A 71,401-nucleotide genomic window follows, 5' to 3' on the forward strand; every position below is an offset into this window, starting at 1 on the left:
TTTTCAGTTTTACATTGTTTGGTTGGCAAAAGAGTGTAAAACCATTTTCCCTTGGTGTAAAATTACACTCCCAATGATGGAAAATCATTTTCCCTTCAAAATGAAAGGAAAACTATTTTCCTTATATCTCTTACACACTATTCTCGTTACCTCCTTACTTTTCCTTTCATATTTCTTTCATTTTCATTATTCTTCTTACATGGAACCAAACAACGGAAAACTAATTTTGGAATTGTGCTTTCCGTTGTAAATTATTTTCCATGAAAATTATTTTACACTGAAAACGTTTTACGCCCTACCAAACGGAGCCTAAATGAAGGTTATCATGTAAAAGGAGGAAAGAAAACCCACCAACAAAACTATACAAGCAATGTGATACAGAAAGAGGTAGTTATCCTCTTGGATTGGATGTGGGTTGGGCTAGGTTTGTTTTGAGGTCAATGCCGACTTAAGAGTTCGAGTTTATACAACAATGAATTCGAACACAACACACCCTTAGCTTGGATTGGTCAATCGATCCAATTAAGCCTAGTTGTGACATATGCCTGGTGAGCACGGATTAGCCTTACTTCATCTTTCATAAAGTGTGGTCATCTAATGATTGACACTTACACCCAAAATGTAACAAAGAATATGATTAGATATAGAAATATGATTAAACTTTTTGCAAGTATTAAAAAAGGAAATATATATACGTGTCCTATAACAAGTTATTATCTTGACACATCTACTTATATAGAAAAGCTAACAAGACAATAGAACATTGACCTTTACATTAATGTTGAGTATTCAAAACTCAAACTTTAACCTAGCAAATACACAAAAGTGAAACCTTTTAAAAGAATTAAAATATTAAAAAGGAGAAAACACGAACAAATCCAGTTTGAAACATGTAATTTTTTTTCTAATCTACAAAAACAAAGTGTTCCATTGAACTGAGACTAAGTAGGAGTTAATCTAACCTAACTATGAAGGCAATTGAGAATTTGAGCTAACATCTCTTTAGAATAGGAGGGAATGATATGTAATATCCATTATATTCCTATCTCTAGAATGTCTTAAGTAGAAGTGAATTTGATTTCAAATTACAACGCTAATGAGGTACAAACATTTACTAGTACACTATTAGACTAATTAATAGCTTGGTATAGCTGTTAAGTAGTTTATTACACGTACTACTAGCCAGTAGCCACTTGTACAAAACTGGGAAGAACTGAAGAAGCTTGGTCCAACTCTTTGGTGTCCTTTGATCATTACATACTAGCTTTTTGTGCACGCGATGCGTGCGATGATATTTTTAAGCCTAATACTAAGTAATAAACAAACTAAAAATGCAAGTTAGTATTTAAGTTCACCTCCATTTTGTGAATAAGATTCTTTCATGTTCTTTTTATGTTGTTACTCATTTTTGTGATTTCTAATAGTTTTTTTATTTCTCAAGTCTTATATGCGCATGTTATTTTATAATCAGTATGATGTTCTTTACTAAATATCTTCATGTTCTTTTTTTTGGTTTTATTCATTTTTGTAATTTATAATAGTTTTTGATATGGATTTCAGTAATTTCTCTATGATCCCAAAATTGTAACCAAAAAGTATAAGACAATTTCAGTTTTTTTTCCTTGTCTAACTTCTAAATTATGATTTCACAAATTGATATTTAAAAATTTTCATCATTTTAATTTTTCTCCTTTTCTAAATGTTCACACATTGAGTTTCAATTATATTTGAAATGAAATTTTAAGTTTTTCATACACAATCTGATTTGAAACGGTCATTTTTTATTTTTCTCCTTTTTAAATTTTAACACTTTGAGTTTCAATTATAGGTGAAATGAAATTTAAAATTTTCATACACAATCTGATTTCGCAAATTAATATAAATTTTTTTTTCTGAAAATGGATTTTTGCAAAAGTTGTTCGCAAAAAGGTTTGATATTGTTTTGTTTTTCAAAATTTATTTCTAAACATGGATATTTTGCAAAAGTTTGGGCAAAAATTTATATTGGAATTTTAAAAAAAGAACTAAATTTGTAACTTTTTCATCAGTGTCATAAATGAGTCAAATTTCACGCACATCTTGTTTTCAGATTTTATATGAAAATGAATCAAATTTAAGTCTAATTGTATAAAAGCCCTTTTCAACTAATTCCTATATATTATCTCCATTTTTTCAATAACAGTTGACTAATGTCAAATAACTTTGAAGATTAAAAGAATTATGTACATGTTTGAAAGTTTGCAAATCGTCGATGGACGAATGTGTGATGTCACTGTCAAAATCTTATGTTTTTCTCAGATTTGTGTTTATAGGTAATTTTTGTGAGTATGTAATTGTGAATGGTTATTGAGAACAATGATATGTAAGTGAATTTTGTGAATGTTTTTGTATGTACTTACGTCCTAGTATATTAATTTTAGTTTGTAAGTTAATTTTTAGTTTTTGTAAGGTTTCCTGATCATTTGAGTGATTTGCTTGATTTTTACAACGTGATTTTCTCAACTCTATGAGTCATTTGTAAAGTTTCCTCATATAAATAATTTCTGAGTGATTGTTGAAATTACTTTCCGGTGGCTTTGTTTAACTCCCATTTTGGAAATTGAGATTCCTTTTGTAATTTAGAAAGGGAAGGGGGGCAAAATAGTCCGTTCAAAAGAGGACACTGTTGCTCCCCCCTTCCCTTATGTAATAGAGATAATACATACGTTAAAATTTTCTCTACATAAACAATGTGCTATAATTATTCCAATTATGTCTGTGTTGGAGGCACATTGGACAGTTGAAATTTTCTCTTTTCTTTATAAAATCAAATTAATTGTCTGTGTTCTATATACTCGCTTCCAAGTAGTAAGTTTTTTTTTTTTTTTTTTTTTTGAGGGAAGACGTATACAGGTTTTAGTTGTCAAACACAATTAAACTTATAATTGTGCAAAAACGAATGGATTGAAGTTCTCCACAATATTGCAGTGACCGTGAAATGATCTCTTTCTAGGCTATGACAATCAGCCATTTTAAAGATCAAAATTTTGTCAAGAATAATCTTTTATGAGCAATTTTTGGCCAGATTCAACCTTTAAATTTTTTTATATAAGAAAAACGTCAGAAGGAACCTGATGACGTTATTTAGACATTAACTCAGTTAATGACCAAGAAATTTTGTGAGAAGCAACATTTACATAGGTTATGTGAAAGACATGTGCGGGTGAACACCGGAAATGTAAAATAAATTATACCAATATAATAATAATATTTAACAAAATAGTTATAAAAGAATGGAGCTGAACTGAATTGATTGGAGCTGAATTGATTGAAGCTGAACTAAACTAAACTGAAAATAAATTGGGGAGAACATGTCCTTAAACTCAATTCGCATCATTGACATTTCTATCACCGGGTAACAGTTGTACATGAAAACTGCCGAGTCAATCAAGACCAACACTAAAATAAAGAGAATCTAACAGAGCACTGTACCATGCAGATTTTGACTTTTTTATTCACTTTTCGGAAAGGTTCGAAAGGGGAGTTGACTAGGTATTATAATAACTTTTACGCAAGAAATCTAACCCCATCCGTTATGATAACGAATAATTTGTTAAATGACGCCTAGGAGGTTAGGAATGGCTTATTTTTCCATTTGGCTACCATATAAGTTTTAATTAGCTAGTTTTAATAAATTACAAAAAGACTATTTTAAATGACTAAAATTAAGTTTTAAAAGGTTCAGACGAAATAAGTTTTAATAAATTCAACAATGAGTTTTTTTAAGGTGAAAATAACGATGGTCTTTTCAAGGGCAGGATTTAAGGACGAACATGGGTGACGGATGATCCATCACCCGTTTAACCCGGTATTTTAAATGGATGAGAACCCGAATTTAAATAGATGAAAAGTGGGTGGTGGGTAGAGATGGCAATGGGTAGGATCTGGACAGGGTCCTCTAGGATCCAGATCCAGATCCGTTTTTTAGGCAAGGATCCATATCCTACCCGGATCCACTGGGTAATAAAAATGAGGATCCAGATCCAAATCCGTATGGATCCTATGGATCCGGGTCTTAAACGGATCCAAAACGGATCCTTGCCTATTGTCTTCAAACAAACCTAATTTTCACACGATTTTAAATGACAAAGTTATTTAATATCAACCAAAAAATACATTTAATTTTTGAAAAATAACCATTGCAACAACTTACAAGTATTCAATTATCAAACTGTAGATTAGTTATCAACCTAATTTTCGAACTTAATTATCCTTTAAATTCGCACAAAAATCACACATTAATTAAAATAATAATCTGAAATTCAAGCGAAAATCCGTTTTACATGTACTAACTAATATTATAATATGATCAAAATATAATATTAAATTATAATAATATTATAAAAATGGGTAAACGGATCTGGATCTGGGTAATAATTTAGGACCCGGTCCAGATCCGTTTTTTTCAAGGAGGATCCATATCCTACCCGGATCCATAGGGTCCAAAATTTGAGGATCCAGATCCGTTAAAAATGGATCTGGATCCACGGATCCGGGTAGGGTCCATTACCCACTGCCATCTCTAGTGGTGGGTGAGAATTTTTTCATCCACCACCCGATCCATCACTCGTTTAACATCCAACTCATACCTAATTATTAAATTTTACGTGTAAATTACTTATATTATATGTGTTTGATATAGTTATTTTATATTATGTCACTAATTTCTTTTAAAAATATACTAAATATCATCACCCGTTTAGCATCCGACCCACCCGTTTCACCCGATGGATGTATGCTGGTGGAGTAAATAATTGCGGGTGGGTGATGTTCCACCCTCCCCGAATCTGATCCATTTCCATCCCTAGTAGGAAAGGACCTGACCCCTTAAAGATTTGGGAGGAAATATGATAGGTTTGTTAACTTATCTAGCCCATTAAAGTAAAGCCCAAAATAACATAGGACACATTACATAGCAGCTAATCTCAAAAGGAAAATGTGAAAGAGGCTAATGGAGACCACACACACCTTGGTGGACGACGTCATGATGCGTACCTTTTCCTTTAGTCCTATCCATAATCACGTTAATGTTACTATGCGAACATACGTACAAAATTATTTTTTTAGGAGATGAAAAATATTAAATTAATTATTAATTTTTTCTAATAAATTAGGAATATTTGAATTCTTGATGGTTTTCTTTTTGTAATATTCTTTTATTTTTTAAATTAATTAAGTAGTTTTCTTTTTTATTTTTTCATTAAAGGAAGTAGTTATAATAGAGATGTTATGAGGGTAAAATGGAGTTTCTAATATTTTGGTATCCTATTCCCTCTTCCCATATAGAATAGAGATTCTGCTAACCTTTTTCTTTTTTTTTAGTGAGTTTCTTTCTTTTTTCTTTCTTTTCTTGAGAGGAAGTTACTATTCTTTCATTTCATTATTTGCTATTAATTTTTTCTATCAGTATCTAAATTTATTGACAAATGTTTTATTTTATGCTATTTAAAGTTATACTTTTGGCTTTTCTATTCCGTATTATTGCAAAAGTGAACATTATTTTAAAAATTAAATAAATATTATATATTTATAAAGAAAAAGTCGTATCCTTGTACCCATGTCCAATCTTGGGACGACGTCTTCATATCTGTAATTTTTAGATTTATCGTATCGGATACTCGAATTCGTACCCATATAAGAGACTTGTACTCGTGTCCCTGTAACATAGATATTAACTAAAGGTCCAAAATAATTAATCGGCCCCCCAATAGCAAAACTTTCAAGATCCGTCATTGAACGAAGTTAAATGCTAACAAGATCCCAAGTGGAATGACAACAATTCAAGTAAAAAGAAAAGGTGCTTCGACTAATATATTGGCCATGTTTGGCACATAGAGTTTAGAGTTTAGTTGTTAGAGTTTAGAGTTTGCTATTAGAGTTTTAACTTTTTGTTCAGCAGATTTGACTGTTGATTTGACAACTTTTTTTCATAAATGTGTTTGGTAAAAATTAACTGATTACTAAAAGTTTATTGTCATTTGTTTGTCTAGTACATATGTGTAGTATTATTATTAGAGGCAAAAAAGTCATTAAACATAATACTCTGAAAATAAAGAAAAAGCTCATAATACTCTCTTTTACCAAACACCCCTTTTAGAGTTTTTGACTAGTCAAAACTCTAAAAGTGATCCAAACCTCTCTTTTTACTCCAAAACTCTAATTGACAAACACCCCATTATTTTTTCGCGCCAGGTTCACCAATAATTCACTCTGTGTATAATATCATCCCAAGGAAAAAAGAATAGAGGCATCATAACTCATAAGACACATTTAATATTAGATGAGGATCTTCTAAATATGCATGTATTGCATACATCATGAATAGAAAACTTTGCACTACCTATGCTATTTATTACAATCCGTTTCAAAATTTAGTTTTCATTTCTATTTTTTCACTGAAATTAAGGTAAGTAGAATATGAGAGGTGTTGTAAAGATTTTTTGTTTATTTAAATAAATGTTGTATGGAAAAATATGATTTTAGGAGAGAGAATGGAGAATAATTGGTGAAAGAGCATTAATTGTAATACTTGGGTTGAATAAACAAAGCAAGAAAACAAAATTCAAGAAGCAAATAAATGATGGGGACACGATTTTTCTAGACAAATTAGGAAAAAATGTGAAAGTAAATACAAAAACGAGAATTATATTTCGGAACACCTAAAATAGAAAGGGAACTATATTTTGAGGCGGATGGAGTAGTTGTAATGCTTTGCCTTTAGACTATTTTAACTTTAACAAAAAATTTCCAAACTAAAACTAGAACAATTTCTATTAGATATTGCCTCAAAGTAAATTTACAAAATAATAGCTTCTTACTATGTTAACTCATAGATACTTTTATTAAATATATGAATTGTCAAGATTATGTGTTAACAGATTAAAAAGTCTAAGCATTGCAACTATCAAAAAACGGAGGAACAATAGCTACTACAGAAAGAGGTATATATAAAACTTTTGGAGCATTAGCTGAAATATTATTCACAATATCTTTTGCTTTGGTCGATTTTACACATCAGTGATTCATCTTGTAATGTTTCTTTACTTTTGATGCACAAGACGACAAACAAATCATACGCAAATGGCATCCAATAATGGGGTTTTAGCAACTTTGGCAAACTTGTTCTTTGTAATAGCTTGTGTTCGTAAGGAACATCTTGTCATTTTAACTGGTCTTAATTGAGAACAAGATTGCAATACTAGGATCTGTCAATTTGCGAAAACTCGTGGTAAGATGAATTTCCTTTGGGCTGCCCTCGTACAAGGCCCCACTCATCTAGATGCCCAACAAGTCCCAACCCCTCCTTCCCCTTCCCCTCCCCCTCCCCAATAATATTGAAATTATTTCTTCCACCAAAATTTAAACTTTGATCTCCCATGTGAAAGATAAAAAGCCATACTATTAGACCCAATAGTCCTTGATGGCAATGACTCAACATGCATGCTGTCTGCTAAACAAATACTAGAATAATAACATGGCTGTAATTGAAGCAATAGTCAGTTTCGTCACCAATGACATATTGGTGTCTATAATTATTTATCCACAACACTGAATTGATATAAAAATTCTAGATACTCAAGCCATAGTTATCTGGAGTAGTTGTTTTCTGCAGGTGCCTGTTAGATTACAGGAAACTAGACGACCAGCCGCCAAAATGCAAATTTTATTAATCTATAGACTATACGTATACATAGATAGCACTAATTTAAGTGATTAGAATAGTAAACTCATACAATATACTATTTTCTCTGTCTCTCTTTCTCTCTCCCCTGAAGAGTGTGCAACACGTTGATTACAGGAAATGTCTTTCATAATTACTCAAAAGCTTACTAAATTAATTGCTAACCTGTTTGCTGAACAATTATAAGAGTATTAGGAACAAGCTCGGTCAACTCAGGCGTTCAAGGAGAGGTGAGCACAATAAACAACTGAAATACAGCATTTTGCCCCTTTACATGCTTGATTGATCTGCTCCTTGCTTTCTGCTGGGGATCACAGAATACACCTGCAAAAGGAATACACAACTCCAGTAAGCTGAAAAGAAACACATCTTGATCATTTTAACGCACTAAGGATGGATCATCTGTTAATGATCGAATCAATATATTCCGCGTAATGCATTCATAATAAGGAATCATATTCTACCCCAACCAATTACGGGGAACAAAGATGCATACTTTTCTAGCAGAAAGAAATGGCATGTATCTGAATTCATGCTCATCGTGTTTCTAAAAAAATTTTCATCATTGTTTTTCGAGATCTAACTTTCACTTGAAACTTTATAATGTGAGATTTATATTGAAAAGTAGTTTCATAATATTACTCTTTTCTACTTCTAGATTTTCTCAATATACTTCATTTCAAGAGATATCAGAGTCCAAGTTCACCATTAAAGGCAAAAAACACATTCAAAAAAGAATAATATAGCTAATAAACTTAATAACTAAAACAACAATATACCTACCATATATATAGCAACTCTTATATACATTTTGAGTTATTCTGTTTTCAGGAGACAGTAAGGACATTGCATTATACACCGTCCCCCACGATATCATTACAATAACACAAAGTCTCAAAGATAAGATAGTTTCGTACGTAAATTGCTCTCGGTTGTGTAATCATGTCATAACCAGAGTTGTTCTTTGATAAATTATCACTATACTAGTCAGACTCAATAGACGTGTCATATACTTCCTCCATTTCAAAATATACACGCTTTACGAAAATTTACTTTAACCACAAATATCTCTCATAATATGATTAATAAAAATTATAAAAACTATATCATTGGATTCGTCTTTAAAGATACTTACAGTATTTGTTAAAAATTTCTATCAACATATATTAAAAGCAATTAACGGTCAAAGCTCGACCTCGAACATCTTGCGTGCCTAATATTTTGAAACGGAAGGAATATAAGCTTAGATTAAATTTGCATCTCAGCTATCTAACACGTTTCAATTCACAAAATAGTGAACTACTCCCTCTGTTTTTTTTATCGTTCTCACTTAGAATCTTGACACTATTCATACTTAGATTAAATTTGATTCCTCTCAATTAGTACATTATTAATATTCAATCGTTATAATTTTTATTATTATATGATGAAAGATATTGAAGTTCAAAGATGTGCATTGGAAGATGTGTAAATAGAAAGTGAGAAAGATAAAAAAAACAGAGGGAGTACCATGCAGCCACAACTGTTTTGACAGCTTTTGAATCAAAAACAAAAAGACATAGAGTTAGTGCATTTCAAGTTCACACATTAAATGCAGCGCAAGGTCCAATTTTTCTTTGGTTGCTTCATCAAAAGTAACATCCAACTCCCTTCAGAAAAAAAAAAAGTAACATCCAACTCTGCATACTAGCCCCATAGCCCTCATATGACTTTCTTGAAGCCTAAAAGAAAGCCACTGATTACAAATATTCATCTTTCAGAAATGTTAGCATTTTAATATTTCGGAAACTGATCGTTTGCAAAAACCCTAATTGAAATACACTTGAAGGGGGGGGGGACCACTCCTCAATGTCTGCTTGCTCACATTTTCGGTCCGTTTGATAGTTGTTAATAAATTGTAGTAATGGGAATGAATTTAAAATGTAATGTTATTAGGGAAGCACCCTTAAAATCTCCATGGGGATGCATATTTTCTTTATGGGCAAGCAATCTCGCTCCTTTACTTGTGTTTTTGTTTTCAAGGAGAAACAATTTTCATTAACACTCATTACCACCTACAAGGTCATATTGGATGGGAATGAAAATTCTAGAAAAAAAGTACACTTTAGGATAAATTAGCATTATAATGGGAATGGACGATGATATTCTTCACAAATTTACACACAAATTCATTCTCATTACCACCATTTATAACCAACTACCAAACAAGCTGTTTAGTTACATCATATACCCTGTCAAGAAAGAGAAAGATAGCAAGATTCATTCTACTAAAGAACGTTGCTTGCATGGACAACCATCATGTCCTGATAACTAGATAAGTACATATTAAACCAATTGAAACTTGCCGCCTTAGAAATGACCTTAATGTTAAATTTCTTGTCGGAATCTCAACAAGTATTAACAATCAAAGTAATGGTTCCTATCGTGTGAAGTGTCTAGTTTGATCCTAGCAGCCCGCTCTAATCCAAAAATATAATGCTTAAACACATATAAAAAGCTGCACTACAGTGTAGATCCAATAAATTACTTATTTGTCTGACAGTATTATAAACTACGTCAAATACTTAACACATAAAACTATAGAAGTACTCATTTACTTTGTATATTATATACTTAGTCAGCTATATTTTATACACATACAATGATACACGTAAAAATCAGCGTTTTTTTATTCCTAGGAAGGAATGGATCATAACGGAAGTACAAGAATACTTAGTAGAAAGCAATTTGTCAAAACTTAACAAAGTCAAATGTTCCTATCCCTTATTTTTCATCCTTTGACCGAGTAATTGTGGAGGATTTCTAATATATAATCCACGTTGGCAAAAGAATAGACTAAAAGTAATACTTAAAGGTCTAATAACTCTAATTGTTTGTGTGCCCCACTTAGCTAACAATTTATGCCAACACACATCTAGACATGAATAGCATGCACGTCCACAAAAGCAGGCAGCCGAACAGCAAATGACGCTACTGTATAGCTGTAAGCCTATAAGCTAGGAGCAATTAGGACCAAGTCTTCGAATTATTTATATACTCGCTATTCTTACACTAAAAATGGGCAAAGGCCAAACAATTAAAAGACATGCTTCCTATTTCATCAATATAAAGTGTTTCAGCCTCTTTCAAGTTTTCAGCCTCAAAGAACTTTAAGATAACAGAAACGGTTGTTTGCGTAAACAGCGTAATACTCTCTCCGGTCTTAAATAATTTACATGTTTCTTTTGCACGAAGTTTTAGGAGAAACAATGTTGTAAGACATAAAAGGAAAGAAAAACTATAATTTTATGTTAAAGTTAAATATATGTGTGATAGAAAGTTAGTGATCTCATTCCAAAAATAAAAAAAAAGAAATGAGTAAACTAATAAAAGATACCTCAAAAATGAATACGGGTGCTGAAAAATTGGTGTCAAAGATAACATTCTAGTGGCTTTTGAGTTGTTTCATCATATGAAAAATTCGCAACATGTAGAGGGGCATATAGCTCTGAAACTGGATATGTCTAAAGCATATGATCGTATTAAATGGGATTTTTTGGATGAGGTGCTGAAAAAATATGGTTTTGCGGTTGACTGGTGCAACAGGGTTATGGATTGTGTCCGTTCTGTGACCTTCTCAGTTCTTATTAATGGTCGACCTTCGAGGAATTCTCTCCTAACAGAGGTCTCAGACAAGGGGACCCCCTATCGCCATATTTGTTCATCTTGTGTGCTGAAGTTTCTCCCATTTGCTTAGGAAAGCGGAGGAGAATAATTCTCTGAGAGGTATCAAGGTGGCCCCCACCGCTCCTTCTGTTAATCATTTACTGTTTGCTGATGATTGTGTGATTTTCTCTAGAGCTACCATTCATGATGCAGAGGCTATTCAGGAAGCCCTACGGGTGTATGAGTTATCCTCGGGTCAAAAGGTAAATTTTGATAAAACAACTCTTTCGTTTAGCAAGGGCGTAAGAGATTCAAGGAGGGGTGAAATTGAGCAGAAATTGGGTGTTAGAGTGGTTGAGGTGCATGATAGATACCTTGGCTTACCTACTACAGTTGGCCGTTCGAAAAAAGTCATTACAAAAGGTGTCAAAGAAAAATTATGGAAAAAGCTTCAAGGGTGTAAGGGGATGATTCTTTCAAAAGCTGGTAGGGAGGTTATGATAAAGGCAGTGGCCCAATCTCTTCCTACCTACGCGATGAGTGTGTTTAAGTTTCCCTCTTCTTTTTGTGATGAGATACGATCTTTGATAGCTCAATTCTGGTGGGGCAAAAAACTGGTGAAAGGAAGATCCACTGGGTTGCTTGGAAGAAACTATGTAAATCAAAAGGGAAGGTGGTTTGGGATTCCGAGATATGAAACTGTTCAACTGGGCTCTATTGGGAAAACAGGCATGGCGTCTTGCGACTCGTAAGGGGAGTTTGATTGAACAAGTTCTAAAGGCGAAGTATTATCCCCATTCCTCTTTTGTGGATGCTGAGGTGGGGTCGAATCCGAGTTATACTTGGCGTGGTATTTGGGAAGCGAGGTGGGTGTTGAGAAGAGGAGTTAGGTGGAGGGTTGGTGATGGTGAAAAAATCCGAGTTTGGCATGATGAATGGATTCCAGGTACGCAGTCTCGCAAAATTATTTCTCCGCGAGGGAATTCGAATCCTAATACTATGGTGGGGATTTAATTCATCCTATTTATAAGAATTGGAATAGAAGTTTATTATCACAACTTTTTCTACCTTTTGAGGTGGAACGAGTAATGAGTATCCCTATAAGTTCCCGTCTTCCGGAGGATGTTATGTGTTGGACCTTGAAAAGGATGGAGTGTATTCGGTGAGATCTGCATACAAAGCTATTTGGGGGGACTCGGAACAAGCTATTGGAGCCTCTACTTCGTCTCCTTCGATGGTTTGGAAGAAAATATGGAGTTTGCAATGCTGCCGCCCGGGTTAAAATTTTTGCGTGGAGGGCTCTCTCAAACGCCCTCCCCACAAACTTAGCTCTGAACCGTCGTGTTCCAGCAGGGAAAAGATTTGTAGCGTGTGTGGCAAGGCGATGAATCTGTAGTTCATGCACTATACTACTGCTCTTTCGCACAGGAGGTTTGGAGACTTAGTGATTTCGACATTAGGGAGCGAGACGTGGGCAGGTATGTGGGTGACTGGTGGGAAGGTTCTTTCGAAAAGTCGGAAGGGGAGGCGATGTGCGAGTTGGTGACTCTATCTTGGGCAATTTGGGGGGCTAGATGCAAGATGTTAATGGAAGGTGAGGGGGCTATCCTATGGCCACATGGCAATATGCAAAGAAGATATGTAAAGAAGCCTTGGAAATTAGCCAAACTCGCCACAAGGGAGGAGCTGCTGCTGCCCCCCACGCAACTGAATGGGCCAAGCCCAGCGCTGGCACCGTGAAGCTCAATATTGATGCGGGCCAAATTGAGGTTGGTGGGTGCGGGTTAGGTGCGGTGTTCCGTGACGAGAAGGGTGATGTACTAGCTGCTGGTGCGTTTCAATTCGAGGTCGCTTGGGAGCCGCGTGTAGCGGAAGCAAAGGCGATTTATCATGGTCTCAAACTGGCGAAGGAGTTAGGCTACCGTCACTTGGAGGTGGAGAGTGATAGCCTTCTAGCGATACAAGCTTTAAGAAAGGGTAGAGGGGATCTAGTGAGTTTCATTTAATTATAGATGACATTTTAGATTTGGTTGTTTGTTTTGATTTTGTTGTTTGGTCTTTTGTGAAACGTTCCGGTAATAATGTTGCTCATATGTTGGCTCATCTCCAACCTTGGGAGATTGGCAAACGTGTTTGGGTGGATGATATTCCGGTTGATGTTATGTCTTTGGCTATGAATGATATAATATGATCTCCCTCTTGGGGTTCCCCTCAAAAAAAAAAAAAATGAATACGGGTAAACTAACAAAAACTAGAGGTAGCAATATAGACGCTATATGTCAATAATAATAGTATTTCCCGTACAAGCACAAGAAAAGTCACATGATCATAGATTCATAGCTCAGCAACACTTCCAAGGTATTTACCAAATGGATAGAGCCGCAGAGGTGTCCGTTAGAACACTCGAATTAGTTCTAGCCTTCTAGGTCAGATCTTCTGGAAACAGGTTAATTTGCCTAGTGGCCAGTGGGTAAGGTCGGAATTTCTTGGTTTGGGTTGAAATAGGTTGCTTTGGACTACTGAATCAGGCCAAGCTGAGTCGGGTCACTTCGGTCCGATTAATCGGACCCAATATGGGAAACGAGTTAGTTCGGATTTGAGTTGACTTCAAGTCAGCTCATATTCGCTATCGGGTATCTTGGGTCAGATCATTTTCGTCTTTTCGATTTCAAATGATTATCGGATTGGGACCTATTATATAATATATATATATATATATATGTACATATGCTTTCTCCTTTCTTTTTTAAGTGCAACGTTTCCTTTATTTTGGAATTTCATATTAATCGCAATATATCCTTTTTAATATATATTTTCTCTCTATCTCTCTCCTATTCACATGGCTTTCTTAATAAATGTGTCAATAGGGTATCTAATAATTAGTGGAACGGAAGAAGTATATATATTTAGGTTCATATATGAACCATCCTTATCGTGAGAACCTTGAAAACCATTTCTTTTTTTGACTCACTTTATGTCTTTTGCTCATTTTAAGCGCTTTAATCATTTGGAATATAAGATTCTCAACTAATTTTTTCAAAGAAATAAAAGAAAGATGATCTCCCAATCTCAAACCACAAGTAGCCTCATCTACCTGCTAGGCTTCCCATGAGAAGCAAGCGACCCAAGTGCCCTTCTTCTTCATCAATTTACCAAAAACTTCCAGCAAAACCTATCATAAGCTTTCTCAAAATAGAGCTTAAAAATTGACACCCAAATAATTTGAGTGATTGGATCTAGATGCTTATTCCGACAGGAAATGTTCAAATTAGTTTCATCGAATAACTATTCGTCTATTTTATCTTCATGCAACTTGGGGGAAAGAAATCTCTATGAAAAAATGGTGATTCAATTCGATATTGTCTAAGAAAGAGTTAGAACACAGTGTTGATTAAGTAAATCAATGGACAATCTTGGTCCTATTGAAAATAGCAGTAGAAAGGAAGATCCACCACACTGGGAATTATCCACCAGCTATAGTATAAACCTTTTCCAAAGGAAAGAAAACACCAGAAAAGAGCCCCCATTAAGCTTTACGACCTAAGAATAACCAAATTGTAAATGATAAGCCAAGTATAAAACATATCTGAGGTTTTGCTAATGAATAGAAGGCAACAAAGAGTCTAACAGTGGAGCGGTTGACGATATGAGGGAGATGCAGAAGTGATTAACACATCTTGTTCATTATAGGCACCAGCTGAAGACAATGGCAAAGATGACAAATGCCAAGGACATGAGGCAAACTGCGAAGTTCATTATATAATATGGTTGGAATATGATGCAGAATAGGCAGTGTGTGAAAGGACAAGGGAATCCCGAATCAGAAAATGTGCCGCTAAATTTACATAATTAATGTCCCACCCCTTCCAGCAGGCACTTTTAACAAAGTACAGAAAATCCAAACCCAAAACAAAGCGTAGGAATTACCTGCTTGCACATGGCAGCCAAAACACATGCTCACAAAATGAGGAGTTCATTCTTAACGAGCAATACAAGGAAAATCAAAGGGGAGGTCACCAGATGAAAAGACAGTTTCCCAATATCCAAAATTGAACCCAGTTATATAGAGTACAAATACAAACACCCTAAGAGTTAGAAGAGAACAAAAGCTGAATTTCATTTGAAGATTGTACGATGAATTGGTAACTTTGGCATAAAGTTTAGCAGCCAACCTATCTGAAGTTGTACTTGCTAGTCAACTACGAACACTAGGTTATTTAGCCTACATTTAGGTTGTGTTCTTTCATCTATAATAAGGTGACCTGGACTGAACTTACTAAGGTCGGACTTGGTCTGATTTGAATCTTTTTGGTTTCGTCTGGTGTCAATCTCTCGTATATGGACCAATTCTTTCTGGTCTCTAATTCTCTTGGTCTGACTTAACTTTGACTGTATATAGTCTAGGATTTTGTTACATACGTCTCAACGTGAATTTCAAAATTATACGGTATCAAAGATATTTTATATCAAGTATTATGAAATAACATATGAATGAGTAACAAGTTCTTGAGATGTGATGATGAGAACACAACTTAATGCACATTGCACACACAGAAGTTGTAAAGACTTTGCAGTTTGCACATTGAAGAGAGTAAAAGCACCTGAAATCTCTGCAACATCCTCCAAAGACCAAAAAGATAACCTGAATTATGTCACAAAATCTCAGACACCTGGCAGGAAACAACTAAGTTATTATAGCATCCATGAGATGAAAGAGCGCGCACAAATTTGTATCATATCCAATAACAAAATCAGTCAAACTATAATTGTATCAATACGAGTATACAACCCGTATCAGTCAAACTATAATATAGTAATGAAAAAAATAAAAACTAAAACTGCAGCTTCAAGAAAATAATCGTCATACAAAACATCAACATAATCTTGACTCGCGATTTCTTTCAAGAAAAAGGAGAGGAAAATGAACTAACTTGTATGGGCATCTCGGCAATGATAAGATTACTGCCTTCTTCAATGCTCTTAAGAGTCACTACTTCACCCCCGACAACCATGTTGATGACAATCCCATCTGCAGATGATTACATGATACACCTAAATGTAAGATATGGCGTCTTGTAAGTTGTATGTGACAGTTACATATAGCTACACTAGAAGCACCTGAAGCTAAACAAGCAGCCATCCGCCTCATATATATTTCCTGCAATCAAAAATTGAGCTAAAACAAATTACTTGCCTAGAAAAATGAAAAGAAGCTACATCGCATGCGCCACCCTCACTATATTAGAAGGCAGTTGCTGTTGTCACGTGACTAAAATATAACACTATACAAACTTAAAAAAACGCTAGAAACAGATGGAGATTAACAAAAAAAAGATGACATGATCATGGAACTAACCAAATCCATCACTAAGCTCAAACTACAACGGTGGTTAGGACATAAAGAACATTAGCTATGTGCAAGGACTTAAATGATTTGAAGAGGGTCAAAATAATTAAGTGAGAGTAAAGGATATAGCGCATAAATATACATCTCAACTTAATCCAGGAATCAAAAGGTCATAGATATGGAGTTGCTAGAGCAAAGATTTAAGAGCCTCATGCCAATGACGGGACTCAGGAGGTTCACCGTTTACCCAGCGAAGCAGCTTAGAAACCAGAGTAAAGCATCAATCAAGAATATGGTCTAAAAGAGTTTGCTTCACTGATCACCAAAATGGTCTTCAGTTTAAAAAAAATAGATTCATCATTTTCGAAACTCGCGTCAGCTATTTATATCAACATCATCATCGTGTAAGAGATTTCTCCTTATATTACACATTTATATTACCTGGACCCGGCTAGGAGTGTCGGGTATGGGTATGGATCCGGCTGTCTGGTATGGCACTTCCAAAAAATCAGGACACAGGAGACTTTGTCCAAAATTTGGACACGGGTACGGGTATGCGTAATTAGTATTTTATAAGAAATTTAATAATTAATCCGCGAATTTAGATTTTATAATTGTCTATTGATAATATACTTATAAAATTAAGGTATTTGTTTTGAAAGAACAACAACCTAGCCATAGGCTAAGAAGAACAAAAATGATTTAGAAAAGGAAAGCACAACAGATGAAGGAAAGGAGAGAAGGGAAAATAAAAAGAAAAAGAAAAGAAAAGAAGTCACGTGGACTCATTAAGGACAAAAGAAAAAGAAAAGATGAGAAGGTGAAGAGACAAAGATCGAAGAGAGAGAGGAAGAGAAGTGAAGAAAGATAGAGATAAAACCGGCGAATTCGAAGCTCCAGTCATCTTGTCAAGGTCAGTTATCCTCTTCTTCTTCTCTCCTCCTTTTCACATTCGAACTCTAGGATTTGAGCATCTAGGGTTTAGCGTCGCAATGTCCGAGTGAAAGTTGTCAAATCTGACACGGATTTTGTACCCGTGCCGGTATTTGGCAAAATTTGTCAAGTCCGAGTAACATAGCTACACATATTTGTCATTAATAATAGATCTTGCCGCAATTTTGCCCAAATCAGGCTCCTGACAAATTCAAATTTCAATAATAGTTATATCAAACTAAAAGCTAGTAAGGTTGGCTAAAGTCTTGAGCCCTCTTGCATCATTCATATGCTTTATAGCTGGCACTGCATGCGTGCAACCCCACAAATACGTCAAAAGCTCAAGGCTTGGTTTGATCCGGAATGCAATTTGTACTACCTAGAAAAATTTCTCGCAGTCCATCTAGGACTGTGATAAACTTGCATTGTCAAAAGAAAACTAATGCTATAAAGCATGGGTTTCTTCTCTTACAGAGTTTCTTTTGGCATGACTTCACCATAAGATTGATAGGTTCACTATAATAGGCTACAGGCAAGGTGAGGTTATATGGGTCCAGAAGCCCAGACATCAGGCAGGAAGCAAGAAGTGAAAGTTTTAGTCTAAGCAAAGTGAGGAACACGTTTACATAAGGAAAATTTGTCGAAACAGTACCTATTACCTATTACTTTCCTCTTTTTGAAAACAACTAATATTTTTTTTTTTTAAACATCTATCTCTTACCAAGTTTTCGTTTGACTAGCACTACGTAGTCAGGGAATTTGTAAGCAAATACCATCCATGGACCCCACTTTTCCCATTCCTTCAACTACCTTCTCCTTCCTCATTCCAACCACCATTTTTTCACCATTCGCAAAGCCTTGAACTAAATTTCACCCCTTCTCCTATTCATAGCAGCAAATCAAAGGCCAGCAACGTTCAAATTACACATCTTGCATGTCAAGTACTAGGTAATTACGGCTCACTTTCCACCAGCTTAGCATTAGGGTTTGTAATTTTCTCCAATTCCCAACAATTTAGGGTTTTCAAGTTGAGGGATTGTCCGCAATCATTACACAGATGGGGTGAAGTGGGGATGAATTATTCATCAATTTGGTGAGGGATTTTTGAATTTAAAAGTCTTTTATTAACTTAATTTTATCAATTTGGTGAGAGTTTTTAGAATGGGTGAGGGAGTCCGAACTGAACAAGGAAGGAGAGACAGATTTTTTGTAAAATGAAGAAAGAAAGGATAAAGAGTGAAATCAATATTGAGATCGGATTCAATGAAGGGAACAGGGGAAGTGGGTCCTATAGACAGGAAAAACTAACAGGGGAAGTGGGTCCTATAGAGGGGAAAAGCTAACAGGGGAAGTGGGTCCTATAGAGGGGAAAAGCTAACAGATTTCGTCATCTGGTAGTGCTAGCAAATACTTGGTATAAAACTTGATATAAAGTACTTTTAAAAGAACATATATGAGGTAGTTGTTTTCAGAAAGTGAAAGCTAATTGGTAGTGTTTCACAAATTTTCCTTTACATAATTATAAATGACAGTCATCCAAACAAAAATTACCGAAATCAAATACTTTGATGAAAATTCGCAAAAAGCATCCTATGTTTCCATATTAAATTAATAATGCATTTTTATACTATATATTCCCTCCTTTTCTTTTTATAAGCACACACAAATTCAAACTTTGATCATTAATAACTCTCAAATAACAATACATATTAATAAAAATTAAGATATACTTTCATTATTACAAAAGTATATTTACAGTGAATCCAATGGCATTAATTTATAATTTGTATGTGTTATATTATAAAAAGATATTAGTGGTTAAAGCAAATTTTCGAGAAGAGTGTGTGTCTCCTATTTAGAAACAGAAGTATCAAAAATGTTTTCTCATAAAAGACCCGAAAAACCTACAACCTCGGTAGGCACCTAGAGATGCATCTTCGGGAACATATTGTGCCCCCCAGTAAATAAATATTGCTTCTCCTAGAGTCCTGAAAGGCATGATCCTTTGCTCCTCGGGTCTCAGCACCACTATTTATATACACTAGTCCAAACAGAATTTACAGGAGCTAAGTCAGCTAAAAACACCAATAAATGCAGCACATATCCTAGACTAGCACTTACTCTGACAGTTTAAAAGTTTAAGGAACAGAAAGAGAGCTACTGACAGAGCAATAAATTTCATGATATTAAGGACTAGTGCAAAATCATTACAATCTCAAGACTTTTTAGAAATGAGTGGGTACCTACTTCAAACTGCGAAAGACGACAAGAAAAGTACCGTCAATGGATATATGAACTACAAGAAACTCACACATGATCATGTGGGAGTTAACTCAAATAAAAATCTAAATATAACCCCCAAAAAAAAAACAGATTGGTTCTAATTTGTAATTTCCATAACATAAAACATTAAAAACTCACCTTTTTAACTGGCAGTTCATAATTTATCAGAACACGAGCAGGAAGAGGAGATTCACTGGGAGTAATAGGAAGACAGGCATCTGTTACAACTACCATATGAGACTTGGGCCCCTCTTCCTCATTTTCACCCCCATGGCTTGACTGAACATCACTTTGGTTCCACTTGGTGGTTGCATGGTGGAAACTTTCAAGGATTTGTGCACGATCTGAATCAGCAAGGTCACTATACTGCCAAGAATTTTATAGGATAAACCATAAGTGATTAACTTAATATCTTCCAAGTATGTTACTTGGACAGTGGACTCTTCATGTCATCCATGTACAAAAGGGGGAACAGGGCCGGCGGAGGGGCTGCACGACCGGGGCGACCGCGCAGGGCCTCCGCCAGTTAGGGGCCCCAAAATCTGATATGGTATATTATAACTACGCATCAAACAATGACAAACAAAATTGCTTTGGTTTAGTGGTGAGTGCTTTTAAATAAAACCCTCTAGTCAGGGGTTCAATTCTTCACAATGACAATTTTTTGTAAAAGCACACACTAGACATGGAGACACAACTTCCCAGAATAATTACTATGTTTCCCCATAATAATTACTACTGTTTCCCATAATAATTACTATTCTATTCTTATTTCTTTTCTTTCCACTTTTCTTTTTTTAATATTAATTAATTATATTGTTTCTTGTTTCTTGATCTAGATTATTTTGTTCCTTCAAAAAAAAAAAATACTAGGAGAAAAATTAGTTTTAGCCATCATCTACACTGAGTATTGTATGTACTCCATATATATATAGAGAGTCAAAAGAAAGGGCCCAATTTTAAAAAATTGCATAGGGCCCCGAAAATCGTTGTCACGGCCCTGAGGGGGAACAATCGACTAACGAGAAAAAGGCTCAAACGCTTAAGCTATCGCAAAGCAATTTAATCAAGAAAAGTCAGGTAGCACTCAGAAACCAAAATATCATACCAATCAATCATATAAAAACCTCAAAATTAGAACATTGAACCTTGGTGAACCTTGCCCTACCCTATAGCTAAGAGAACCACATCAGGGGAGTGTCACCCATGATGAAAACCCAACTTAAAGGAAAATAAGGCTCACGCGCTCAAGCTATCGCAAACTAATTTATGAACCAAATTAAGAAAAGTCAGGTGACAATCATAAACCAAAATTTCACATCAATCAATCATGCAAAAGCCTCAAAATTACAACATTGGACCTTAATGAGGCAAAGGCTCGAAGCTAACCCTCAAAAATTTGTTTTTCTTTGTTTCCAAGTGCATTGTGCCCCACCCTATTGCTAATGAAATCATTATCTACACCTCGGCAAGCCAACCTATTTTTGTTCCTCTATCTTGGGTGACAAGAACAAACACATTCCACATAACAAGGTTGGACAACATAAATTAAACAATGTTATAGATAAGTACTCCCTCTATCCCAGGTTAATTGCCACAAATGTCATTTTGTGATGTCCCAACTTAATCGAGACATACCCTAATTAGTATAAAAATAAAATTCAACTTTTTCACTCAAGTTAGGACCCACATCCCTGTGCCAACTCTTACTCCTCTCCTTTTTCACTTCAATAAAATTTGTGCCAACAATATTTGTGGCAACTAAATTAAAACACGAAAAGTAGCGAAAAGGAAGAATCATGGAGACAAGGATAAGTTAATTTGATAGAGTTTTCCTCCTTAAAATAACATCTAATAATAAAAAATTTCTTATTCTTTAAAAAATCATCGATTGGGAATTTGTGATCTTCTCTTTTACCGCCACCAAAGCGAAAAACAACAAGCTTTAACGGGATATGTTGAAACCCATTGAACGCCCACTTGTGAGTGTCCCACATTGGAGAAAGAGGAGAGTATAAACCACTTTATAAGATTAGGAGTTACTCCTCCTATCACCAATTGGTTTTAGGATGGAACCTCCTAACTTGAAAGTGGGCTAAAATCTCCTCCTCTTTATTGGGTTACCCAGACCCATTTTCATATAATCTAAAAATAAACATGATATCAGTGGGTTGCGAGTCTCGTCTGAATTGGGTATTTGATCGCTACTGGATAAGGATTTACCTCGATAGGATGTCCAGCCCCTAAGAGGATTATTGCCCTCTGTATTTCTAAGGACACTCACAAGTGAGGGGGAGTGTTGAAACCCATTAAAAGCCCACGTTTGAATGTCGCACATCCGAGAAAGAGGAGAGAATGAACCACTTTATAAGAGTAGGAGTTACTCCTCCTATCACCAATTGGTTTTAGGATGGAACCTCATAACTTGTAAGTGGGCTAAACTCTCCTCCTCTTTATTGGGTTCCCAGGCCCATTTTCATATAATCCAAAAATTAACAGGATATTTAGTTTACCAGATCTCAAAACAAGGAAAATCCATAGGCTAATTTCATCATGTTCGGAATCCGATACAAGCATCCGGTTCAAGCATGGATCTGAGACTCAAACATGGAATATTCTGATTTCAAGGACATGGCCACATAGGAAAACGTTTGAAAAAAGTCTTCAAATATTCAACTATCTCCAACTCTGAAGCGGATGGTGAGAATAGGCATGAAAAAAATAGGAAACCCCAAAAAAAACCAACTAAAGAAGCCATATTTAGAACATCATCCATTGGGATAACCAAAATCTTCTGAAGGTGGATGCCTATGATATCCAAACTCGGTAGGAAGGATCAAGTACCCATGTTGACAACACCACTCCAGATCCAGGTTATATCCTGCAAGAGTGAAAGGCACATTCGGATTCTTATCTTATTAGATTTACCTCACATAGCCACCTTACACATTTGGCACAAGGTTAATTTGTTGACAAGAACAAAGAACAGGGAGCTAAGAGAAAGAAAGAAAGAGATGAAGTGATTGGAACATAATTCTCCAACTCTTTGATGGTATATCTTCATGTATTAAGTCCTTGGAGAAGGGCCTACACCGTTACTTTCGCCAAAACGTTTGTCGCATAACTCGCATTAGGTCCGCTTATTGCTTAGACTATCAAGAACTGTAGAAGGAAGTGAAGGAGAGGAAGGGAGCAGATCTAGCTGCTCCTTACTCCATGGTTAAAATGGATTCAAGATACGAAATTGTAGAACTTACATCCTCGTCATATTTGAAATTAATGAATGGGTCACTACTATTTATTACGATACATCCGATCTTTTCTCTTTTATTCATGCATAGGTTGTAAAGAGGAAGGGGTGTCAACATAAACAGGATGAGAGCAACTATAGGAACAGAAAAGCAAAGGTCCCAATCCTCAGCTAGAAGATCTACGGTAGGTGATTACACCGCTGAATAAGTACGTAATCGAGTTATACAATCATGGACTAGAATTTCTTGTGAAAAATATGCTAGGTGTTCTCGTTTAGGTGAATATTTTAGATTAGAATGTACTATGAAAATGTTTGTTCAGTCTCTCTCTCTCTTTCTCCGTCTGCAAGGTCGTTCTCGTCTCTTCAGCTCCATCTCTCACATTTCCCTCGACGACCACAAGGTGAAAAAGGTACCATGCATGGCACCCTGGAGAAAACAACCCGGGGCCAGAGTCCAACATGGACATCACCTCTCGCACTTCATGCCTACAAGCACAACTTTTAAAACTGAGATGAGGAGGCATGATGTACAGCCATGGTAGGCTGAACATCCCCCATAACCTTAACATGGAAGTCAAAGTTTCAACTTGGTCTTCCAAATAAGAAATAGTGGACATCCATGTTAGCATAACTTGAGCCGTTGGCCTTAGGATATATTCGTATAACTTCAGCAATCATTTATTCTTTCCTAATAATGCAAACCAATACAAAGTAAATGTCCCAGTTCACGTATTAGTACACTGGAAATTAGACTTCCATAGCATGTAGAAAATGAAGATGGAATCTCTCCCAAAATTCCACAAGGATGCTATCGACACATGTGAGAAGTGATTTGTGGCAACCAGAGCTTGCCACATCTGACAATTGAACAAGTAATAGCTGAGAACATACTTTCATTTCCTAGGAAGATCGGCCAAAAAATTCAACCCAGAAAGGGAGCAGAAGCAGATTTATACAGAGGGGACTATCTCAGCTGAAGAATTGAAAGCTCAATATATCAAGACTAAATAGCCTGATATTGGTATCTCTTAGTCCAGAATATATATGACAACTAAATACTTCTAGTTGTAGCATTATCATTTTAGTGCCTAAGGTAAGCATACCCTCATTCATAAACACAGATGACAGATGACTTGCTGCAATTGATTGCATAAGTTTATATGCAGATACTTCAACATTTATGGAATAATCTCAATCTCCAACTTGTTACAGAGCATAAAATGAAAGCAAATTCACCTAGGTGCATGATTAAATTGGATATTCAGAAAACTTAAAATTCTTTGAGTTCTCTGAATCAACTTTAAGAAGAATATGGTTCTCCTTGCAAATTCATGAACTGGATGATGCAATGTGTTTAAAGCAAATGACACATTGACCTTACCACTTATTCCTATGTTTGACTTTATCACTAGGAAAGAATTGACACGTGGTAGTGCTGGCAAGAATTTCCTAATCTACCGTTTGCAAACTTGGGGACTGAGACTTCCGGTGCGTCTGCTGTAAACCAGCTCAAATGCTCAACACAGAATAATTATTAGGCAAAAGGTAAAGATATGTTGTATTCAAATGGATCAAAGATCAACACTTTTACACAACTAGGCTCACATTCGAGAGGTGAGGCTCTCCCATTACACTATAAACTAAACAAGTAATTTTCTGGATACCCTACTTCTCTCTCCTTCCTACTATTTATACGCCTCCTTCTATCCACTATCCTGCCCTAGCAATCATTGCCCAGACCCAGTACACGTAGTAGTGGGAATAATCCTCTGTCTCTACTGTCCTTGTCCTCTCTCCTCCTGCCAAGTGGCCCTTCTGATTAACTAACTGTCATTTGAGAGATCCTGGTATAATACCATTCTTACCCCTCCTCTTGTAAGTAATTAGTTGTCTGTTATGAGGCTGGTGTGTTGCAGCGTCATAGTGCCGCCAAGAAGTGTGGTCCTTGGCGGCAAGCAGCAACATGCGAGCAAACAACTTTGTTTTGGTTGATGTCATCTCATGTATTACGCCTTTTTTGTTTTTCTTTTTCGTTTCTTCATCCTGGTGTCTGCTTTATCCTCCCTTTCTTATTTTTATTTTTCTTTTTCCTTTTATTTTTTCCTCCTTTGATATATAAGTGATGTAGGTGAATTCCTTTGATGCTTTGAGTTAGCGAATTTTGTTTTGGTTAATTTCATCTACTATAGTCTTGTATTCCATTTTTTGATGTAGTCCTGTATTCCACAAAGCATGCTCATTGAAATACACAGAAATTTTCTCAAGCTTTTTCGAGCCTAATAGTTCACAAACTTTCTCAAGCCGAGACTGTTTTTTTTTTGTTTCTAGCTCGAGCTGAGCTCGTTCCTTCCCCTTCTCAAGCCGAACCGAGCCAGGTTTGGTCTCAGTTTAGCTTGTTAACACCCCTAGTTGCAGATTAGCATATTGTTAGAAGTCCAAAACCATATGGGATTGAATCTTTGTCACACCACAGAAGGTTATAAAACACAAGCAGTCAATACAATACAGCTCCCAAAGCAAAATTTATTTGCTGGGCGGTCCTCTTGGGTAACCCAAGCATTCGAGAAAGAGAGCAGAAGAATTATTTCGTGTTCATAGGCGGTGCATTGAGAGCAGAAGCAACTGTGGATTGCCGAAGCAAGCCACACACTATCTTTCATTCCTTAGTAATAATTCTTAAATCTGCTGAGGCATGCACAAGCAGTGTCTAAATAATGACTGGGATGCTACTGTAATAACGTGTAACTCCTTCGTCTTATCATGTGAATGGCTTGTTGCAAATGGCAGTGTCTAATTAACTAATCACATCAGCATGTTGAGCAAATCTTCCTAGAAGGCATGCCTCTCATGATATATATAAAAATTATAAATAATTCTGAATAGAGATTTTATTCTGCTCGAACAAATTGTTATTAGCTTGAATCCGCTTATAAAAATGATATTAGTGGCACGAAGGAAATACTCCTTTGCCTCTGCATAGCCTGCGATTCAGCAAGCTCTTTCCAAACTTTGTTGATCATGCTTCCATTTACCCAGAAAATACTAATATACGAATAATTTTAGACAAAACAAGAGGCTTAACTCAAAAAGGCAACAAAACATCACATTCGCAACCAGCAAATCAAAATCAATCCTAATTCTACCATACTTGATCCATAAATATAGAAGTATTGACCTCAGATTTCCAAATTCTAACCATGGCATCATTTTAAAAAGAAAAATTGCAAGGAATTGAAGGAGTTACCAAGGATGAGAGAGAAATGTAAGGTAAAGACGATACGGTAGAGCAGACAGCATCTAGTTCGTCACGAGAACTACAGCAAACTACCATAGGAAGCCCCGATCTTCGTCCTACTACTCCCAGCAAATCCACCAATGTCTCCTGCAAATTACTAATGTAGTATTAACCTCAAATTTCGAAATTCAAATGATCGGAAAAATCATGAAAAAACCTGGAATTAGGGTTTTAAAAAGTGTAGAGATGTGGACCACTCTGAATTGGGGACGATCGACGGCAAGGTAGAAGTGGCGAAGCTGACTGCGAGAAGGTCGCCATTAAAATGGAATCAAAAAAATTATAGAATTTGAACAAGGTCGTAACAAATTCGTACCTGACTGGATACGAAGGCGATTGCGAAGGAGATGAGGGGGTTTCGCCGATTTCTGTCGCCATTTGCTACTTTCCACTCCCGGAAAACGAGTTATGCGTCACACTTACCAGACAAAAAATAAAGAAAGAAAGCAAGGGCAGGATTTTGTTTAGTTTCTTTGGCGACAAAAACAGTGCTACTGGTTTCTTCTCGTATGTTTAGTTTTCTGATCTGAACTTATTTTTTCTGATCTGATCTGATCTAAATTTATTTTTTCTGATCTGATCTGATTTGATTTACAATATCTTATCTTTTATAAAATATATTATTACTATTTATATTATTTGTAAATCATTATTATGCAATACATTATAAGATCTTCTTTATAGTATTACTATTATTATCATTTTATTTCTATTACAACTTTTACCAACTTTTATTATTAATAATAATTATTATTATCATTATTATAAGAACAACAATAATAATTATAATCATAATTATTATTATTACTAAAAATAATTATATAACTCAAGTCATTATTTTATAAGAGCACTTATACAATGTTTCACACTTTCCCTTAAAAAAAAGTTTCACACTTGAGAAGTCGGCAAACTCAACTCTTTTTTTCCATATAAAATAAAATAAGATATACAAACAACTATGACTTGAGCAAAAAATAAATAAATATCGTGCAACTTCAAATAGCTAAAGTGATTTGGAATTCGGTAGGAAGAGGTATACCGAATCTAAATTTATAATTTGTATCTCACACTTAGCTTATTTTGAAATATCATATTGGCTTAGTAGGACTTAGTAGTTTCGTTGTCATGAATTTGAGATATCATATTTTATATATTTCTTATTTTTGCGTCAATCTTATGTTCTTAACACGTGGCTTTTAATTTTCTATTATTTAATAACAACAAAATAACTTAATATAATAATAACAATGACATTTATAATGGTAACAACAAGATTAATAATAATTACCAATATTAATAATTAATAAGTACAACAACAATAATAATAATTCTTTTGAACAAATGTACTAGTAAATAATAACACTCCCTTTGTATTTTTTTATCTTTCTCACTTAGAATCTTGACATTATTCACAATTAGAGATAATCTTTCAGATTTTTTTCAATATATAAGAAAAAATATAGTCATGTGGGGTCTTGTTTGATTCGTCTCAATGAGTACTTTATTAATATTCAATTATTATAATTTTTATTAATATGTAGTGAAAGATATTTAATAATAATGAGTTTTTAAATATAAGCATGATATGATCTGAACTGATCTGATCTGATCTGGTCTGATCTGATCTATTATTTTTTCTGACCTGATCTGATCTGAACTTATTTTTTTTGATCTAATCTGATCTGATTAGATCTGAAATAAGCAAAAATAAGGTGAACTGAACATAGCCTAACACTACTTTTTATATGTATGCAATATGGACAAGTGGCAACATGGTTGTTATGGGCTTTGAACTTGTCATATAATTGTCGTGCAAATCTCACCAAATCATGCCTAATTAGTTTCATGATCATTGTCAAGTTTGGTAAATTTTTAATGCTATTTTTAATTGCCGTTTTAATCGGATATTTTTTAAATGCTATTTTTTTTTAATACATCAATTAACATCCCCTAAATTCGGTAAATTTATAATTTAATCTACCCATTAAAATTTGATCTATGCAAATATAATCACCACTAATAGTCTATATCTATCACCTTAATTTTTAAGGAGAGTGTCAAACAGAAAATCCTAATTATTTTATAGTTCAAAAATGAAAGCAAGCAATCAAAGACTCCCTACATCCAAAAGAGTCATTAGCCTTCGCAAAATTAACAACCTTATAGATGTTGAAGACATGCTTATAAGTATGTAACTATTACAATATTAGTGGTATCATTATTCTACGTTAAATGCAATAATATAATTACTTAGCCTAATTTTTTATTAATGCTAGGTATAATTGGTATCATTGTATATGCGAGTTCTATCACTTTGACCAAAGATGGAGTGACATACCTACAAAATATTGTACTGATTAATAGAATGTAACATAATTTTACTTATCACAATATTTTTATTGGATCTATTCTTTTTTTTTTTAAATGTAAAATAATGATTTTCATGTACTATGCATTAGTTGCATGGCAGTTATATATGTTGACTATCTCCAGCCATTTATTTTATATTTGGTCCCAATTATGCATTGGACAACCTTAAAGATTCAATCAGTTGCCTTATCTCTCTACCAAATTAAGCCATCCGAATCAACCTCTTTTTTATGTACTGCCAACCATCACCATCAAAACCTATGGAAAAACTATTAATGAGAAAATTTGAACCTACAACCTTAAGTATGGAAAAAAGGGTTTATCCACCACTCCACTACGCTCTTGATACTTCTTTTATTAGGATTAATGTTGATATTATGAATATTTAACGTAAACCAACAGGTGCGATTTTTTTCATTATCGTTTTTGGAAATCAAAACAAGTGATTTATAGCTTTTCATATTGCCAAATTCCAAAATTACCACGATTACTATAATATGACTAACTATATAAGTTTATTATATAGCCTATATCATACTACATACAATATCCAAAATCATAATCAACTAAATAACAATTCCTCTTTTCGGAAACCTAATTCTCTCTCATCTCCCTCTCTTCTCCCCTATTTCCCTCTTCACACGTTAGAGGCTGACATAACAGGGATGTAATCATTGATGGCAAGCCCATTTTCCTCTATTGTACCAATTTAGAGTTTGTTCTCTTGTTTTATTGAATAAGTTAGTTAATTTCTTTTTATGAGAATTTTTCTTATCCTGTTATATGAAGTTTAGTCTTCTACATTGTGGAACTCTCCTCCTCCCGACCTATAGGAGATGTGAATCTAGTTTGTTTGTTTGTAGGTATATGAAATATCTCATTGAATCAGTTGAAGTTCAATACTATCAACAATAAGGTATTGGAAGCTCAGATGTGGTCGACATGGTTAACAAAGAATATTCTTCTGCAAATTATGTCAGAATAATAGATGTTTTTATTAATAGCTGCTTTATTAAGCAAATACAAGAGGTCTGCACCACATATTCAATCTGGTTGACTGGTTCATTGTAGTTTCATTAAAGGCGAAGTTGATTTAAGCTTGTTTGATTGCATTTAATTTTTTTAATACCTAATGTAGCTGTCGTTTGACCTTTAATTGATGAAGTTTCTCTTTTTAAAAATCCATAAACTTAAAATGGAAAATTGTTAACTAATAAAAATAATACTAAATAGGCCTTGAGTTATGGAGTAATATGTATATTGTGAATTAAATAAAATGACTTAATTTCCTCTCTATACTAATAATTTTCTACACCAAATGACATTATTTGTGTTGAATTGTAGAATTATAAGGGATTTGTCTATTCTATGCCACAATTCATAAAATAAGGAACATTTATTAATTAACGAGGGAGGTTGATAAGAAAAAAATGTTACACTAATTAATTTTAAAAGTATTAAATAAGGAAAAGAAACTTTATCTACCTAGTGGGTCAACAACCCACTACATATAGAATTAAATGAAGGAAAAATTGTTAATAATAAGTTAACCTTTATCCTACCCGCTAAAAATAAGTCATATTTTAATTATTTCCTGAATAAGTCTATCTTTAGTACTTATTAATTTTAAACAAGTCAAATTACAAATAGTCTGACTTTTTTCTTTCTTTTTTGTAATTTTTAATTTCTTTTTGTTTTCAATCTCATTCCTTTAAATAGTCACACATACCATATTTAAGCGATTAAATAAGTTAATAACAGGAAAAAACTTGTTAAAAACATATCGGTATTAAAGGTTGAATTATTTAAGGATAATAAAAGGGTTGACTTGTTTTTAGCAGATGGAGTAAAGGTTGACTTATTCTTAACAAATTTTCCTTCAATAATAAATAGTGAATTAAATCCAACTTATCATTTTTAATAGTTTTATAATTCTCTATTTCTAATGGGTCAACTACCCACCGAGTAGATGTACGTAGCATTACCCAATAAATAAGCGCCACTCACATTTCTCGATTAATAGATGCTTCTTGCATTATACTTTGTGGCATAGGATATATGAAATCAACGGGTTTTTCACCAAATACTCCTGACAAAAAAAATTATTGATCAGATACCCTAACTTTTTTCAAAATTCACCAGATACCTCTTACTTTTTTTAAAAAAATGACACAAAATGCCCTTAATGACTAACGACGGTTAACTCCGTTAGTCATTAGCGCGTCAATTAACCCTAAAAACCCTAATTGACTCAAAAATTCCTAAGTAATCCTAAAAACCCTAGCTACCCCTAACCTAATCATAGCCCCAGCTGCCCCTAACCCAACCCCAACACCACCAGCCCCCTAACCCAACCCCAACACCACCAGCCCCCTACCCCTCCCCCGCAGCAGCCACACAACCTTCCCCCCTCCCCGCTATCCCCTATGCAGCCCCCGGTAGCCCCCACGCAGGCCCCCTCCCCTCGACGTCCATCGCGCTTCCTCCTCCCTCACTCTCGTCGGTGCGTCGTCAACAACAAAATGAAGAAAGAGAAACGAAGGAACCCAAACGTGTGAACCCAAAGTCTGGCCTCCAGTCTGCCGTACCCCGCAAGTTCGAACGTCGTCACTGTCATTCCCCCATTCGTCGCCTTATCGCTAATTCGCCCATTCATCGCTGAGTTCGAAGGGCCGGGCGGGGAAGGAATGGGGATGGGGAGCGATTGAGCTCATGATTCAAAGGGGTGGGTGAAGGAATGAGGATGGGGAGGGATTGAGATCGAGATTCAAAAGGGTGGGAGGGGGATTCAGGCTGTGGTGATGGGGAAGGGGAGGCGCACCTGCAAAGGAGGGGGCTGGTGGGGCTGGGTTGGGTTAGGGTTTGGTGGGCTGGTGGGTGGGTTAGGGGAGAATGTGTGTGTTAGGTTTACTTAGGATTGTTAACTTAGGGATAATTAGGTTAACTTAGGGCTAATTAGGTTGATTTAGGGCAAACTTGTAAATAAACGCTAACGGAGGATTAATGTCCTTCAACAAAAGGGCATTTTGTGTCATTTTTTTTTTAAAGTCAAGGTATCCGGTGAATTTTGAAAAAAAGTTGGGGTATTTGGAGATCAAACCATTTATGGTAAAATGGTAATATATTGAAATAAATTTGTTATATAAAATAGTTTTCTCAAACAAAATTTAAAAAAAAATAGTTTTACAAAAAAATTCTATTATAAAATAAAAAATTATCCTTTTTTTTTTTTGAGGGGAAAGAGAAGTGCATTAATCAAAGGGACAAAGTGTCCATAAGTACATAAGGTGTTACAGTACTAGGGCAGTGATGTTCCCAAAACTGCTCAACACCAAAAGGCACAACTCTAGCAAGGTTATGGGCAACAGTATTCCCATCCCTTTTAACATGAGAAAAAAAAACGGAAGAAAAAACATTACACATAGAAAGAATGTCCCCAAGTATGGCATCCAAATCTGAGAAGAAAATTGCTGCTTTCGATAATCTTTTCGTAGCAACCAGAGAGTCGGATTCAAAAATCACGTCCGCATACCCATGAGCTTTGGCCAAGCGGGTTGCCATGTAAATAGCCTTGCATTCAGCTACCTCGGGAGGCCAGTAGGCAAGCACGCGTCTAGTTGCCGCAAAGCACACCTTACCTTCCGAGTCACGGGCTACTACTCCAAGACCCACCCATCCTTCCTCAGCTAAACTTGCATCTGTATTTAATTTAATAGCGCCAACCGGGGGAGCATACCATCGACTTGGGCTCGGGGCCACAGGGGAACGCACTCCTCCATAAATCCTCACAGCATAGCTATTAAAATCATCAACTTGTCGCATAATTCTCTGGCACACAACAGTGACAGGGTGAGTTGTTTGCTCAAAGACTCTCCTGTTTCTTTCAACCCAAACGTTCCATAGGATATAACAACCCTTTTGAACCACAGTGGCATCCATCTCACTCCATCTAACGAGGGTATCACACATGGCTTCATCTTCCACCCCTGTCAATAATATATGACTACCCAGCTCTTCCCACAACTTCAGCGACATCGGGCAGCGATAGAATAAATGTAATTGCGTCTCATCCTCTCTATCACAACAAGGGCACCCTGCTTCATCAATGAGGTGGCATCTCTGAAGTACTTTCCTTACTGGGAGTGAACTTGTGCGGGCACGCCACATGAAATGACGTACCTTAGGCGACATATTTAAGCTCCATAAAATATTCCACACTCTATGAAAATCATCCAGATTCCTCCCTTTTCCCAACATATAAGCAATTTTCACCGAATAAGTGTCGTCCTTAGAGTACGCCCAAGTTAAATCGTCCTGCAGACATCTAGTGCTTAAAGGAATGGCCAGTATACATTGTTGGTCACGTTCATTGAAATGACTCTCAATAAGTTCCACCTTCCACTCCTTCCTTTCAACATCCATTAAATCACTCACCACTTCTAATCCCTCCACTCGAGCACTCTTGATGAATCTACCTTCTTCATCCCCCACCCATGGTGCGCTCCATATATCAATCTTCATGCCATCTCCAACCCTCCAAATCAAACCTTCCAATACCAAACTCTTTGCCCCCCAGATACTCCGCCAGGAATAGCTATGCGAGTATCCTAACCGCGCTTGACAAACATCACCATGAGGATAATACTTAGCACTCATTACCCTACTCAAAAGGGACTCTTTATTATGTAACAACCGCCAAACTTGTTTACCCAATAGAGCATCATTAAAAACCGCAAGGTCCTTAAATCCCATACCCCCATACACTTGGGTTTGCACATTTTCTCCCAGCTTAGCCAATGCATTTTCCTTTCATCCCCTTTCCCTCCCCACCAGAATCGGGCCATAGCAGAGTGGATTTCTTGTATGACAGCAACAGGAAGTTTATAAACTCTCATCAAGTAGGTAGGCAGTCCTTGGATAACTGCCTTGATCAGAACCTCTTTCCCAGCTCGCGACAATAACTTTTCTTTCCAACCCCTCAACTTCTTCCACATTCTATCTAAAAGTTCCCGAAAAAGCACTTTCTTAGACCTTCCGCAAAGAGCTGGAATACCAAGATACTTCTGGTGTCTATCAACTTGCCTCATATGGAGAATATTAATCAATTCTTCTTGTTTCGCACAGCTTACACCACTATTGAAGGATACTTCCGACTTTTCATAATTAATTTTCTGCCCGGATGCTGCTTCATATTTGTTGAGAATATCAACTATTGTCAAGCACTCCTGTCGGGTAGCCCTGGTAAAGAGAAGACTGTCATCAGCAAAAAGAAGGTGAGAGATTTCTGGACCATTCCGGCTCGCTTTCGCACCATGAATTTCTTTCGTGGCCACCTTTTGTTTAACCATCTGAGAAAAGGCATCAGCAACCAAGATGAGTAAGAAAGGAGATAAAGGATCACCCTGGCGTAATCCCCTGGAGGGAGTCACAGAACCACATACTCGTCCATTAATAATGAAGGAATAAGAAACCGTAGCAACACAACTCATGACCAAATTAACCCATCGTCCATCGAACCCCATTGTCAATAGTAACTTCCTGAGGAAACCCCATTCCACTCAGTCATATGCCTTACTCATGTCAAGTTTCATCGCAACCAATCCTTTCCTGCTATTATTCCTCTTCTTCATAGTATGAAAGATCTCCAGAGCAATGAGAGAGTTATCTGAAATCAGTCTTCCAGGAACAAACGCACTTTGATTCTCCGTTACAATACAAGGCAGAAAATGTTTAAGCCGCAACACAATAGCTTTAGAAGCTATTTTGTACAATACATTGCATAAACTTATAGGCCTAAACTCAGAAACAATAGTAGGGGATTTGACTTTGGGAATAAGAGCAATATTAGTACAATTAACATTTCCTGGACAAGAATAGTTATGTAAAATGCTGCTAACAAAATTAAACAACTCATCACCAATTATATGCCAGAATTTCTGATAAAAGATAGCATGCATACCATCAGGCCCTGGGGATTTACAAGGATGCATATCACTCAAAGCTGCAAAAATCTCCTCTTTTGAGTAAGGCTTCAGAAGGATGTCGTTATACTCCTGTGTCACAAACAACTTCACATGCTGCAATACTTCCTGAAAATCATTAGAAGAAGGCTCGGAAGAAGTAAATATCTCCTGAAAGTAGCGTTCCACCACACACTCAATCTCCTCACCATCCGTTTGCCACTTCCCGTCACCATCAAAAATACCATGAATGAGATTCCGTTTTTTCCTTTGAGAAGCTTTATGATGAAAATAGGAAGTATTTCTATCCCCATCCTTCACTTCCGCCACTCGCGATCTCATGTACCAGTAAGCCTCGTTCTTAGCATGCAATTCATCCAACTCCTGCTCCAGAATCGCACACCTCTCACAACTATCATTCGAAATAGCTTCACCTTGGGCTACATGTAACTTTTTCTCAACTAGATCAATTTTCTTCCTAAGAGACCCGAAAGCCTTTTTACTCCATCCCTGCAACTCCCTTGCAACAGCCCCTAATTTTTCACAAATTCTACCACCCGCTGCTGCATTCCACGCATCCCTAACCACCTCCTCACAAGCATCATCTTGAAGCCAAAAGGTCTCAAAACGGAATCCCCCAGCCCGTCTTCTCGGCATCCCCTCATTTCCCAAACAACGTAATACAATAGCAGCATGATCTGAACAATAACGCACCTTATGATCAACAAAAGCCTCAGGAAATAAATTCATCCAAGAACGCGAAACTATAAACCGATCCAAACGTTCTCTAATTCGAGTTTCCGGACTCCTCCCTCTCTCCCAAGTGTGCCACTGACCCACAAAACGCAACTCTCCCAGACTGCAGTCCTCCATCACGTTACGGAATCCCACCATAGCTCTCCGCTCCCTCGAAGCACCCCCTTCCTTCTCATCATAACTCAAAATTTCATTAAAATCGCCTCCGAAAACTATAGGCCCCTCATACTCATCACACAACCCTTTTATCAAAGCCCAAGTTTTATGTTTATTTTCCTCTTCCGGCCAACCATAAATACCCACAAACCTCCATCGCACATCCCCACTACTCTCCACATCACCACAAATATAATTCTGGGAAAAAGACACCACCCTAAAAGAGATCGTTTCTTCCTTCCAAAACATACATAAACCTCCAGCTCTCCCAACACACGAGACTCCAAAAGCCCCGGAAAATCCAAGACTCTCCTTTTTCTGCTCAACAATATTTTTAGTAACCTTAGTTTCCGACATAAAAAGAATGTCGGGGGTATTAGAGGCATTAAGCCTTCTCAACTGACGAACCGTCCAAGGGTTACCCATTCCCTGACAGTTCCAACATAATATTTTCATAACTCCTGGCGGGGTTGGTAGCTCCCAACCTCCGCCTCGACAATGTCATTACCACTGCCAGTAACAGAATTACCATTCAATTTTTGTTTTTTCACACTTAATTCAGCTTGTTCAGGTACATCATCAATCAACATATTATCCACCAATTTCCGCTTATCACCACTCATAAAACCATTTGAAATATTGCACGGATTTAAAATTAGAGAATTATCAAAAGGTTTCACCACATGTTTTTTTGACTTTAACTTTTTAAACCTAGTAGTAATACTACCATCTCCAGCAACAAAAGAGAAACTTTTTAGTTCACCTGGGATAGGAGGCACCGAAATACCACTCTGGACCGCAATACCCACGTCTGACCCACCTACTGTCGATGGAATTTTATCAACTTTGGCCTGCTGTAGCAAAACCGTAGCAGCCCCCTGATCAACATCAAACTCCTTTTCACTAATTGCATGTGAAGCCTCAAGGTTTGACTTCCCATTATCTGGCCATGCAGTATCATCTTTATTTTCACCTCCTATGGGCATGCTAACTTCCTCCACTAGAAAAGTTTGCGGCTCCTTAGGCAAATCCTTCACACTTTCTACCACAGTCCTAGAGTTCGGGGGTGAAAATTTCAGATTACGAGCACAGCTGCGGAAAATCTTCACCTCCTCCTCCATTTTTATGCGGCCTCGACGGGGAGAAGCTCGAAGCCACGAACCCCATTGCTTCTCTTGTTCTCTCTCCTCGTCCGTTATATCCAAACAGTCCCTTTCTATATGACCCAGAATCCCACAACCATAGCAGAAGTTGGGAAGCCTCTCATACTTCACATCAATGAACACAACGTGCCCTTCCCTTCTTCGAATTTGTTGTATGCGACGTAATGGTTTTGTCACGTCCAACAAAATCTTGAGACGAGCGGATTTGTCCCACGCTATACCATCATGATCAACCTCCACAACTGTTCCCAAACCTCCTCCAATCAGTTTGATGCGTCTTTCAGTTCGGCTATCCATAGGCAGATTGTATAATCTCACCCAAAAAGGACAATGGGTCAAGGATATGTTCGAAGGCTGCGCTTTCCCATCAATTTCATTGAGGATAACCAAGCTCTGGTCAAACGTCCATGGCCTCCCTACCAGCACTTTATTTTTGTCCCTAAGATTCGCAAACTGAACAACAAAAAGATCATTCTCGATTGGTCGAAAAAGAGCTCCTTTCGATATGGACCAAATCTGGTTTAGGGTGCGCTTCATAGCCTCAAAGTTATATGATCGAACGTTCAAAACCTTCCCCACAAGGGATAGGTTTAGGTTATCATCTTCTTGCAAATCTGGTTCGTCGTCAAACGAAACAATACTACTTTCATCATTAGTGATCCGTAAACATGAATAATTAGTGGCCAGTTCATCAGCCATTAGGCTAACAAAGATTCCAAGAGGGATTAAAGACTCAAGAAAGAGACTTTCGATCGGATTCCCAGAACTACGTTCTCAAACCCTAATCGCCTAGGGAAGAGACTTTTTGGGGCCGGATAAATTTTTTTTTTTATCCTTGATGCATCCCCTCGACCACCAAACTACTTTATCTATAAAGCCTTGGAAGCTTTTGATAATTTTTCTTTTATCGGAAAAGTCTTAGAAAGGTTTTTATTAGTTTATTAGTTTACCAATATTGTACACCACAAGGGACAACAAATCGCGGAATGGCCTTCAAAAAAGACAAAGACAAACAACCGCGGATTGCTTTTTGCCCTTTTCTATTAAAATGGAATAATTATAATAATAAAAAACACAATGAGCCCTAGCTGGTGGCAACCTTGAATTCTTTGTATTCTTTAATCCGAGTACTCACAGAACAGATAGAATCTTACCACAAATGTTCATATTCCATACATAGTTAGGGTACTTGTACTAATATTTTATCTTCGAGCGATGAACACTCCAAGAACGTGCTCCAATTTGTTAGTAAACTAATGTTATATGCATAGATTCATATTTTAATAGATCATGGAATTCATGCTTCAAGGCTTCCAAGTTCCAGCTAACATGAATACGCTCCCTAGTTTTTGATTAGCGACATGACGATTATGATTACGTGGAAAAACATTGATCAAAGAAGGTAAAAGACTAAAAGGGCATAAGCAATATATTCTCCATATTTAATCTATTGTATTATATAAATGACCACACTATTTAAATTAAGGGTGCAAATGATGCGAGTCGAGTTCGACTTTGAGCTAACTCGACTCCATTCGTTAGCATTTCGAATCGAATTTCAGTTGAGTCGAGGTCAGTCGAGTCGAGCTTTGATCGAGTTTAGTGAAAGTTTTGACCGAATAGATTTCGAGTAGTTTGTAAGTGTCTCATGTTAAAAGCAACAATAAGGTAGAAAAATGTTAAATTTAGGTATTTTGCTACTAACAATTGGGTATTCGAGCTTCTCACGAATTTTTCAGCCGGGTATCGGGTTGCTCAACTCGTTTCACCAACATCTCGAGTCGAGCTCACTCGGGTCCTCTCTAGTTGTTTCGTCTCATTATCATCCCTAATTTAAATACTTTCTTTTAATTATTAAGTAACTAGAAATATAATTTATATATTAGAAAAAATAACAATATCATGTCTTATTAGATTTAATTTATCTCAATATTTTATATATATTTTGAGTTATTAATCATTAAAGTTGTGCATTCGCAAACATTTAACTGAATATATATATAGTACAAATAGAGGAACTATGTGATGAAGAGAATCACAAGATATAACAAAAACGTTATAACTAATTTAAAATTTTCAAATTGGGTAAGTTGGTAAGTTTTAAAAAAAAAAGAAGATGGAGGAATCATAAATGATCTAATGATACATGCATCTAATCCTTTTTAGAACTTATATTTAAAAGGTGATAATTTTTTTTAGTAAATGTTAACCACAGGCCACCACATGTATCAAAATCTATTTAACTTATGCTTTAACAACTAATTGATTATATTAGGTTCATCATTGTATTGTTTCTAAATAGGATGCATCTACATTTTTTATATTTCAAAATTCTGTTCAAATAATATAATCTTTATAAGATGCTTATGAAATTTGTAATCAAGTCCTTATATATGAAACGTGAACAAATTAAACAACTACCATTAGAGAAAAGCAAAAAAAGCACTAATTACTTTTCCTTGACATTTTGTAGGATTTAGAAAACAAAAGAGAAAACCTTGCATTAGACAACTAGTATTATTTTCTTACAAATATTAAACTCAAGCACTCACTTATGGAGTAGTATAGAGCAGCAATATACAAGAGTGTACAAGCAAGTCTAACTATATTCAACAAGTTCTTGATCAAATTAAAAAAAAAAAAAAAAAAAAACTAGCTATGATCTGGGTACATAAAAAAAACAGATCATCTCCCTAAAAGTGAAAAAAAAGAAGACAATCTTTCATTTGCTCCTTTTAAAACTACCATAAGTCCATAATTATCGACTATTGTACATTCGTACTAACTTACTTCCTCGATTTTTTTGTAATTGCAACATGTTCTTAAGTTACAACTTCCAAAGAACAACAATGTAAAATTCAAAATCGAGATATCCCGTATGGTATGTCCCATGACGGGATATCATCAATTAAGCCATTCACCCAATGTTCAAGTTCCTCACTATCAGTGATTTGCACAAAATCACTTGTCTCTGGTACTTGATTAGTACCAATAACATTATTATTATTATTATTATTATTATTATTATTAGTCTGATTGATGGTTTGCTGCTTATTACGATAATGATTATGAAAATTGTTGTACTCTTCAAGCTGTGGAAGATAATCAGATAAGCAGAAATTAAGCTTAGCGCGTGGGCCCCGAAATCGAACGGCGGCACGATCATACTCTCTGGCGGCATCTTCGGCGGTTTCGAATGTTCCGAGCCAAACGCGAGCTGCCCTATGTGGGTCCCTAATCTCGGAAGCCCATTTTCCCCATGGTCTTTGCCGTACTCCTCTGTACTTATTTCTGCTGTACCTTTTCCTCTGTTTTCCAACGTTGTTACTAGAATTTGAACTTTCAATTTGTGAATTTGTTGGCGGGCTTTCTGACGTGGCAAATGATGGAGGAGACCACGTGGTTGAAACTTGATTATGTTGAAGTGTTTGTGTAACTAAATGGGACCCATCATCAGGTGGTCGTTGGTTGTTGCTACCTCCGGAAATCACGTGCTGTAAAGCTGATACCATGATATTCATCTCTTGTTCTGGATTTAGTAATTGCCAATTTCCTGATGCATCCATTTTAGTTTGTGTGATTTTTGGTGGTGTAGACTTGTAGTGTTGATTCTGATTGTTTTAAGATTATGGAAGTATGCTTACAGCTTATATATATGTGGGCGTGTGAGAGGAGAGAGAAGGAGAAAAAAAAAATGGTCAAAAGACTCCCCACACACTTCATACACGGGGTAATATATACAGTATGAAACGGTTTGACCTTTGTCTTTTAGTTTATGACTTTATCTGATTCTAAAATTACAAATGGGTCCAGGGGTCCAGCTGGTTGATGTCAGTTAAGCCAAGTTGGCTGCCGCCTTTCATTCCTTCTATTGTTCTACTTTAGGCTCTTTTTTAAGTGAATTTTCACAATTTAAAAATGATTTTTAGGCTTTTTTAAAATCGAGAGAAATTGAAATTAACTGAAGTGAAGTGAAACGAAATTAACTAGAAGTGAAGTGAAATGAAGTTAATTAAGATAGTGTTTGGGAATGAGCATTTTATTTGAAATGATTCATTTGAAATTTGTATTCTCAAATCATGAAATCTAAAATCAAATTCATTGTTTGGTAAACTTAAGAATTTCAAATTCATCTCCATTGTTTGGCTTACCATAGAATTTACAGAGAGGAAATCAGATAGTTAGAAACTAAAAATTCGTTAATGGAGGAAAAGAAAGCTAAGAGATTCGTTAATGGAGGAGAAAAAGCTGGGCTTTATAACCGAGGAGAGAGAAAGTTAGGAATATGTTGAATACTTGAAGAGGAAAGTAGAATATAGTTAGGGTTTAGAATTTGCAAATGACACCCTTGCACATGGAATTTCAAAATTCTTGAAATTGGGCTATTATTATAGAGGTTGGAATTGGGCCAATTCCAAATTCCTGGATTTCCAAATATGTCATTGAGCACAATTCCACATTTAGAAATGAAATGCTCATTCCCAAACATAACATAAACTGAATTGAGAAAAATTAAATTACTGAGAAAAACTGAACTGAAATTAAATTAACTAAACTAAACTAAAAATAAGTCAAAAGAAACATAGCTTCATATGAAATATGAATTATGGAGTATTTTCTTTTAATTCGTAAACCATTATGAATTATCAGAATTTTTTTCATGATTAATCTCAAATTTTCAATTTTTTAGCTAAAAACAGTAATATAAGGATCAAGAATTTCCCCCTCGAGTTTGGCATTTGATCTTTATCACCTCAACTTTAGTTGTGTTATTGATATTTTTTTAAGAAAAGTTAGGTTATTGTTGGGGTCTCTATGTGCTAGTAAATTTTTTCCTTTTTAGTCTGCATAACTGCAATTTTTTAATTGATGAAGTATAAAAATTGAACTATATCACTATTTCAGTGTCTAGATATTCATGCTATGGTCCACCGTCTCAAATTTAGGTCAATTTATGGTAATTTTGTATCTTATTTTAAGTACAAATTAATTAATATTTTCAAGTAAAATAATTTGGAAAAAATTAGTTTCGGGAGTTGTATACATATTACTATCACTCCAAAGTATCACGTCGGTTATGCAGGTGCCAATGAATGAATAGTGTACAATCTATGGATAATGTTCTTATTCCCTTAAAAAAGTGTAGGAATCTTCTTTTTTTGAGTGAAAGTATAGGAATATACTTATCATATAATAATTTCGTTTTTGAGCACCAAAAAAACGTGCTCCATTGTCTTATCAAATTGCTGATTGCATATTACTATAATAATAGATTAATAGGCATGCATGATTTTGCACCCTAATCAAGATTACCTACTAAAGTTCAGTTCTCCCCCACCCCCAATACAGAAACTTCAGTATCTGCATACAACGTACTTTATATATGATTATAATATATAGATCCAGCTTTGCATGATTGTTTTGCATCTCATCAAGATAAATGATATTCACGCAAAATTTTCATTAAAATTTTCCCTCACTTTCATTTTAATATTAACTAGTTATTAAGTCCGGGCTATGTTCCGAGTAAGAAAAAATTTCATTTATTAACATAATAGAATACTTTATGATAATAACACTAAATACAACTTAGCCTATTGGTTAGAACTCTAATATATGTATATTGAGGTCTCAGGATCAAATCATATACGCCCTCTGTTTTTTTTATCTTTCCTACCTTCCATTTACACATCTTCCAATGCACATTTTTGAACTTAAACATCTTTCATCATGTATTAGTAAAAATTATCATACGTCTTTTAATATATTTGTATAGATATTCACTTTTTAGTTAGAAGGAAAAAACAAACTTAACTGAGCGCCCAATCATTTATATATATAAAGTATTTTTATGTAAGTAAAACAAATGCAACAAGCCAACAACTTGATGCCCAAACTTTATCCTTCTATATTTGAATTTATTCCATCAGGCATCATCAGCAAATGATGAAAGAAATAACAAGCAATTTCACCTAAAAAAAATTCTATAAGGTCTAAATTACACCTAATTTTCTTACTAACTATTTTGGACCGTGATCTTTGTAAAAAATAAATAAAATGGAGATATAACCCCCTTCCCTCCCAAAAAATCCTACATACAAAAGTAAAAACAATAAAGGAAATTCCGAATTTATACATGAAATTACACCTATTTGTTTCTTCTGAAAGGTGGTTCCTCTTGAAGGAACTGAGGAAGGGTATTGTCGATCAAGGCATTCACCCAATGGTCTAGTTCCTCACCATCAGTGATCTGCACAAAACTCTGTTCCTCTTGATTACTATTAATTACATTCTCATTATTCACTTCATTTATACTCTGTTGCTGCTGTTCTTGTTGCTGTTGGTGGTTATCAACATAATTATGATTATCCTGTTTTTGCTGGTCTTGAATTTGTGGAAGGTAATTAGAGAGTGAGAAATTAAGCTTAGCATGTGGACCTCGAAATCGGACAGCAGCTCGATCATACTCCCTAGCGGCATCCTCGGCGGTGTGGAACGTTCCGAGCCACACTCGGACCGCCCGGTGTGGGTCTCGAATCTCAGCTGCCCATTTTCCCCATGGTCTTTGCCGTACTCCCCTGTATTTGTTCTTCTTATACTTTCTCTTCCTCTTCTTTCCGTTGATACTAGGACTGGTATTTGTATTTTCATAATTTGGCGGGAGTACTGGAGTCGTGGCAGAACATGAAGGAGAACACGTCGATAATCTCTGATTATTTCTTATGGCTTCTTCTACAAATTGGGACCCATCCAAATCTTCACGTGGTTTAATACCTGAAATCACGTGCTTTAAAGCTGTTACCATGATATTCATCTCTTGATCAAAACTCAATGGCCAACAATCTGGTCTTTCAGTTTTTACTGCTTCCATTATTATTACTAGTCTTTATATGCACTCTGTTTCGACCGATGAAAGGAAAATGGGTAACTAATATGCTTTTATTAGATGGGTTTTTGTTTTTTTAAAAAATATTAATAAAAGAGTAGGTACTATAGTTTTCTTTTGTAGTTAAGGGTATATTGGTAAAAAAAAATAGAAACTAAAATACTACTACGAAGTTAATAATAGAATTTTTTTTTTTTTTTTGGATGAATTTGAGATAAGGGGGGTATTGGACACTGAATTTACAAGTGAATGAGCTTATATATGAAGTAGGGAGTAGAGAGAAAACATAAAAGTCCACACCTTTCACACACGGGTTAGATGGTCCACGCTGAAGAGAACATATAAAAAGCTGGTCAAAACTTAAATATAAGTATTTCCTTAATTCCTTTCCTTCTATAGAAGGACTTCTTGTGTGCGCTATCCAAAATTAAATAAAAAACAACTTTTCCACGTGGGTTTTGTTTGTAGGATTGCCAGATAGAAGACAGCTAATTTTGTTACCCTCGTCGAAGCGTGAGACCTACTCATAAGTCATGTCAATTAGTGGTGTCAAAACAGGTTCTCAAACAGGTTCTGGGTATACCCAGGGTGAACCAGGTCATACCCGGACAGGTCAGGATTCTGATTGTCAGTGTCCCAGGTCATGATTGGTCAGGTTTTGTTCAACTAGGTCGAACACATTTGAATCATTGGATTCCCGGGTGCCGAACAGGTCTGAGCGTTCCATTTATGAACCGATACAATCTCGGATATGATCACCCGTTGATATTTTTTTTGCCCGGGTTGCGCTGGTTTATTTAGGTTTCATGTACGGTTGCGTTAAGTCAAATGTAATCGGGTCGAATTAGTAATGACCTTAGTTCGATCATTGTGAAACATCGGGTCGCTATTGAAAGTCCATTCAACTTCGGGTAACTCCTGATCGGGCCATCTTGATTTAATTTTGTTATGTATTTTGTAAACGAATCATATTAATAAAAGTATTAAGATCCATATATATATCTATATATATATATGTGTGTGTGTGTGCGCGCGCGATAAATATATGGATGACAACGAAAAACCAATAAAAACACTATATTGATTACCGTGATGTTTATTGTATTCTCTTAGTCAACTGTTATTTCGAATAATCAACTGCGTAAAACCACTCTAATGAGTAAAGGACTAGAACGACTATTCATATGTTTTAATATTATATACTATAACCAACGATTGTAATAACGAATAGACGATAATAAATTCCAAGATTTATTGAAATGATTTATTATTATAAGCATTATGATTGATATATAAGTCTGTAAATAGCTATGATGATAACGAGAATAATGAAAATAATAAACATGAAGCGATGATGTTAATAATAATAATAATAACAATAATAATAATAATAATAATAATAATAATAATAGTAATAGTAACAATGCTAACAATAACAATAGTAATAGAAATAAGAACATGATTATTAATAATAACGATATAAATACTAATAGTAATATAGTAGCAAAAATGTTAATAATGAACAACATAACACGATAAATGTGCATTATGTTGTGACTATATATGATAAAGTATAAACAAACGATTTTTTCAATGTGTTTAATTATTTTAGTATAAATTTGGTATTAAAATCATTATAAAACCAATCTAATACTCTGTTGATTATAAATTAGTATAACAACTTTTGATATGTTATGATACTATAACAAATGACAATCATATGTTTATAACTACGATTCATATGAGGCCTAAATTATTATAACGAGGGTTCATATGTTCTACAATAATAATATATAAACATAACAATAATTTATATAAACGAGTAAAGTTATTACATTAAGACTTAGATTATTGGCTATTGACTTATTGCATTTGTGAGTAACTCCAACAGAGTATATAATTGAACAATATATGTAAAGTCACTAATGAGCAATCATCAAACGATTAAGTCAAATCAATTTGTGTAAACATTCAGTTACAAGTTTATTTTACTAAAATCTCAACTTCTTTTAATTTTTGCTAAAACTCTAACTTCTTTAAAATCAAAATAAGAGGTTAATTGTTAACAAGGTTAATCTACCATAAGCCAATAAGTTAAAAAGTACTTACTACATAATAACTTGTTAACAACCATATAGTAACTTAGAACTTAGTCAGTTACTCAATTAGATCGACTAACTTAGTAATTCACTAAATTGTTAATTGTTATATATACCAAGCATAAAAATACTAATTAATTGATAATTGATAAAGTGATAACATATTAGTGATATTAAAAAGTTAACACAATAACAAGTATCAACAATAAGACAAAAGTCAAATTGTAAATGCAATTATTAAGACATTAAGCTATAATCTAAATCATAATATCAAGCCATCGACAAATAATTGACTAACTGTTACTTATGTCTTAGATGTTAGCATTAAATTAATGCCTAATCACCGCATGTAACATGTTCACATATTTTTAAACTAGTATTACATGCACGCAATGCGTGCGATAACGTGTGATAATAAATAAAGTTAAAAATAAAATTAATCGAGTAGAAAAATTATCTTTACATTTTATTTTTTCAAAAAACTAATGTTCAGTTTAAATGTCCTACTTTCCCCCTCCTTTTTCATTCAAATGAAATAGTTAGTTTTCCTCTATTTTTTTTCTTTTTTTTCTTTTTCTATTTTTTGGTGTCCCCCATGTGTTGCCTTATATAATAGAGATTATAAATTTAGAAAAATAATTTCTTAAAAAAGAATAATACTAATTTAGTTTCGAAAGTTTATAATTTCTATTAATTTCTAGTAATACTACTAATTTCTAAAGTTAGTAACTAATAATATTAGAACTAGAAATTAGAATACTCAAATCATAATAATATCAAAATACAATACTTGTTTATTAGTAGTTTAGGCTTTTTTTTTTTAAAGGGAAAGACCATTGATTTTAGAAAGATGAGAATCTAACCATTGATTTTAGAAAGATGAGAATCTAACCATTGATTAAGTTAGCAATCCATGTGATTGACAACTCTCAATTCTCATTGGTCAAAAACTGATGTCAAAGATTATGAATTAAGACCATTGATTCAATAAAGATCAAAATCCAACCATTGAATTAAATCTCTTTCTAACCCTAACCCCCTCTTCCCTCCCATCCTCATTCCTCAGCCCCCCTCACTCTCACTTCTCCCTCAACCGACACCTACTCCTCCTCCTCCCTCTCATGGTAGATCTCCTTCAACAAGTAGAGGATCACTGAACCAAGTAATTCAGTGGATAGACAACGGTTCTAGAGTCGGGTGAACGATGAAATAATCCAGGAAACGCAAAACTTTCCGCCATATTATCACAGAAAATCGACCTTTTGGTGTCGTAATCTATCATTATATAGTATTTAGGCATATATAGTGGTTTGATTAGTGACTAATCCAACCTGAACATTATGACAATGATGGGAAATGTGGTAGTTTCACTTGTAAAAACCACATACAGAGAGGAACAATTCCTTCAACATGTACATAGAATAAGATGATGTAAATTTTTGTCGATTTTAAATGTTGGAGATTGAGAAAGTATCTACTTTTTTTTTTATTTAAAGGCCCAAAATGTAGTTGTATCTTTGTTCTTGATCTTATGCTTCAGATTATAGATACAAAAGTTATTGTTTTCGCAATTCATCTCTTCATATTATGCTTCAGTGTCTTCCATTCTTGAGAAGTTTATAAACAATCCCTTTGGTTTAATACATTCAATTTCCACTTTCAGTTTCAAAGATGGCCGAGTGATTTTTGTTGAAGAAGCAAAACCGAGATCTCCTCTTCTTTTCCTTTTTTTTTTTTTGTCTTAGATCTTCACTGTTCTGTTAATATTCTTTTTTTTTCTTCTTCTTCTTGCTCTTTTCTTTATCTTTCAATATGAGTAAAGTTAACTGTAATTTTTTTTTTTGTTTTTTGTTTTTTGTGTAACTTTTAGATCGTTTTTTTTGATTGATGAACTAATATAAGAGCCTCCTCCAAACATACTTCTGAAATATCCAGTAATTAAAAAAACAGAGATCAACATACATCATACATGTTGACGTTGTGACTTTAATAATATATACGGTTTTTTCACCATATACCCCTGACAAATTTTTTTTTGCACCGTATACCCTTTCAACTTTCCAAATTCATCATATACCCCTCACTTTTCGAAAAATACATCAACTTACCCTTTTGACTAACGGTGTTAGACTTCCGTTAGTCATTAGGCCCTAATCCTCTCCTAATCCTAATTAACTACCCTAAACTCTAAACCCTAACACTAACTCTCAACCCTAAACCTAACCCTAAAAGCCCACTAGCCCCTTACCCACCCCTATTCCCAGCCCACAGCCCACCACCCCCCTAACCTACCCTAACCCTAACCAGCCTCACTACTTGACCCACCACCACCTGACCCCCACCCCTGACCCCCAACCCTGACCGGATTTTCGCAGCCTACCCCATCCCACCGGATTTTCGAACCACCCACCCACCACCCTCCCCTTCTCCACCCCAGCCGCAACCCCCTCCCCTTTCCCCGGCAAACCCTCCCCTTTCCTCGACAACCTCACCCCCTCCCCATCCCCTTCCCCCGCTGACCCCCTCACCACCACCTCGTCACCAACACCACGCCTAACACCATCGGACCGCCACCCTCGAGACTATTCGAACAACTCCTCTTTTCCCTCTCGCTCTTTCTCTCTCCTCCCCTCTGCTCGGCATTTCGCGTGCCGTTTCGAAGTCGTCTGCGCAACTCTCCCCTCTGCTGCGCTTTGCTCTGCCGCTGTCGTCTACACGACTCGCTTTCTGCCGGAGGTTTGGGGGAGGGGGTGCGGATGCGGGGGAGGGGGCTGCGGGGGGGGGGACTGTCGGGGAGGGGGGCTGCCGGGGAGGAGCGCTGCGGGGAGTGGGACCGCCGAGGAGGGGTTGCAGCTGTGGTGGGGTGGGGGTGGGGTGGTTAGGGTTTAGGGTTGATTAGCGTCAAAGGAGGATTAGGATAGGTTTAGGGTTAATTAGGTTAGAGGAGGTTAGGGTTTAAGTTAGTTAATCAGAGTTAAGGGAAAATTAGGGGGTTAATGACTAACGGACGTTAACGCCGTTAGTCATTAAGGGTAAGTGGATGTATTTTTTCAAATGTGAGGGGTATATGGTGAATTTGGAAAGTTGAAAGGGTATATGGTGCAAAAAAAAATTTGTCAGGGGTATATGGTGAAAAAACCGTAATATATATCAATAGATATAAAATTAAAACAAAAGATTAATGTACACCAATAATTCAAAAATTAATGAAAATAAAAATATAAACCATTACATGATATTGAAAGTGTAACCCTCAAATAGTCAAATTAAATGTAATTTAATTTTTTATTTAATTAATTATTAAATGTAAGCAATTTTATAAATTAACATATTTAAATTATTTTGTAGATATAAAAAAAATAATTGAATTTTAATAATATCTTGTTGATTACGGTCGGGTTCGGGTTTGAGAGCAGGTCTGTCTGAACAGGTCAAGATATAATCTTGCTGGGTGCCGGTCAGGTCTGGGTAATCCCAGGTCAGGTTTCGGTCAGGTCTGAGAACTGACCCTCACAGGTCGAACCAGGTTCAAGTCAGGTCAGAATCAGGTTGATCCAACGGTCAGATTTGATTCTGACACCACTAATGTCAATACACAATCCACAAAATTCTTTGATTTATAATTATTGTATTTGCTAATAAGACCAAAACTTTCGTTTTTATACGTGTAATTTTGTCATATTGTCATCTAATATCTAAAAGTTCAGAAACTTTTCGTCCCCCTTCATTAATAATTTGATTGGTCAAAAAATATAATTTGGCCATTTTGGTTTACCAAAAGTATGAAATGAAGTCCCGTCTAATTTCGCTCAAAAATTTAGGGGTTATTAGTTAAATGCTGTCCTAATTTTTCCTACTAACATCCTGTATATATACTTTTTATGTATTTATATATAACATTTTCTCACTTTCCCACTCTTATACATACTCACTCTCTTTCACTCTCCCACTCTCAACCTTTCTGTTTACAATACGTTCAACTTTTTCGAAAATTGAAAATGTTCAAAAAGTGGTTGGGCGCATGTACCTGTGGTCAGTCGCCTATTTTAGGCGCACCTGACCACAGGTACATGCGCCTAGAGCTGATCAAATTAGACTGACTCGGATTTTTTCCGGGTTTCGGTGAAATTTTTTGGCTTAGTTTCGGGAACGACTCGATTTTTTTGGGCCCTCTGGAAACCCATCGTAAGAAGAATTTCCTCTGTAATGCCCTCAAACAAGGTCACTCATTCATAGACCTAACAAGTCCTGGTGCGGCCCATGATCACCTCTAGGACGGAGGGAGTATCTCTAATTATCCAATACTATAACAGTTATTGAGTTTTTGAAGATATACGTATTGAGTTTTTTTAGGCCCGTTTTCGAAAATGCATGATAAGAAGAATTTTCTCTGAACTGACTCGTAAAAGGTCACTCACCTAAAAACCCGACAACCCCAAACCACAACCCCCTATAACAGTTATTAGGAGTAGATATGAATTATTTGTAACAGTTACAATCTTCTAGTAGTTAATAAAATAAAGGTTGTAACGACTACTGATCTACATCCAAATGATTTTCTCCCTTTCTGCAGAAGAGGTCAAGATGGTCAAGATATGGTTGGAAGAAATTTGTCATTATGTAATTTGATTTCCATGATGTCAAAAACTATAAGGTAGTTGTTGAATATGTCCACAAGTCAAAAAATATATTATTGTCTTCAAAAACCCCACAACCTCCATCTCAATCTCATCATGCCAAATTGCCAATTCATTTTTACTAGATCCATATATAGAACATTGTGGCCGTGTTGGTCTTTATGGTTGTAAAGCACCTTGAGATCATCTATTCCACAAAAAAAAAAAAAAAAAAACTATGAGCAGGGGTTGATAATCTACTGTTAGGTACTCTCTCTGCTTTTATTTATTTGCTATATTTTTCAAAAAGGGTTAATTTTTTTTATTTGCTACATTTCCTTATTAGAAGACTTGACCCACCAAAAAGTATTAGTATTATATTTGTTTTCCCTCTTCTTCCACCAAAAAGTACTATTTTTTTTTTCCCTTTTTCCACCCTATTTAATGCTAAAGGGGTCAAAAAGTATACTAAAAAATAATGAAAATAACATCTCCTAAATTCTTGTGTAAACCAAAATGTAGCAAATAAATAAAAGCAGAGGGAGTAACTTATAATGTCCTTACTCCTTGATCTTATTTTTGACAAAAAGAAAGGATCTTTGTATTTATTGTCTTAATGCACTTTAGTGATTGTACACCATTAAGCAGGGGGATTCAGCCAAGAATCAACAAGCCAACTATAGAAACGGAAGAATGGGCCATATGAAGCCAAAACCAACACTCTATACAGCCTACAGGTCATATGCACAGATGGATCATGGAAAGCGAATATAAAGAGAAAAGAATGGCAAGCTGCGACAACATGGACATTACAATCTAGTAACGACACATCAACCCATATTCAGAAGATTTTTGCGATTTCTTCATTACAAGCAGAAGCAAAGGCAGTCTTACAAGCAACAAAGGATTTCCAGTGGAGATGCGCAAACATACACGTCAAAACTGATTGTAAGGAAATAATACAATCACTCAGGAATCAAGATACATGCAACAAGGATATCGTAGCAATCATCAAAGAAATTAAACAGTTAGCCACCACGTTCCAGATGTTCAAATGCACCGAAGTTACAAGAGAAGAAGTTAGATCGGCACATAATCTAGCCAATCCAACAAGAAGGCTTTAAATATTTGTTTTACCCGGCCCGCTGTAAAAAAAAAGCCACTGCCAGTTCTTTGAATATCCTGCATGGTGCTTCGGGTAGAGATATCCTAATGCTTCTTGTTGTTAAGACAGTTGACTAGCTGAGTCGAGTCAGTAATAATGGCCAGGGGCGGGGTAAATATGGGCAAACATAATGAGGGTCCTGTACAATTTCCTTAAAAAGGCCATTCTTTTGTAGTTTAAAAAAGATAGAAGTATAAGATTCGTATTAACTGTTGGCTAATGGCGACTACCTTCAAAAGTTTAAACAACAAAACTTTGATTAATTTCATGTTCTCATTCTTCCTTCCCTTACACTTTTACTACTAATCCAAATGTTTTCTTTTGTCTAATCTTTCAACAATTAAAAATAGATATATTTTGGGGCCCTTATATTTTGGGGCCCTATTACATGTTCGTGATTGCATGGACCAAAAACCACCCCTGATAATGGCTACATACTGATACTAGAGGTTGGAAGCCCACCTAAGTGCATTAAGACATGCTTTGGCCTCCGCTAGTAAGGCCGAAATGGAGGTGAAAACAGTTCCCTCGTCCACACAGAGAGGAGGGATGATTGATGATCCAAGCTGCACTTGCCCTATACGATATTTGGACCAAGAGCCATTTGTTTCTATGACAAATTGTGGTGCCGCCTGAAGTTGTTTTCAGATGTTGACTACAAGGAAGCTTGAAGGATTAATTAGGCTGCTAGTACCGGGATCCTGACTCCTTGGATTTTGTTGAGACGTTCGGAGATTCTCTTAGGCTTCCTCTATGCGTTGTCGAACCTCACTTTAGATCACCTGCTGACTGGGAAAACATGGGTATTCCTGTCCTCCATAAGCCTCATAGAATAGTCACAAACAGGTCGGTGCAGTCTAGGACTATCATGTCCGTCGTTTGTCCGAAAGTAGTAGAACCAATTCTTGAGCCATTCCTTAAACGAAATATGACCATCGTGCCGAGAGTTAATGCTGAGATCACTAGGGCCCAATCCCCGACCAATTGACCACAGAAACGAAACAAATGTTGTAGGTCCTTGTCAGACATACAAATGTAGCATATGTTCGTATGTAAAAGCTTACGACGAGATAGGTTATCCGCAAAGGCAATGTTGTAATATCAAGTAGTACTTGGTCTAGTGGTAAAGAGAGCACCTTCCAACCTCAAGGTTGGGGGTTCAATCCCCCACTAGAGGCACTTTGAGGGTAGGGATTTCCCTTACTCTTCCCTCTTACTCTCAAAGTGTCTGGCCCATTAAGACCCGAGTAGGATTCGGACCACTTTTTCTTACCAAAAAAAAAAATGGCAATGCTATAATGCCATAGTTTTCATAGGAAAAAATTTCATTTAGACATGATGTCGAGATCCAAATTATACGAGAAAACTTTCCCTGTTATTTTGTACAAAAAGTTAATCATAGGAAAAAATTTCATTGAGACATGATGTTCGAGATCCAAATTATACGAGAAAATTTTCCATGTCATTTTGTACAAAAAGTTAACTCAAGTGCCCAATTACATACAGAGGATTTTTTTTTGTGTAAGAAGACAAGATCAACAAGACAACAACATTGAAAAGAAAAAGTTTTTCGGTATATTTTATGGAAAGTAAAATTTCAAAAAATTACCTTTTATAACTAATTTTTAAAAAAAATTTGTCCAAAAAAGTCTTTTAAAAGTTTAATTTTGCTAGAAAAAACCTCTTAAAGCATTCTTTCTGAAAAGAACCACAAACTTATTTTTTTTGCAAGATGAAATATATTCCCGTTTATCGGTGTGGTTTTTGAGATGAATAGGGATGGTGTTGCAGTTAATGGAAATAGGGGGTTGAAGAAAGATAGAAGGGTCATCGTCGGAATTATGAAAAAACACACTGAAAATGTGAATAGGTTTCTTCTTGCAAGAATATTTGAGTTTGTGGTTTCCTTTTGCAAATAATGTTTTATAAGGTTTTTTTTTTCACAAAATTCAACCTTTAAAAGGTTTTTTTGGCAGATTTTCCAAAAATTTTTTAAAAAATATCTTATAAAAAAATTATTTCAAAAAACTACATTATATAACAAATTCTCTTCAATATACTACAAATTTACGTTTAAATTTAATACTAATTGATACTCCTTCCATCTCAAAATATAGTTTTGGGAGGCAAATTTTAAAATCTTTGACCAAATATTCTCATCAATAATGTGTACAAGAAAACATATTCATGTGGGATTTTGTTAGATTCGTCTCAACGTGTACATTCATGATATCAATTTTTTATATTTTTTTACTAATAAGAAGGAGGGAGTATCAATTAGTAATAAAATATAATAGGTCAAAGGTATGTCTTGGAGACTGTGCAAAAAGAAACAAGAAATATATCTGGGACGGAGGGAGTAAATGACAATTGTCGTATGTGTTGTTGTCGATGGGATAGCGACAGGGGGAAAAACAATTTATGGTGACTTAATTATTAGTGATTAAACATCATTTATGGTATAATGATAGTATATTAAAAGAATTTTGTTATATAAGGTAATTTTGTGAAAGAATTTTTTTTTTAAATGTAATTTTTATAAAAAAAGGTTGATCATAAAAGGTAATTTTTTTGAAAATTTTCCTTTATACAAATTGTGGCAAACTTTATCTTGAATTTATTTTATCATCAGCAGATAATGAAAAAATCACAATTAATTTCACCTCAAAAGATTGCTATAAGTTCTAAGTTACACCTATTTTTCTTACTAATTAGTTTTGGACCATGATCTTTTTAAAAAAAAAATTGAGATAACGCCCTCCTTCCCTCCCCAAAAGTATAAATAAATAATAAAAAAAATCCTACGTACGAAAATTATAAACAATAACAAGTTGTTGGGTAGGAACTAAGAAGTATTTGGAAGGAAAATAATAAAAAATATATAAGAAAATTTATTATTTTTTAATGTCTGGTTCAAAAAATAAAAAAATAAAGTGAAATTAATAAAAAGGAATTGAAAGAAAATTCTTTAATAAAATTTCACTTTCCCTCTTTCTCAAAAGTAGGGGGATTTGGGAGGAAAGAAAAAACTTAAACCAAACATGGAAAATAAATGTTTTTTTTTCTTCTTTTTCTTTTTTTACTAAAAATGAACCAAATAGGTTGTAAAGGAAATTCCGAATTTTCCATGATTAATTTTGATTTTCCATGGTTAATATATATATCATAAGTGCTATATACAACAAAGAAAAAATGTTAAATACAACATTTGAAATTATGACTAACTTAACCATGGATAATTTTATTTTTTTTTAATAAAAAAAGAAAGAAATCTTGTACGCAGGGGTGCAACAATGTAGCAAAATACATTACCATAAGTACTTGTGCACACAAGCCAACGTGTCACATTTATTTATAAAGTTAGATGCGTTAGGGTTGGAAAAAAGTCTGAAATGAGCCTATCGCATCCCCTAACATAATAGCCGGCGTCTAGAGTTTTCGTGTCATGTTATATTATATGTTTGACGTGATAGGGGTATGGCGGGAATGGGTCATTTATCTTTTACTCCCTCCGTCCCAAAAAATATAGTTTCCATTTCCCTTTTTTCACGATAATTTATGCAAGTAGAATCTAAAAGAGATATTAAGATTTTTTGTTTATTTAAATAAATTGTATGGAAAAGATGATTTTAGGAGAGAGAATGAAGAATAATTGGTGAAAGAACATCAATTGTAACATTTTGGTTGAATAAACAAAGGAAACAACAAAATTCAAGAAGCAAATAAATGATGGAACACGATTTTTTTAGACAAATTACGAAAATATGTAGATATAAAGATGAAAATGGGAACTATATTTTGGGACACCCAAAATAAAAATGAGAACTATATTTTGGGACGGAGAGAGTAATATGTTTTGTTGTATTTAACCTTTTTTTGTTGTATTTGATCTACCCTCGGACAAGAGCCCAACCTAAAGGTCCAAGCACTTGAAATGAGTGGAAATTGTTTGTAAGGGAAATTCTCCTCCAATTTCCCTCACTTGGGGCTTGTTCTCTTCGGCATAAAACAACTGAACTGAACTGAAATGAATAGTGATATGTGAGAGTAAAAGTATTGTCAAGAGTTGAACTGAACTGAACTGAACAGAACAGATATGATATGATATGATCTGAATTGAACTGAATTGAACTGAACTGAAAATAAGCTGGGGAGAACAGACCCTTGGTGGGATTCGAACCCCTAAGATCATGAGATGAAATGTCTACCAACATAACCAAGCTAAGCTTCATATTTTTACATGTATATATAGAGCTACAAAGAGTTTTGATGTAGGTATTATTAAAACCTAGTTCTTTTGAAATGTGGCTCCTCTTGAAGGAACTCGGGAAGGGTATTGTCGATCAACGTGTTCACCCAATGGTCTAGTTCCTCACCATCAGTGATATGCACAAAACTCTGTGCCTCTTGATTAGCACTAATTACATTCTCATTATTCACTTCATTTATACTATGTTGCTGTTCTTGGTTATCAATATAATGATGATTATTATTGTTATTATCAACCTCTTGATTATCCTGATGTTGATTATTCTGTTTTTGCTGCTCTTGCATTTGTGGGAGGTAATTAGAAATCGGGAAATTAAGCTTAGCATGTGGACCCCGAAATCGGACAGCAGCTCGATCATACTCCCTAGCGGCATCCTCGGCGGTGTGGAACGTTCCGAGCCACACTCGGACCTCCCGGTGTGGGTCCCGAATCTCAGCTGCCCATTTCCCCGATGGCCTTTGCCGTACTCCCTTGTATATGCTCTTCTTATACTTCCTCTTTTTTCCGTTGGTACTAGGAGTAGAATTTGTATTTTCATAATTTGGCGGGAGTATTGGAGTCGTGGCAGGAGCTAAAGGAGAACACGTGGACAAATTCTGATAGTTTTTTATGGCTTCTTCTACAAACTGGGACCCATGGAAAGGATCACCTGAAATCACGTGCTTCAAAGCTGTTACCATGATATTCATCTCTTGATCAGAACTCAATGGCCAACAATCTGGTTTCTCAGTTTTTGCTGCTTTCATTATTATAACATTTTTTTTTTTTTTTGATGATTTTGGACACTGAATTTACAGGTGAATGCGCATATATATATGAAGTGGCAAGTGGCCAAGTGGGGACTTGAAAACAGAGAACTGAGAGAAGACATAAAAGGTCCACACCTTTCACACACGGGTTAAATGGTCCACTCCACTGAATAAATAAAACATACTGCCTAAGAGCACCATTACTCACAATTGAAAAAAAAGATCATCCCACTCTCTTTCTAACTTTCTCTCTCTAAAAAATTACATCCCACAATCTTTTCCCACTCATCTCCTTAATCATGAACCATTTTCAATCATCCCAACTACTTTTTCCTCTCTCTCTTACTTTTTGACCCACCCAACTACTTTTCCCTCTCATCACCCAACTACCATCATACAATATTTTATTATTTACTTTTTAATATTGAAATATTAATTACTAATTATATTTATTATTAATTAATTAAATAAATAAAATTAAAATTAAAATTTTAATTCATTTTAATAATTAGCGTATTAATTAGTGTTTTCATTAAGTAATTAAATACGAAACTAGTTAGCGTTTTTAATGATATGAGACACAATTAGCATTTTTAATATAATTTTAAAAACGAAATACATAAAATGCTACATTGGTGCGACAATTACAAACTTAATTAAGAAAAAAAGTGCATAAAACTTCTCCATATCAAAATTTCAAACTTAATTAGCATTGCCACCAAATTTCTGACATGTATTGGCAAGTCTACTCCAACGACCTTTCAACATAGCAGCATTTCTTGGAGCAATTTTTGTTGGGTGTGCTATTCTTCCTGCCTCGAAAGCTTCCCAAACTTTTCCCCAGAAGACATTTTTCCTTGGTTCGTCCCACTCACCTTATCAAGGTCGTGTTCGTAAATGCGGAGATCAGGAGTTCATCTTCATGTTCATTCCAAACCCTCTTACCACAAGAAACATCAGAATCATCATCTTCACGGTATGATAGGTTGACATTTTCATATTGAGGAGAATAATTTTGAGAATTTCTTATAATTAGGATGATTAGGATCCATAATTTAAGAATTTGAAAATAAAGAGCAATGGAAGAAGAGTTAGAACAAATAGAAGAAATTAGTGAAGAGGGAGAAAATTAATTGTGTCCAAAATATAGCAAAATGGGTCTCTATTTATAGATCTCGAAAAAATAGAGCCGTTGGTTTTTTTTTTTGATTTATATTTTTTAAAATATAACCGTTGTAAAATTTACAACGGTTATATTTTTAAAACCAATAATAAGCTGACAAGTGGCGTGCTGCGTGACAAATGTCACGCTGCAACTGGCGCTGACACGCGTGTCAGCTGCCAGCCGCAGCGTCAGCGAAAGCAAATTTTTTTTGCCTGAACTCAACGCAAAACGCTGCGTTTTGCGTTGAGTTCAGGCAAAAAAAATTTAGGAATTGATGATCTGGCTGTGGGTCCCAACCCCACGGCTGATCATCAATTCAATCGTTCCATCCCTTTTTTTTTCCCCACTCACCTTCAATCACTCCACAATCTTTATTTCAATTGTGGTTAAGGCCCATTTTTTCTCAATCACCTCCATGATCTTATTTTCCAATCATGGTTAATGGTGCTCTAAGTGCCTTCTATAAACGAACTTCTTGTGTTTACTTTGCTATCCAACATTGAAATAAAACCCTTCTCGTTTCATAATATAAGTCTTATTTTTTAAAAAATTATGCCAAAATATAAATTATATTTTTATTTTTAATTAAATAATTATATCCAAAATACACTCATGTAAATAATTTAATTTCCAAAATATCTTTATAATTTCACCTAGGACTGATTACCAGATAATGTCGTGTCGTGTTCGGGTTAATAATAAGCGGGTTCAACATGTTCCAACCCAAATCGAACTCGCTTATTAAACGGGTTGAAAAACTCAACCTTGACGTGACCTTGTTTATTAAACAGGTTGTCTATGTAACCCGTTTAACCAGTTAACATATTTATTACTATTAAAATTTATTAGTTTTCAACAATAAATTCACATAAAAGCATGCATGATTAGATTTTCTTTTTAGTATTTGTGTTTTAAAATTAGTATTTTTAAAAATTTCACCAACTTTTCAAAAAAAAAATATATTTTAATGAGTTAAACGGGTCAAAGCAGCTTAATTTTGGGTTGAAAATGTCAATCTTAGCCTAACCCATATAATTAAATGGGCAAGCCATGTCAACCCATTTACTTAAATGGGTCAAAAATCTCAACCCAAACCCGCTTATTTCAGGTCATGTTCGAGTTCGGTAAACGAGTAGGGTTAGTTTTTCACAGTCCTAATTTCAGCTTCCAATGCAACATTATTAATGACAAAATGGAATCTTTTACCTACCCCGTTGAACTTCTCTACATATTAAACCATGCAACTCGTCAATGTACAACTTTGACAGTTAATATATATCTCTAATTATCCAATACTAAAAGTATGTAAGTAAAAATTAATTTTGAAAAATATATGTATATGAGATTTCAACATATTCTACGCCAACATTGGATTTTATACATATATATATAGAAATACTCCCTCCGTTTCCTAAAGATCTTCCCTCTTTCCGTTTAAGGGTGTTTCCAAAAGATCTTCCCTCTTTTCCTTTATTCCTTATTTGGCAAAACAAATTTCCCTATTTACCCTCTCATGTTACTATCATATGGTCCGCCATTACATTATTTTTTTTTTTTTTTTTTTGAGGGGAAAGAGAAGTGCATTAATTAAAGGGACAAAGTGCCGCCATTACATTATTAATTCAATTTTTACTCCCTTTCTCTCTCCTACTTTAACCCCTTTTTATTTGTTTATTTATCTTAACCCATTTCTCTCTCCTACTTTACTCACACCATGCCCCACACAACTTGATTTTCCTTGGTATCTGTAGGAACAGTAAGTGGGAAGATCTTTAGGAAACGGAGGGAGTATATGGTTAAATTAGAGTTTGTAAATAGTATAAAAATCAAAATGGAGCATCAATTTAAAAATTCAAGGAGTAAATAAAATGGTAAGCTTCCAATTTTTGTAAAAATATTCAATTTGCATTCGTTTATCTTCTGTATTTTATTAAGGAGAGAGTTGGTAAATGTTAATGGCAATAGTGCAGTAAAGTTAAAATTTTCTGCTATTTATAGGATATTCATTGGTAAATTCACTAATATTATTAATTAAAAAAACTCATTTATATTTCGAGAGATTGTGCTGAGAATTATTTTCAAAATAATGCATGCTAACATATTAAGTTGACTAGCATTATTTGAAGAACCTATAAAAATTCAAGTAATAGGAGTAGATATGGAAATCTTCTTGTAGTTAATAAAGGTCGTAAACTCGTAACCACTTCTGATCCACATCCAAATGTTTTTCTCTATTTCTACAGAAGGGGTCAAGAATTCAAGATGGTCAAGATATGATTGGAAGAAATTTCCATAAATTCACTTATTCTTTTGTCTCCTTTGTCATCATTATGTAATTCCATGATGTCAAAAACTATAAGCTAGTAGTTCAATATGTCCAATCAAGTCAAAAAATATATTGATCGTATTTGGCAAATAGAGTTTAAAATTTAGCTATTAGAATTTAGAGTTTTAACTTTTTGTTCAGCAGATTTGACTACTGATTTGACAACTTTTTTTTATAAATGTGTTTAGTAAAAATTAACTGATTACTAAAAGCGTATTGCCATTTGTTTGTGCAAAATGACATTTATAGACATTTTAATACATATGTGTAGTATTATTATTAGAGGCAAAAAAGTCATTAAACATATTTCTACCTAATCCTCTAAAGAAAAAGCTCCTAATACGAGCTTTTTCATTTTGAGAGTTTTTATTCCAAAACTCTCTCGAAAACTCTCTTTTACCAAACACCCCTTTTAGAGTTTTTGACTTGTCAAAACTCTAAAAATGGTCCAACCTCTCTTTTTGCTCCAAAACTCTAATTGCCAAACACCCCCATTAGCTCTGTTCGGTAAATAGAGTTTATAGTTTAGCTGTCTAAGTTTAGAGTTTGTTGTTAGAGTTATAATTTTTATTTACCAAATTTGACTGCTAATTTGACAACTTTTTTTATATATAAATGAGTTTGGTAATAATTAACTGATTGTAAAAACTTATTGTCATATTTTTGTTTGAAATGACATTTATAGACATTTTAATACACATGTGTAGTATTTATTAGAGGCCAAAAAGTCATTTAACATTCTTTTACCTAATTTTCTTGGAACTTCTTCATTTTGAGAGTTTTTATTCCAATACTCCCTTTAAAATTATCTTACCAAACATCTGTTTTAGAGTTTCTGACTAGTCAAAACTCTAAAAGTGGTCCAAAACTCTATTTTTGCTCCAAAAGTCTAATTGTCAAACACCCCATTATTGTCTCAAAGCCAAACCCCAAAACCTCCATCTTGATCTCATCATTCCAATTTATTTTACTAGATCCATATATAGTATATAAATTACTTGAATTGTGTGTATTTATATACTTTCTCCGTTTCAATTTAATTGTGACAATTTTAGAATCATGGACTCGTAGACAATTTTTGGAGAGGAGAGAGATAAAGAAAGAAAACAAAAAGGTCTCATGTGATAGGAGAGAGATAGAGACAAGTTATTAGCTTATTACCCAAAATAAAAGTGTAATATCTAATTTGAAACTTATTAAATAGAAAGTATCACAACTAAATTGAAACGGAGGAAGTTGAACATTGCGGCCTTGTGGGTAATTATCTCTATTATATAAGCCAAGGGATGAGGTGTGGTGTTCTTTTTTGAAGTGACTAGAATACCCTCTAATAATTTAAAATAATGTTTTTCTTTTTATAAAAAATTGAAAAATGAGAATCAATGAAACTTGCCATACATGTCGAAATAGAATATGAAATACCATTAATATTAAGTTGGCAAACTAGATTGACACAATCAATTCACGAAATCAATTATTAATTAGAATCTTCAACCAAAAAAAGTTACCAATATATCGTGATAACATAATATTTCATATTTACAATGTTCAAACAATATGGTTTATTAATATTTATAATTGTTAAAGAACTATATTAAAGTCGTTGAAAAGAAATTATTAAATCATCGACCAAATTTTTCAGTGACGGTATCAAACAGTTAAAATCATTCACCTTTAGTTTAAAAAGATAATAACATCGACAAAAGAACCTCAATAATTTACTACATCACTATCAAAATCATTTTAGATAAAAAAATATGTCCATTTATATATACCTACATAAGATTGTCGACGCACGCATCGGATCCATATGCAACTAGTATATATTGTTGTAAGCACCTTGAGATCATATATATTCGACAAAAGGAAAATCTATAAACATAGGGTTGGTGATCTCATGTTAACCGACTAACTTATAGTATCCTTACTCCTTGATCTTATATTCGAAAAAAAGGGTCATGTTATTTACCATTCGTATTTATTTAAAATTGTCTATGTTTTTAAACATATGTATTTTTAAGTTTATTTACCTAAAATATATAAAAAAGTAAGTGATGCATTTTTAGGTTCCACTATCGAAATATTTGTTTACTTCCATGTGAATAGTGAAAAAAATAATTGGGATGAAAAAGTTGTGAAGACTAAGGGGATGGAAAAAGAAGAGAAAGGAGGGAGAAGAAGATGTGGGGGGGGGAGGGGATGTGGGAAGGGGTGTTGCAGGGGGCTGGCGTAGAGATGGAAATATACAGTGGATGATCCGACCACCTGCTCCACCCGCACGATTAAACGGATGGAAACCCCGATTTAAACGGATGAGAGGCGGGTGACGGGTTAACGGGTGACGGATGCAGGTCGGATTCGGGTGATAATTTTTCATCCATCACCCGTTTACCACCCGGCCCATCACCCATATATATATAATATAATTCTTTGACTTTTCAAACCTAGCTTATTTTCTTATGAGTTCTTTCTATTTTCTGATTTTCTTTCTCTCTCTTCACTACCTAAAATCCCTGTCAAACCCATAGTCCTACACCCACCTAAAGTAATTAGATCCCCTTCTTGCTGTAGTTCTTGTTTTTGCTGCTGTTATGAAGTTGCTACATGAATGTTGATGTTTCAGCAGTTGTTATTTTGTTGCTGCAAGTGCTGATTTTGTTACTGTTTTTAATGATGTACTAGTTTTTATCTGTATTTAAGTTGTTTTTGAGGGAGTGATTTGTAGATTTGTCGTGTGTTTTATGTTGTTGCGCTACTGATTTTTTTTCCTCTTCACCCGATAATCACCCGATCCATCCGTTTCACTCGCGGGTGATGGATGGATGGATTCGGGTGAACATTTATGCGGGTGATGGATGGATCGGGTGAAGCGGATGGATGCGGGTGACAAACCACCCGCCCCGAATCCGATCCATTTCCATCTCTAGGCTGGCGTAATGTGATCCCAACCCCGACCCGAACAATATGTAGGTCCTGTGCTGAAGTTGAATAATAGGCCCGTACATAAAAAAAAATTCAAAAACAAATTAAGGAAATTTCGCCTATTTAACTCGAATAATTCTGTATTTACAAAAATCAATATGAAAATCAAAAAGCAAAATTAAGCCATTGTTATCTCTTGGTCTCTTGGATCAGAGATGAAATGAAACTTTTTTATGTGGATGCTAAATAAAAGACCACGTGGCACTCTGCTCAAATTTCTAATTATGTTTATGTGTACTCCTCAGTTTTTAAAAAATGTGTAAGTTCAATATATCAAATACGTGACCTTTGAAATGAAAAGTAAGAGCTTAACCATCAATACACTATGACTTTGTTGTCTAATGTTTCAAATAAAATATGATGAAGTCTTGTAATTGTTATAATTAAATAAAGAGACTTAAACAAGTATATACATATCTAACACTCTTATTCCGTAATTTACAAGAGAATATTGATGTCATATTCTTTTACCACAATTACTTTTAAGGTATTATTTTCAAACTCAAACCTTTCAATTTTTTTTATTTATCATATCATGACGTGAATTTTTCAATTTCTTAATGGACAAAAAATACAAGAGGTAGCAAAATAAATTATAAAATTTAAAAATATTAACATATTTGGTTGCAATAGGAATCAAATTCCCATAAGAAGTTACAATTCATGGGAAATTAATTCCCTTATGAAATTTCTAGGAATTAGTCTAAATTGTTTGATAGTCATAAGGGGAGTTGTAATTCATAAAAATTATGTAGAAATTGTGAATAACCAAGGGGAAGATAAGTAAATAAATTCCTACATTTTGTGGGAATTCCAAGTTCCCATGAATTTTCATTACACCCATTTTTTCCATTTTCTATCAATCAAACAACTATCCAAGCATAAAAATAATGAGAATTTCTATTGCCTACATAAGTAATTTTCTGTATACCAAACAACCACTTACTTTTCCTCTCTTTTTTTCCACCCTTTAGATATTTTCCTTGGTACATGTGCATTTATAGCCTTACTCAATTTTAAAATAACTCAATATACATTTATGGACATAATTATCTACAATCTGACTTGTGTGGACCCGATTGACGTTAACATTAGTGTGCACCAGGCAAAACAACATATCGTTACTGAACAAACTACTATATTATGCGAAAATCCACTATATTATGCGAAATCTACTATATTATGCAAAAACCTATTATATTATGATATAATAGTTCAATTTAGTATCCAAACATAGAACCGAAACAAACAAAAAAGTATTCAACCATTTACACTTCTCTATATACTTCTTGTAATAAAAGAATCACAAACTGTCATCAGCTTAATTCCAAATGATGAAATGAATATCCACCTGAATTCAAGTCTATATGACGCTTATGACACCTAAATAATCTCATTTGTTTTTCTAGGCCTTGTTTGGTTGACAAAACAAATAATAGGAAGTGCAAATTTCTAAAAAGTAGAAGTGTATGAAGTTATTTGGTTGGCAAAATCATGGACATTTGTACTTTCTAGGAAGTTCTACTTTCTCCAAACTAGAGGAAGTTACTTACCTAGGTCCCCCTAGGTATACTTCCCATTATCAATCAAACACAATTTTACACTTCCTAGAAATTTCAAATACATAGAAAAAATAACTTCCTAAGAAGTATGACTTCCCATATACAACCAAACAAGGCCCTAATATAAAACATAACTTACTAGTTCTGGCCAAGTGGCCATGACGTGTGACCCCAAAAATCAAAATATCAAATCACCTCCTTATTGAAAAAATGTATATATTTTTAAGTAAAATTGATCTCAATACCTTGAACTATAACTTGGGTGCACCCAACACTATCAACTATGTTTAGTAACCTTAGCACCACCAACTACATGATCGGGTATAGTCTGTACCATAAAAACTCGCCCTTTTCAACAACATTTTAGGCTTCTGGCCTCATTTATTGTACAGAATGCACCTCATCCCATAACTGGTGGCGTTTACGCTACTAGTCATAGTTGGTGGTGTTTGGTGCACCCGAGCTATAGTTGAGTGCGTTGAAGCCAATTTTGCTTTTTTTTTTATTATATATATATATACACAATCTTACCGCTCTCTATTACCTCTCCCTTTAGTATAAAAACAACACAAAACTCCTGAAATTGTTTGAATCATTAATGTCCCATTTCTTAATAAAAAAAGCAACGAACAATAATGATGCAAACTACTTACTACTTGATATTAATAGCGAAACGATAGAGGAGCATCATCGATCATGTCGTTCACCCAATCTTCAAGTTCCTGCTCATCAACAAAGCTACTAGTCTCTAATTCTTGATTGATTACAATCATCTGACGATCTTGATTATTATGATTGTTGTTGTACTCTTCAAGTTGTGGGAGATAGTCACCTAAGGTGAAATTAAGCTTGGCGCGTGGACCCCTGAATCGGACGGCAGCTCGATCGTACTCTATGGCGGCATCCTCGGCGGTGTCGAAGGTTCCGAGCCACACTCGGACTGCCCGGTGTGGGTCCCGTATCTCAGCTGCCCATTTCCCCCACGGCCTCTGCCGAACTCCTCTGTACCTGTTTCGATTGTACCTCCTCTGTCTTCCGTTGTTACTATAATCAATTGTATTTTCCATCGTTACTAATTGTGATATTATATTGAATATAACAAACTAGTAAGAATATTATTAGAGAGAATAGAGAGGTGGACACTTAATAGTTAATGCTGAATAATGAATATTATAAACAGGTCGCTGGTGCCGGGTCTTATATGTACAAACTAGGATATCAGAGGAGATAGAGAGGACGGAGAAAAGTCAACCTTGTCAAACTAGTATTAATTTATTATTGTCAACGCTGACTGTAGAAAGTAGGTGAAACTATGAAAGTTGACTGGTTTCAATGTCAAACTAAATGAGTAGATAATCCTATTGGGTTCCAAAAAAAAAAAAAGCTACATATCAAATTAGGTCCTTTTCCTTCTTTTTGGCAACCAAAGCAATACATAGGTATAGGAGAAAGTATTTGCGCATACCCGGTATGGGCCAACAGTGTCCATACCGAGGTATGTTAGTAATTTTGCCAGAAAAAGACAAAAAAAGTTGGCCCTGATCATGTAGGAGAGAAATCAGATCAACTAGTATATGAATCAGATCAACTACAATGTGAATTAGATCAACTACAATGTGAATCAGATCATGGATATATGTAAGTAAAAACCAAAAAAAAAAAAAAAAGGAAAAACAAAAGAGAAAAAGAAAAGTTGTATTTATTTACAACTTTGCCTCGGTATTTACAAATACCGGGTATGCGCTTATCAGCGCTCGGTATAGGAAGGCTTTTTTAAGCAGTCGCACGTGTTTTACGGAATTATATTTTGTACCCGATTTTTTTGAACCCTAAACTTTTTGAACGTTACACAATATATCCTTATACAATATATTAAACATTAGAGTTATTTGAGACTTTAATTTCCTATCCTATGGACATAGAGTAATATTTACTTTTTTCTTCCCATATAGTCATCCTTTAGAATCTATAATTGCTTATTTATAGAGTTGGCAAAACTTGACCTAACCTGAGAACCAGAATAGAACCTGACTCAAAATAAACGTGTTACGATTAAGATTTTCAACCCACTTAAGTAATTGGGTCAGTCTGAACCCGACATGATACGTAAACAAGTTAGGTACAGGTTGAAAATTCGAACATGAAACTAACCCGTTTATTTTAAACTATGTTAGATAAGACCGGGTCTAAATATTGACCTACTTATTCCGTTTATTTTAAACTATGTTAGATAAGATCGGGTCTAAATATTGACCTATTTAATCCGTTTATTTATTTATTTTCACAGAAAAATTATCATTCATTGAAAAGTCATCTGGTATCTACATTGAATGATAAATGATATATGGGAGTAGATATGAAAAAACCTAGAAATTCATCATCCAAATAAGTTAACTGAAAAATCTGTTCGAGCCCATTTGAATCGATGTATACGCTTCTTTAACTAAATCTTCACTGAACGTGCTGTAATTGTTTGAATATCAATTACCTTGCTGTAGATCATATCTTTCATCTTCCCAATCACATCTTCTCCTGAAATAACCAAAAAAAACAGAGCAAAAACAAAAGAAAGAAATAAACTTCTACCAGATGAGAAGAAAACCCTTTATTGAAAAGGAAGATTACTGCCTCAGGGCCACCACAATCAAACATTGTTGCCTCACTTTATCTAATCAAAATAGATGGGATGGAAAAACTACAACCCACAATCTAACCAAAGCAAAAAAAAAAAAAAAAAAATAGACAAAAGACAATGGAGATGAGGAGAAGATCAGGCCAAAAACACAAAGAAACAACAAAAAAAACTCGCGGAGGGGGGAGACACGCCTTACACCAGCCGTGACGTGTGGCTAGGCGACGGCCTTCTGAAAGGGGTTTTTGGAGATAAGGTTTGAGGTCTTATTTAGGAGGGGATTTTTAGAAAGAGAATTGAGGCAGAAGTCACTATAGTTAATAACGTATATTAGTGTAACTTTAGATTGTAAAAAAGACTATCTGTTTAATCCGTTTATAAAAGTGTATAAATGTTTTTATTATTCTGGGTCAAGCCCAACGCATAATGTATAAAAGAAAAACCCTCCATATTGGTTCATTTTTTCCCTAACTGCTCATCCCCTTTCTCTCCTCTCTTTCTTTCTCTTCACCACCTCTCCTATCTCTCTTTCTCTCATCTAGACGAGTTATTGGAATCAAACCAAAAAAATTGATGTAACCGAAACAAGTCTTTTTCAAAGTGATGAAGATGCATAACTGAGTTCTGTTGGGCAACAAATATAGACTATTAATTTGTGTTAAAAACTGTAATATTAAAGTTCCAATTAATACTTGTAAAATTGTAATGAATTTTCTGATTTTATAAGAATATAATGTTCGTATAGTTTATTTTCTATAATTTTTGTTGTAAAAAATGAGTTTGAATCTGGTCAATTTCGTGTCAACTCGTTTTCAAACCCAGGTCAAGAACAAGCTTTTATTGCTATTAGGTTAAATGGGCCAAGTTCAAGTCGACTACTTTATGGACATGTGAGATTGGGGTTTGATATTTTGACGTGTTTACTGAACAAGTTGGGTTCAGGTTGAGGGGTCGCTAAACCCATTTAAGTAAATAGGTCAACTTGATTTTAATTCGATCCGATTGCCAGCCATGCTTATTTATATCTAAATATTTTAACCTATCGACTTTTTTTTAGAAACCACATCTCTATTATATAAGGGAAGGGGAGCTATGGTGTCCCCATTTGAATATACTGTTTTACCCCCTTCTTTTTCTAAATTACAAGGCCAATTTCAACCAAAACAATACTTCAAAAAAACTGTTGGAAATACAATTATAACAATCAATTACAAGTCAAGTGAAACCAATAGAATTGCATTATTCACGTTATGGAAATAACTGAAATGAGGAAACTTTACAAAAACAAGAAAATTCAATTACAAATTCTAACCCATTAGCAATTACATACTCCGTTCACAATAACCAGCAACAATTACATACTAAAAAAAATTACCAATACAATACAACGCCAATACAAAATACAAACTAAGAAAAACATAAGTTTTCGACGGGAAGATTCACTTTTGTCCATTGACGATATGCGAACTTCTAAAAAAGGAACATAATTCTTTTTCATCTTGCAACTTATTTCAAATTAGTTTAAAAACAAAACTAAGTCTTATATTTGAATTACATGAATAATTTAAGTCTTTATTGTATGGTATAAATTTTGAAATAATTTTTTAGAAAACTCGGTACATGGTTTTAACAAAAAAAGACATTATAAATTATAAATCAATTTTGAATACAATAACAATGACACAAAAATCAAACTAAAACTGAAATTACACTAATTTGCCAAAATAGATATTGAATTTAAAGATCGATGAAAAACGATTGATTTTACTGAGATTTCTTATGAATAATTTAAAATCCAGAAAAAGGAGTAGAAAAAGTATGAATAATTAATAATCCAGAAAAAGAAGTAGAAGAAGTCTTGAAAAAAAACAAGGGGAAAGAAAAAGAAAAAGTGGATGATTCAAGAACTTCATCCACAAATTTCTTTAAAAACCAATCTTCACAAATAAAAGTTCAAATAAAATGTAACCGGATCTTTGAGAAATTTAGTTGCAATTACATTTTTGGAACGAAATCGGGAACATAAAATGTAAAGAATTACCTTCAAATTCAAGGCCCCTCATTTAATTCGTCAACCACATAAACTCCAATTTCAACCCCATTTCCACGAACATTTTGAACATTACCACCCGATCCAAATGAAAACCTACAAAGATTCACAAAAAAAGAGACCAAAATTAACCTAAAAATTAATGGTCCGTTAATGAGTTTTGACACCATAATTGGCTTATTAATGTGGTTTTTGCCATGAAATATGAATATGAAATCTCAATCCTTTTTAGTGAGATATGAAAGATAATGAGGATAAGTAGATGAGTCATTCTAATTATATATATATATTTTTTTTTGAAAGAATCGTTCTAATTTTTTGCGGGAATGGAAGATATAAGGTTGTATGTGGGAAGATGAATATGTGGAGGATTAGATGAAAAAAAAAAGTGAGACACGTCAGTCATATGAGTATATGGGGTGAATAGTTATATGGTAGATGGGATTGATAGTCACATGGATAAGTGGGTAAAATCATGTGGGTTTGTTACTTGCATAAATGTGGCTTTGTGATTTTAAATATAATTTTTTTTGGACTATTAACAAACAATTAGCATTAATCATACTCAGTTATCTATAAGCGAAACAACAATATTATATAAAATCATAAAAAGAAATTTATATTTATCTTGACTCTTCTGGACATGATTTGACATAAGCCTCAATCAATATCAGTCTTGATTAATAGTATTGATCTCCTCTTTACATGGTTTATTTCAATAATGACTAATAATAATGCCTAAAAATATCGTCACACGCATCGTGTGCATACAAAACTAGCGTGTACAACGGTAGCTAGTGGGAACCATATCAATATTAAGTTTTTTTTTTGGGTAAAAGTGACGTGTAAGTTGTTTGTTGCCTTGTTGGGATAATTGGATGCCAGATTGGCGACAGCTATTTGTCCACGTGGAAACGTGGGTCACTATTGTGCTTAAGTCTTTGCTTACCTCACTTACATCAACGTCGTTCTTTTGCATAGAAAAAGTTTATTTGAAATTCGACCTGGACTTCTGTTCATACTTGAAACAAGGACTCAACTTCAATGATTTTCTCAACCCAAATTATCCAGTCAAGGCGCCACTTGTTGCAGGAGTTGACTTGTGCAATTTATAAAAGGTGTTGTTTGGACCTTTCGGTTCATTAAAATGGGTTCACCGTCCAACTTTTTTTAGACAATAAAACAAAGTCAATATACTCCCTCTGCTTTTTTTTTTATTATTATTATTTGCTACATTTGTGTTTACACAAGAATTTAGGAGATGTCATTTTCATTCTTTTTAGTGTACCTTTTGACCCTCTTAGCATTAAATAGGGTGGGAAAAGGGGAAAAGTGGTACTTTTTGGTAGAAAAGAGGAAAAACAAATATAATACTATTATTTTTTGGTAGGCCAAGCCCCCTAATAAGGAAATGTAGCAAATAAAAAAAAAGCAACCCTTTTTGGAAAATGTAGCAAATAAAAAAAAGCGGAGGGAGTATATTTGTATTTTTTTGGGGAAAGTAGTAGGTTCTTCATTCAGAGTTACGGATAAGATTTATTTTATGAAGGGGAATGAAGAAATTTTGTCTTATAATAATTTTTTTAAGATTTCAATCGAGAATTAGGCGTCGTTTTTTTAAATGAAATAAATTGAACTTAACTGAATTATAAAGAGAAATCGAACTGAACTGAAAATAAGTCCAAAAGAATAGGTGCTTAGTCAATCACTCTTATTCCTACTACTCCCTCCGTCCCAAAATGTGGTTCCCCATTCTATTTTTTCACGAGAATTAAGTGAAGTAAAATCTAAGAGGGATAGTTAAATAAATGTTGTATGGGAAAGATGATTTTAGGAGAGAGAATGAAGAATAATAGGTGAAAGAACATTAATTGTAACACTTGTTTTACAAAAAAAAGCAAAAAACAAATTTTAAGAAGCAAATAAATAATAGGGACACAATTTTTCTCGACAAATTACGGAAAATGTGGAACTAAATATAGAAACAAAAACTAAATTTCGGGACTCCCAAAATAGAA

General features: G+C 34.7%; 7 protein-coding genes across 8 annotated transcripts; 1 reads left to right on the forward strand and 6 right to left on the reverse strand.

Moving 5' to 3' along the window:
- Window positions 1-7,663: 7,663 nt before the first annotated feature.
- On the reverse strand, window positions 7,664-26,953 carry LOC104883764 (hypothetical protein). 2 transcript variants are annotated; one of them, XM_010668322.3, is made up of 8 exons: window positions 26,793-26,952; window positions 26,671-26,719; window positions 26,426-26,563; window positions 20,067-20,294; window positions 16,484-16,523; window positions 16,297-16,394; window positions 15,967-16,035; window positions 7,664-8,044 (listed from the first exon to the last, which is right to left on the reverse strand). In XM_010668322.3, exons 1-7 carry the CDS (start codon window positions 26,852-26,854, stop codon window positions 16,018-16,020), a joined length of 633 nt encoding a protein of 210 aa, XP_010666624.2. In that variant the 5' UTR covers window positions 26,855-26,952; the 3' UTR covers window positions 7,664-8,044; window positions 15,967-16,017. The 2 variants fall into 2 exon arrangements, with proteins under 2 accessions (XP_010666624.2, XP_048502282.1); XM_048646325.1 differs by lacking the exons at window positions 7,664-8,044; window positions 15,967-16,035; window positions 16,484-16,523 and having other exon boundaries at window positions 16,297-16,417; window positions 26,793-26,953.
- LOC130591707 (uncharacterized) lies at window positions 11,172-12,117 on the forward strand. Its single transcript, XM_057395453.1, has 2 exons — window positions 11,172-11,296; window positions 11,457-12,117. Exons 1-2 carry the CDS (start codon window positions 11,172-11,174, stop codon window positions 12,115-12,117), a joined length of 786 nt encoding a protein of 261 aa, XP_057251436.1.
- A 9,217-nt stretch (window positions 26,954-36,170) lies between the features above and the next one.
- Window positions 36,171-37,580, reverse strand: LOC109133730 (uncharacterized). The gene has a single exon (XM_019247440.2). The coding sequence runs from the start codon at window positions 37,578-37,580 to the stop codon at window positions 36,171-36,173; it is 1,410 nt and encodes a 469-aa protein (XP_019102985.1).
- Window positions 37,581-39,384: 1,804 nt separating this feature from the next.
- On the reverse strand, window positions 39,385-40,549 carry LOC104883763 (ethylene-responsive transcription factor ERF098). Its single transcript, XM_010668320.4, has one exon. It carries the CDS (start codon window positions 40,445-40,447, stop codon window positions 39,740-39,742), a length of 708 nt encoding a protein of 235 aa, XP_010666622.2. The 5' UTR covers window positions 40,448-40,549; the 3' UTR covers window positions 39,385-39,739.
- A 2,216-nt stretch (window positions 40,550-42,765) lies between these two features.
- LOC104883780 (ethylene-responsive transcription factor ERF109) lies at window positions 42,766-44,668 on the reverse strand. The gene has a single exon (XM_057395904.1). The coding sequence runs from the start codon at window positions 43,750-43,752 to the stop codon at window positions 43,030-43,032; it is 723 nt and encodes a 240-aa protein (XP_057251887.1). The 5' UTR covers window positions 43,753-44,668; the 3' UTR covers window positions 42,766-43,029.
- An 11,095-nt stretch (window positions 44,669-55,763) lies between these two features.
- LOC104883779 (ethylene-responsive transcription factor ERF109) lies at window positions 55,764-56,850 on the reverse strand. The gene has a single exon (XM_010668338.4). It carries the CDS (start codon window positions 56,661-56,663, stop codon window positions 55,929-55,931), a length of 735 nt encoding a protein of 244 aa, XP_010666640.2. The 5' UTR covers window positions 56,664-56,850; the 3' UTR covers window positions 55,764-55,928.
- A 6,935-nt stretch (window positions 56,851-63,785) lies between these two features.
- Window positions 63,786-66,481, reverse strand: LOC104883778 (ethylene-responsive transcription factor ERF109). Its single transcript, XM_048646323.2, has one exon. It carries the CDS (start codon window positions 65,766-65,768, stop codon window positions 65,364-65,366), a length of 405 nt encoding a protein of 134 aa, XP_048502280.1. The 5' UTR covers window positions 65,769-66,481; the 3' UTR covers window positions 63,786-65,363.
- Between the last annotated feature and the right edge of the window lie 4,920 nt (window positions 66,482-71,401).

Source organism: Beta vulgaris, chromosome 6 (assembly GCF_026745355.1).
Source record: "Beta vulgaris subsp. vulgaris cultivar EL10 chromosome 6, EL10.2, whole genome shotgun sequence".
In the NCBI taxonomy this organism is placed as follows: Eukaryota; Viridiplantae; Streptophyta; class Magnoliopsida; order Caryophyllales; family Amaranthaceae; genus Beta; species Beta vulgaris.

What these genes read in the sequence shown, in the direction of transcription:
- LOC104883780 (XM_057395904.1), bottom strand. Translation starts at nt 43,752, where the DNA reads ATGGAAGCAGTAAAAACTGAAAGACCAGATTGTTGGCCATTGAGTTTT.
- LOC109133730 (XM_019247440.2), bottom strand. Translation starts at nt 37,580, where the DNA reads ATGGCTGATGAACTGGCCACTAATTATTCATGTTTACGGATCACTAAT.
- LOC104883779 (XM_010668338.4), bottom strand. Translation starts at nt 56,663, where the DNA reads ATGAAAGCAGCAAAAACTGAGAAACCAGATTGTTGGCCATTGAGTTCT.
- LOC104883763 (XM_010668320.4), bottom strand. Translation starts at nt 40,447, where the DNA reads ATGGATGCATCAGGAAATTGGCAATTACTAAATCCAGAACAAGAGATG.
- LOC104883764 (XM_010668322.3), bottom strand. Translation starts at nt 26,854, where the DNA reads ATGGCGACAGAAATCGGCGAAACCCCCTCATCTCCTTCGCAATCGCCT. An exon ending in ATCGTCCCCAATTCAGAGTG is followed by an intron (nt 26,564 to 26,670) that starts GTCCACATCTCT and finishes AGTAATTTGCAG; the next exon opens with GAGACATTGGTGGATTTGCT. An exon ending in ACATTTCTCTCTCATCCTTG is followed by an intron (nt 20,295 to 26,425) that starts GTAACTCCTTCA and finishes AATTCTTGGCAG; the next exon opens with TATAGTGACCTTGCTGATTC.
- LOC104883778 (XM_048646323.2), bottom strand. Translation starts at nt 65,768, where the DNA reads ATGGAAAATACAATTGATTATAGTAACAACGGAAGACAGAGGAGGTAC.
- LOC130591707 (XM_057395453.1), top strand. Translation starts at nt 11,172, where the DNA reads ATGAAAAATTCGCAACATGTAGAGGGGCATATAGCTCTGAAACTGGAT. An exon ending in TATGGTTTTGCGGTTGACTG is followed by an intron (nt 11,297 to 11,456) that starts GTGCAACAGGGT and finishes CCATTTGCTTAG; the next exon opens with GAAAGCGGAGGAGAATAATT.